We start from the raw sequence: 72089 nt of genomic DNA, 5'->3' as shown, positions 1-72089 counted from the left end.
ACCTATTGTTGTTTCAAACACCTAATCTCTTCCTCTGACCTCTACAATCTTAATTGCATATTTGTAAACACCTGCTGGAAATTCTGTGGGGTAGGTGAAGAACTCAAACCTTGGCTGTAATTCCCAACCTCGGTATAACTACCACCAGGTCTCATTATCTGCCTTGGATACATACTTGGTGATTGAATCTGTAGTCAATAACTTGACCAATTAAACATTATGAGCATATCAAAAGCCTTCCCCACGGGAACAATCATACCACACTACATTCACAATCACTGCAGTGCTAATAACATGCACAAAGCATTCGTACATCAATTCATAACCCATGCTCTTCCAACGTACATACCATGCTTTTAACTCCAGGATGCAAATAACACATTTATATATTCACTGAGCAGGTAATTATATAATCATATCTATAATCAAGAGCTAAGCCCTAACAGAATCTCATACTACCTAATAAGGTGTGCAGGTAAAGCATTTACATTCTATTTAAGCAGTTAAGCACATAACTACATAAATAGTTACTATACCCTGAGTGAATGATGTCTTTAGTGGCGAGTGTACATGCTCAACTTGTCTACAGGAACCCTTAACATTGGCTCACTTTGATACCAAGTTGTAAAGCCCTACTACCCAGGGACCGTTACGTTGTGCATTTTGAACAGTGCTAAACTTGCTAAACGAGTCATTTGGCCATAATCGTGTATCTAAATGTGATTAATGGTGTAGGGTTAAAAATTTTGGTTAAAGATACAACGTTTCACTAAAAGATTTACTGTATACATTGGGATCCCAAAATATATTATAAAGGTTAATTACAATAAACGATTTACAACCAACCGACCTAAGTGGAAAAATATGGTTTCACCCTAGTTCCTTTTTAAACCCTCAGTCGTGGTAGTCGAGCAGCCACATATGTACACATCGTCACTTAAGCTCTCCAACTCAAGGATGATCAAGCTTTCTTTTGCCTTTACCTGCACCACATAGCACCCGTGAGCCAAGGCTCAGCAAGAAAACTTAAACATGCTTATAAGTTAATAACGTGTCGCCAAATCATAACAAGCATGCCTAGCAGTAATAACCCAATTCATGCATGCAGACAGGTACAGATAAATGATTGTGGAGTCCTGCACTTTGAGGTAGATGACTAATAAGTCAATCTCTATACAGATGACTAATTATTCATTCTCTGAATAGATGACTAATAAGTCACTCTCTATCTGTATAGATGACTTATAAGTCACTCTCTGAATAGATGACTAATAAGTCACTCTCTGAATATATATGACTAATAAGTCACTCTCTGTTTGTATAGATGACTAATATGTCACTCTTTGAATAAATGACTAATAAGACTATCTTTGTATAGATGACTAATTAGTCTCTCTCTGTATAGATGACTAATAAGTCACTCTCTGAATATATGAATAATAATTCTATCTCTGTATAGATGACGAATAAGTGTCACTCTCTATATAGATGACTAATAAGTCACTCACTGAATAGATGACTAATAAATCACTCTTTGAATAGATGACTAATAGACCACTCTCTGAATAGATGACTAATAAGTCTATCTCTAGGGATCCGCTCCCTAAGCCATGTGACGTTTTAGTCACCTGAGCCTTTTGGCCCTGACTCTCGTAACTAGCTTTTAGACTAGACAAGCGCTTTAGTTTTCTTCGACGTTGTGGATAGTCATCCATTTAATACTCATGTTGATTAGATCTAATCATTTCGGCTTGCATTAAACACTCTAACACCGTTCTTGACTCATAAGCCAATACCATACGACCAGTTCTCAGTACTATTGCCGATCTTAGCTGATATGTCACATCTTCACAATCAATACTGACGCCAATGTCATTCCCTGACTAATAAGTCAGTGCTTCCTCAATAAGGTAATGCAAACAGACATATATCATATTTCAAATATGTCGATATAAGGCACTCAACATGCTTAATCAATAATCCCAAGCATAATTATAATCATGCACAATTATAGAGACTCAAGCTCTAGGAAATTCCATATTTCACATTCATGCCATGCCATAATCACACGTATCGCATGCGTCACATGCACCACATACTTGGTGCAGTTTTCTTACCTTTGGCTTGAGCGTAAAATAAATGAAGAACAAACCTTGAGAACGATCTTGTCCTTAGGTCCCTTAGTAGTCACCTAATCATAACCAAATATGAAATCCCATCAATAAAATGAGTAATAAAAGGGTCATGGGTTGAAACCCAGCTCCCGAGACCTCGAATCCTACTAAAACAGTTAGCATAATCGATCTCGAGCCTTGAGAATTAGAAACCCGCGCTTAAAATCCATTAAAACTCAACCTGGCACAAAAAGGACAGGCGGGCCGCAACCTGTCCCCAAGGGCCGCGGCGCGCCCCCTAGGCAAAGAGGTCCCCTGCTTGGGTGCCAGGAGTGGCCCGTGACTTGATCCTGTGGGTCATGGGGCGCGTGCTTGACATAGCCCATGGGAGGCTCTTGAACTCCTTCAAGTCGCGACTTGCATGAACTCGATCGTGACTTGACCTCGTGAACCCAGCTCCCCTGCATATTTCTCAATCTAAACCTCAACCAAAACTTAACCAAACAATCTCAAAATAACAACCAATCATCACCACAACATTATCCCCATTCAAACAACAAAAACCAAAGGATAATACCACTTAAAACACCAACCAATATCCACCTCTAAGATCATCATTTCAAGCTTTCAAACTATCTCAAAAACAGAGTAAAAACTCAGAAATTAACCTAAAAATCCTTACCTCAATCCAAGAATTGAACACCTTCAGTTGTTGAACATAACCCTAAACTCTCAAGCTTTAATCCTTAAGCCTCAAATCCCCTTGCTTGCTTCAAAATCCCAACCGAGAGAGAAGTGAAAACAATCAAGAGAGAAAGAAAGTGAACCCTCTCTTTTTAGCCTTAAACCCTCTACAGCCCTCCTTGGCTGAGTATATCCATTGATCAAATGACCAAAATGCCCCTAGGGCCAAATAAAACCTCTCAAGGCTAGCAATGGCAAAATTGTCATTTCCCACCTATCCCATAAATCATAATTGACGACCTCCAATTCTCATTATTCCCAATATCCTCAATAATTATTAAATCATATCCCATTACCCGCTCATTCCCGGTAATGTACTAAGCACCAATTTACCCGTAGGCTCACCCCGAGCCCAGTAATTAATCTCGTTATGGATAAACTGCTAACTTACATCCTAGGATCGTCTCTTGCCGAATAGTTCAACCATATCCACATAATAATGTGTTCTCATCAATATATCACATACATGCACATAAATATACAATTACGCTCTCAATGGCCAAAATTACGAAAATGCCCTTCTAATAAGAAATGGACCCACATGCATACAATTATCATCATACAATAATATAACCCACATAATGATGCATGTAATCAAATAATTGCACATAATATCTCATAATTTCATAATTTGCCATCCCGGCCTCCTAATCAAGGTCCTAAGCCTTATTGGGACGTTACAGGATCGGTATCCGGAGTTATTCAGGTAATTTTGAGGATGAAATTTCTATAAGGAGGGAATAGCAGTTGTAACGCCCTAACTCCAGGGACCGTTACAGTGTGCCTTGCAAATAGTTCTAAACTCGCTAATCGAGTTATTTGGCCAAAATCGTGTAACTAAGTGTGATTAGCGGTTTAGGGATTAAATTTTTTGATTAAGATGCAATGTTTCAGTAGAACGTTTAATATATACGTTGGGATCCCAAAAATATAATTTCAGAGTCTATTATAGAAAACTATTTACAACAGGCCGTTCTATGCAGCAAAACAGGGTTTAACCCTAGTTCCTTCTCAACCTCGGCCATGGTGGACGAGCAGCTGCATATGTACACCTCATCACTTAAGCTCTCCAACTCAAGGATGGTCTAGCTTTCTTTTGCCTTTACCTGCACCACATAGCACCCGTGAGCCGAAGCCCAGCAATAAAACACCATATAACATGATATATTATCAACAGAGATTGTATTACTTATTCAGGACCAACAGTCCAAGCATATAGGTGACTATCACAAAAGTCACAAATATGGGGACAGCACCCTTTAGCCATGTGATGATAGGATCACCAGGGCTTAATAAATAAGTGAACATCTCACTAGCTTCAACAGGATAAGTGCATGGTGATTAGTCACCAACATAACCTTCCTCCCGACTCTAGAGTCGTAACTATGGAACAACGTTCCCCAGCCATGTGAGAGACAGTCACCGGGGCCATATGCCCTGGCTCTGAATAACTAGTCTTAGACTAGACAAGCACTTATAAGTTTTGTTGATCTTCTGGTCGGTCCAGCGTTAATACCCCATATGAGTCATTCTTGCTGATATCGATTAGATCTAATCTCCTGACTCTAGAGTCGTAACTATGGATAGCGTCCCCTAGCCATGTGACAAACAGTCACCGGGGCCATATGCCCTGGCTATGAACATCTGGTCTTATAGTTTTCATTGACCTTCCGGTCGGTCCAGCATTAATACCCCATATGAGTCATTCAATGTCGACCTCGATTAGATCTAATCTTCATTTGGCCCGGCGTTCACAACGCTCTGCCATTTCTGACTCTTGGGTCAGTGAAACACGACCAGTGTTCAACTCATTGTGAACTTGACTAATAAGTCACAGCTTCACAGACGGATCTGACACCATTGCCGATTCTGACTAATAAGTCAGCGGCATACACAGGTAAGTCATGCCACCAAACATATGTCACATATCCAATATCCATGAATAAGGTGTTCAGCATGCTTACTTAACAAGTATTAATACAATTAGGACCATGCACAAACCCAGAGGCACAAGCTCTGAACAATATCATAACTAGTACTCAAAGCATGTCCTAATCACATGTTTCTCATGCAGCACATACATTATACTTAACAATCCAACATGCACCAATCATAGCCATGCATGTCACGTTCGATAGTCAACCAACATGCACCAAGAATAGCCATGCATGTCATACTCAATAATCAACCAACATGCATCAATAATAGCCATGCATGTCACATATACATAGGGTGCAGTTTTCTTACCTCAGATTCGAGCTAGAATGATCAAAAGAATGACCCTTGAGAACGATCAACTTTTAGTCCTTTAGCGGTCACCTAGTCATAACCAAATATAGGATACCATCAATAAAAATGATCAACATAAATTCCCAAACCAATATCTAGCCTCCGGGATATCAATCCCCACTTAACCGGGTACTAGGTTCAACCCCGAAGCCTAAGGCTTGAATCCCCAAGCTAAAAAACACAATTCTGGCCAAAAACCACTAAGGGTCGCGACCCGCCCTAGCTGCGCCGCGGTGCGCCCCCCAGACAGAGACAACCCTCTTTGCCAGACGCCATGAGCCGCGGCGCACCACAGCCATGCCGCGGCTCAATACCCAGTTCAGCCAAAAACTCAGCACGCACCAGCTCGACTTCCCCTGCGTTTTCCCTTGGAACCAGCCCTTCAAGCCTATCCCAAACCTCAATCTAACACCCAATTCAACCACTAAACATCATCTACAACTCACCCACATCAAAACCCAAAGTAAACATCAATCAAACTTCCATTAATTCCAACTAACTCCCAAGAAATCACAAGCTGAAACTTAAGTCAAAAACAGAGTATAACCATAAAGTTCATGGCTGGAACTTACCTCAAACTCGATTTTGAACCCCCTTTAATGACTGAAACAAGTTCCCTAGCTTCCACCTTTGATCTCGTAGCTTAACTCCTCAATTTGGGCTCTCCAAATTCAAAGAAAGAATGAAGGGAAAAGCTTGTACGGGAGAGAAAGGAAGAGATGAGGATGGGGCTCTATTTTGTTCTGTTTTCCACAGCCTTCTAAAACTCAAAGGCTGATATAAATCCTTAAGGTCAAAAGTCCATAATGCTCCTAAGCCAAATAAATCCCTCTAAAGGCTTCCGAGGGTAAAACCGTCCTTTCCCGCCAATCTCGTTAATTATAATTAACCCTCTCCAATTCCCATTATTCACAACATTCTCAAATACCAATAAATTATATCCCATTACCCTTTAATTCCCGGTAATGTTCTAATCATCAAAGTGACCCCGAGACTCACCCCGAGCCCCGAACTTAAGCCCGTTATGACTAGACCGAACACTTACATCTCATGATCGTCCCATGCCGAATAGCTCGAACCAATCCACCTTATAATGTGGCTATATTAATTAATCACAACCATGCACCCAAAATACACATTTACGCCCACAGCGGCCAAATTACCAAAATGCCCTCATAATTAAAATATAAACCCATATGCATGCATTCACCATCATATAATAATATAATTCACGTAAACATGCATATAATCATTAAATACCATAATAAATCAATTATGGCCCTCCCGGCCTCCTAATCAAGGTCCTAAACCTTATTAGGAAATTTGGGGCATTACAGCAGTAGCATCCCAAATTTCCTAATAAGGCTTAGGGCCTTGATTAGTGTGTCGGGAGGGCAATAAATGATTTAATTATGTTAATATTTAAATTAAATGATTATGTGATTAGAAATGCATGTTTAGGTGAATTAAATATGCATGTGGGCCCCATCTGGTTATTAGGGGCATATTTGTAATTTTAGCCCAATGAGGGCATAAATATGATATATATATGTGTATATTGTGCTTGATACCACGAGTGAATGGTGATATATTTGTGATGTATGATCCGAGACGGTCCTAGGGAGCAGTTTAGTTAAATAATCACAACGAGGTTGAATACCCGGCTTGGGAGGAGCCTAGGGGTATTTTGGGAAAATAATATATGTTCAGGAATTACTGGGTAACAGGTAGTAATTTATCAATTATTTGGGTATGTTAGGATTAGATGGGGATTTATAGGAACACTCGATGATTTAGCAAGATGTGGCAATTGACGAATTACCCTTGGTGGCACTATGGGATTATGAATGACTTAAGTGTATTTTGGACTTTTTTGGCAGGGGGATAAACTTGGCTTAGGCTGCTGAGACTCTAGAATGAGTTAGAAGGAAACAAAAGGAAAAAATTATCGACTCTCTCTCTCTCTCTTACTCAGTTTTTTCTCCCTCTCTTAGACATTTAGGAGTTGAGGAATTGTGGAGGATTTAAGCTAAATAATTAGAGACTAGAGGCTTGCTGAGCTTGGGGAGATTCAAAGTTTGTGGCAACAGAAGTGAGCTTAGGGCGAGATCATAACAAAGGTAAGGATTAAAGCAAGTCTTTGTATTAATTTCTCTATTTTTGTTAGAGTTTAAGGGGTTTTAACTAGGGTGATTGAATTTAGGTTATGATGAGATTTTTTTTAGTTTTTGGATGTTTTGTATCCGTTATGTTGTTTGGATATGAAGCCTAGGCACAATTCTAGGATTAAGGCTCGGAATTGGTGAGTTTCAAGGAGGTTGGCTCGGGAAATGCATGGGCAATTCTGAGTTTAGAGGCTCGAGTCGCGCTCCTGTTCATTAGGCACCGCGGCCCCTTGAATGCAGAGGCCTAGGGGACGCAGAAATTTGCTCTAGCACCACGACGCAGGGTTAACAATGCCGCAGCCTGTGTCCTTTAGCAGAGGTGGATTTTTCCTTTAACTTGAGCGTACCGCAGCCCTTTAGGGTCTAGGCCGCAACTCAAATGCAAATAATGGATTTTTGAGGTATTTTACTACACAGTTTAGTAGAATCTAAGGTCCTGGAGGCTAGATTAATGTTCCAAAGTTATTTATTGGTTTAAGACTTGATGGATGATTGTTATGAATGCGTTGTGACTAGGTTTTCAACGAGGCCCGAATTAGAGGACTGCGCTCAGTATTGCATTGGCTTATCCACTTGAGACACAGGTAAGAAAACTGTTTTACCCATAGAGCAGGGGATGATCCTATTTTTTTATTGCAAGGTGCGACCCTAATGTTTACGTTTAATATGCGTGTAAAAATCTGTGAATTTTATGTATGTTTATGAATGAAAGGTGAGGGTCAATAATGGCGAAGCCCAAGAACAGCAAGAAGCCGGGTACGGCAAGGGGCCGGGACCGACGTTGAGCACTTTGAGTGTAGGCCACTAGGGCGAGACCCTCCTAGGGTGCTGAATCCACCCAATCAGTGAAAACCGCGAACCCAGCGCCTGGTAAAGCGCCTAGGATGGCGTAGGGCACTATGTGTTTAGCCCGTTCGCTATTTTGCTGTATACTATGGATTGTTATGTTATATGTTATATGTTATATGTTGAGTTTTCTTGCTGGGCATTGGCTCACGGGTCCACTATGGTGCATGTAAGGGAAAGGAAAGGTCGACCAATCATGTGTACGGAGAGTGTGGAGCGACGGGTACATGTTCGACCTACTTGGCTGCCATGGCTAGAGCTATTTTGGGAAATGTAGTGTAATGGTTTGTTTTGTCGCTTAGGTTGACCGTATGTCTATTTTGAGTTGTAATACATTTTCTAAACATTTTTTTGGGATTCCAACTGTATAAATTTTGATGATTTCAATGAGTGTCCAAATCTTTTTCATTTATGTTCTTAAACAAGTTTAAATTCAATTTAGTCATACTTTCAACTTAAAACATCGATTAGCAAGCTAATGACACATTTATTACTCTCTTTGTAACGGCTCTAAGGTAGTAGGGCGTTACATAAATTTTCACAAAAAAATTACATTTTTTTTATTATTAAATTAAATAAGTTTTAGAATTTATAAAGGAATAGAAAAAAAAAGAAGAATAAAAACCTTAATTTTTCCCTTTCGTTCTCTCTCCCAATCACATGACCTCTGTCTCTTTCCCTCGCATCTCAGCTGGCAAGGTCGATGAGCCATCTCCGACCACCACCTAGTGACACACCCCCCAATATGAGACTCCCTAGCCCCCGAAACCACCAACCCCTGAGCCCAGTCGACCCACTCGCCGCCATTCGCTCTGACTAGTCTTCCAAGGCCATCACCACCATGGCTTCTAAGCATTCTTCCGATGGTTCCAATGTTGTCTCAACCTAGGTAGGGATGGAAATTTTTCCCTCAAGGATGGGGCCCTACGGGTACCTGCCCCTAATGGGGTGGAGATTCCCCGTCTAAGTAGGGAACGGGGCGAGGACGGGGGAAATTTTCTAACCTCGAATGTTAAATGGAGCTGGGGCAGGAATAACACCCCCCACTCCAATAGGGCCCCGACTAATTTTTTATTTATTTTATAATATTTTTTTATTTATTTTATATGTTTCTTTATGTGATTTTGTTTGATATTAGTAAGTTTTTAAAGATTTTTAATTTTATTTTGGACATATTTAATACTTTGATTGATTAAAATAGTATAATTTATATTAATGTTAAGTCATCTAACTTTGTTTATTTTATGTTTTAAATAAATGGGTACTCGTGGGGATTCCCCGCCCCAACGGGGAATATGCGAGGATGGGGGCAGGGATGGGGATTAAAATAGTTAATGGGGACGGGGGAGAGGAGAGCACCCCCTGTCAATTACCTACCCAGTTTCCATCCCTAGTGGCAGGGCTAGATTCTTGAGTGCACGGGAAGCAAAACAAACTGAGGGGTTGGGTCCGAAAATTGTTGTGGGGGGTGAGGGGGTTCGTTGGAATGTTTGGATACTGAGAGGTTTGGGCTTCATTTTGGACACCCCAAGCCATCGTGGGTCACACCACCACCACCATTAGCCTCCTCATGGTTAGGGCTTTAAAGCCCAACGATTTCGGGACCAAACTGCCACTACTGTTGAGGCAGCGTCGCCACCACTGCCTTCGTTGTTGTCTTTAGAGCTCCAGCCTGAGCTTCGGCCAGCAATGGTGTGAGGTGACAGAGGCTCGTATCGAGTTCCAAACTTCACCCTCAACCCTGTTTCACTATCCCAAGCATTGGGTATAAATTCCTATCCTCGATTTTAACAGTTTTGAGTTTTGAAATTATTTGCGAGTTAGGAAGCTAAAATGCAATTATGTATGTACATAGTATATTAAGATCTATAATTAGAATACTAAATTGAATTGTGATATGTATGTCTACTGTGGGAATATTATATGCTATGTTTGCAGGTTTTTAAAATTTGGGGATGTCTGTTTTGCAGCAGTTTTGCTGCCCATTTTCCTAGAAAGTATACAGACTCATGTTGAGTTAATTTTTGTAAATAACATGTTATTTTAGAATCGATTAGAATAGCGATTTCTAAAGATCAGAGAATTTTGAATATGAATTTTGAGTTGTATTCTAATATTGCTCGGGGCTAGAGTAATATTTAATTAAGAATTATTATAAGCGACATAGTATTATGAGTCATTGGTATGGATTTCATAATAGTTCCAAGTTGATATCCATGGAAAACGATGGTTTTGGATTTTAAAAGAGAATGCAATTTATGATTTTAAAATCAGTGACAGAATTTTATAGGCGAGTCATAATCTTTACAAAAAGAAAATTCGTTAATTATGAATTATGACTTAATAGGCGATTAATTCTAAAAAAAATAATGATTTAAGGACTCAAGCACTTTAGTGGGAAATCATCTAGCGTCCAAGAGAAATATTATGAAGAGTAATTACATAAGTGAAAATAAAATAGCTTCTAGATAGAATTTTTGTGTGTAAAGGAATTGTGAAATGAAGTTTACTATTGTGAGTATAATTATCATTGTTAATAATTATATTATTAACAATTTCTTATGCTTAAAAAATATTTATTATGATATTATCGGTGTGACTTTCGTAATAATATTGGAAATATTATAAAAGGAAAATGGTTATCCTATAATTTTGGGTGGATCAAAAAGAAAGAAGCAAGTGACTTTTAATTTCAGTCTTTTCAAGCTTAAGGTCTTGGACCATTTTAATGATAATAATTTATATAGAGGAAACCAATGAATGATATTATAGCCACAACTTTATTATTCAGACTTTTATAATAATAACAACAGTTTCTAATTAAAAGAATAATTTGTATTGACTTATTATGAATTTTTTTTTTAAAGAATAAGTTAGTGGTTTCTAAACAAATCAATTCAAGATTTAGGAGCTTGAGATTTAAGTTATTTGCTTGTAACCACTTGAAACTAAGTTAATGAGTTATGGACATAGAGAATTTATCCATAACTAAGGACCCTGTTTTAAAACACCTGTACTTTTACCACTTTGATATTTTACATGAGCTATTTTATTATTATTTTTATAAAAATGGATATAAGTATGACTTGGGTCAGTACTAATAATAATAAGGGTTTTGTGGTTGTGTTAATTAAATATTTATTAAATGCACTATATTTCTAAGTGTATATTTTGGTGAATTAGCGATTAACTAAAATTTGATCCTTGAATAGGATTAAAAATTATAAGAAAAGATTGGGTGATAGCTCTTGTTGTGCAATATTAATTATCTAAGGACTGGAAGTAAGTAGATCTCACTTTATGTGAACTACTTGCTCATATGTTTGTAATCCTTGATCTGCCGACTGCATATGAATTGTTTGACTTTATGTTCCTTAAATATGGCTATGAATGGATTCTATGACTATGCCTTGATTGACTATGTGCATGAAATTATGTGATAATTATGAATGCTGAGCCAATGGTGGAATTCATATATTTTCATTTGATATGTTGCAAGTTAGTCTTTGTAACGACCCAAATTTGCTAATAAGGCTTAGGGCCTTGATTAGTGTGCCTGGAGAGCAATCAGTGAATTATTGTTATAATATGTGAATTTATTTGAATATGTGATAGGGATGCATGTTTAGTTGAATTAAATATGCATGTGGGCCCCGTTTGGATATTGGGGGTATGTTTGTAATTTTAGCCCGTTGAGGGCATAAATGTGACAAATGTGATATGTTTGCGATATATCTGTGTAGCACGATCCTAGACAGTTCTAGAGACCTGTTAGCCAAAAAGTCACAACGGGGTTGAGAATCCGACTCGGGGCGAGTCGAGGGGTATTTCGGGTATCAGATGTCTTATGGGGTTATCGGGTTATGGAAATAAATATTTGAAGATATATTTGAGGTTAGAATGTTTAGGAGGGAATATGGGGGAAATTTACCATTTTTCCCTCGGGGACGTTTTTGGTACCCCGAGCCTTGAGGTAACCTTAAAGCTTAAGTTAAATAAAACAAAACCTAGGAAGTCTTTACAAAATCAGAAACCGACTCTTTTATTTTCCTCACTCTTGAAGTTGTCTTCTCTTCTCTCTCTCCATTTTCTCTAAGGCATATCAAAGGAAATTTTGGTGAAACTAACTAGAAGCTAAGGAATTGGGCTGGTAGTCTTGGGGAATTAAAGCTTGGAACCTAGAGGATCAACTCAGAGACATAATTCAGCAAGGGTAAGCTTCAAATTACAAGTGTTTTGCTTGAATTTCTGCTGGTTTTCTAAGGATGTGCATGGTTTGGATTCAAGAATTGGTTTTGATTGCTTGATGGGTGTAGTAATTGGTTCTTGAGTTTGTTGTTATGTTTAGGATGCTTAAGTATGATTTTTGGGTTTAAGTGTTAGGTTGAGGTGATTTTGGAAGTGTTGCCTCGAAGGAAATGCAGGGAAAAATGGTGTTTTTCTGGGTTTGGAGGCGAGGGCCGAGGCCCTAGGAAGGGCATGCCGCGGCCCATATGCACGCAAGGTCTGGGGAGGCCACTGACCTTGGGGCGCGCTGTGTGTGTTTCTAGAGAGGTGTCTAGCCTCTGTTTTGAGGCTAGCCGCGGCCCTTGAGGGGTTGGGCCGCAGCCTTAGTTCAAGATGCAGAGTGTCTAATGGGATTTGACTTGGGAACCTAAATGTTCGGACTCGGGATGGATTTTATCACCTGGATTGATAAAACCCAAGGTTCCGGAGACTAGAATTATGATCCAAAGCTATTTAATGGAATAGAATTTGATGGGTGGAAATTGTTAATACGTTGTGACTAGGGTTTCGGCAAGGCTCGGACTAGGGAACTGTGCTCGGGACATCGATGCTTGGAAAGCTTGGGACACAGGTAAGAAATCTACTGTTCCCATAGAGCTTGTGTTGCAGGGCCTGGCCCTAAATGATTTAGTTGTAGGGCTCGGCCCTATATGACTGTGTTGCGGGGCATGGCCTTTTGACTGAATTTATGTGTGCTTAAATATATGTTTAGTATATTATGTGTATATATTAATGAAGGAACAATGAAGGCCGGGAATTGCAAAGGGCCGGGTACAGCGTTTAGCACGCGAAGTGCGAGTTGCCAGGGTGAGAGCCCAAAGGATACCTGGGATATCCTTATGGTTTAGACCGCGAACCCAGGGCCTGGTAAAGAGCTTGGAATGGCATGGCCATACTTGTGTGACCTGGTGTTGGCTTGATTTTATATTAAGTATTTGACATGCGTTTATTATATGCTTGTGAGGGTTTTCTTGCTAGGCTTCAGCTCACGGGTGCTCTGTGGTGCAGGTAAAGGCAAAGGGAGAGTCGATCAACCTTGAGTATGGCAAGCGGGACGAACGGCGCGTACATGTCTAGTCTGTCTGGCTGCCACGGCCAGGGGTGTTTTTGGGAGATGTTTGTACAAAACCTGAGTTTTGTTGTCGTTTAGTCGACTCTAATTGTATTTTGAGTTGTAAATATTTCTAAACAACATTTTTGGGATCCCAAATGTTAAATGTTATATATCTTTTCAATGAAAGGTTTATTCTCAAGTTTGTGACTTTGATTATGATTTAATTACACTTTTGTCCTAAACCTCGATTAGCGAGTAATTGCACATTTTAAACTCACCTAGTAATGGCTCTAAGGCAGTAGGGCGTTACAGTCTTTGACCTTTGTTGTCACTAATTGAATGACTAGTGTATTGTTTGCTTGAAGTAGAATCTATACGCTTGTGAAAGAGGGCTCATTAGAGGTGATGGTTATGCGGCACTTATGCTCCATATGTGATTTTTAACGTGGACAGTTTCCATGTTGTCATATAGTGTGGACGAGTTCTGACTATTTAATGATAGTGCCGCAGTTTTTCCCTTTGACAATATTTGTCTGCCTCATGAGTAAGTGGACATTTTCCACTTGCTATACTATTGGGCAGATGGTTTTTGTTTGGTTCATGATTGCATGGATGGTTTCCAACTATTAAATTGTAGTGCGGAAGGTTTCCGCTTACTTGGTCATTGTGCAGGCAGTTCATGCCCCTGACATTTTATGTCCAATAGAAATTTGTGACATTTGTCTGGGGGATAAACACGCTGGGTAAACTTAGGATTCTGTGATGATCCTAAAAGGTGCTTATACTCCATTTGAGACATTTTATGTTCGGTTGAAATCCGTGACATTTGGCCAAAGGTTAAGCGTGCTGGGTAAACTTATGATTTTTTTATGATTCTAAGGGGTGCTTATGCTTTGTTTGAGACATTTTATGTCCAGTTGAAATCTGTGACATTTGGCCAGGGGATAAACACGTCCGGTAAACTTAGGAGTCCGTGATGATTTTTGATCATGAGAACTCATCAACGATATAAGGTCAAAAATCTCAAAGCATATTATAAAAAACTAAGTAGAGAGAACTTATGAAAAGCTTTAAAAGAATAGTGTAGAACAACAATGGAGAAAAGACTTTGTGTATTGCCCAATCACTTTCGTGTACAATCAAATTTTCCAACCCTTTTGCTGGAAGGTTGGAGATCTATTTTTAGTGGAGCTTTAATGACTCCGAATACATTGTAGTCCTTGAGGGCAAGAACGTACGTTGGTACATTGTCAGGGTAGTTGTGCAGGACATAGTGGTGCAGAGAGTTGTGGTGTCAGCCTTGGTAGTGCCTCCACTCTTCATTACAGTTCATACCACTACTACTTGTCGAATACAGATGTCAGAGTCAGGCCTTGTCTTCCTAAGGTTCATACATCACGTATCTGGATGCGTGCCTTGTACCTGATGGTCCCTTTTACCTTTTAAAGATAAATCTTTTCTCTAAACTTCTTAAGGTTCCTTTGTCTTCCTAAGGTTCCTAAGTGTTGAGTGACTTATGGATTCTTCAATGGAGATAGTAGGGGTCTCCATGATGCTTAGACGGGTGTCGGGCCTTGCATAACAAGACCTTTATTCTTAATGGCATACTTCTAGGCTCGACGTAATCTCCTTAACTACATAACTAGCGCAAACCTTCAGCGTATCCCCATGCCTCACATAGCAAAACCCTTAATGGGTGTGCCTTGTGTCTCGATGTGAGGTCCGCAAGCTTCCTTGGCATGCACTCGCACGACTTCTCGGCGTACCCCCAGGTCTCGCATAACGTAACCCTTATTGGGTGTGCCTTGAATCTTGAGGCGAGGTCCACAAGCCTCCACGAGCGCACTTGTGCAACCCTACAGTGAGCCCCCAAGCCTCGCATAGCAAGACCCTTATCGGGTGTGCGTTGCGTCTCATTGCGAGGTCTGCAAGCTTCCATGAGCGAACTCGCTCGACCCTTCAACAAGGTCCCAAGCCTCGCATAGCGAGACCCTTGTTGGGTGTGCCTTGCATCTCTGCATGAGGTCTGTAGGCTTCCGTGGCACTCACTTGCGCGACCCCTCGATGTACCCCCAAGCCCAGCATAGCAAGACCCTTAAAAGGTTCTCAGCGCAAGGTCTGCAAGCCTCATTGGCTCGCGCTCGCACCATCTACAGCCCCTTGAAGCACCCCAAGGAAACTTGAGAAGAGCCTCACGTAGCGAGGCCCTTGTGTCTCAGCAGGCGGGCAAGGCAACTTGAGACGGGCCTCCCAACGAGTGGCCCCTATGTCTCGGCAGGTACGCGGGTCACTGACTATTTTATTCATTATATATGATCTTAACTCTCTCGTATTAATACAAGATCATATTCTAATAAATGAATAAGGAATTTTCTTGATATTATTATATAATTAATTCAAACAATGATTATAACATTCTCTTTGGTAATGGATTTGTTAATAGACTCCAATGTCTGCAGTTTATTGAACAGATGGGTCATGTTGAATTCCAACTTATTCATAATATAGTTGGTTGTGAACGTAAAAAAGGCAAGAGTGAGCGATTCCAGTATGATGCTTACTTGTGTACAGTCATCAATGATGGCCCATGTATTTCTACTTCATGCATCACATTAATCTTGTGCAAGACATGTTCATGTACAAAAACACCTTTCCTCATCTTAGTAGTCATGTGGGTTCTAGTGGCATCATGTCTACTTTGATTATATTGCTACTCAAACATGGCCTGCAGAGAATTCATTATCTCAAATGCAGTTTCCATGGGTTCATGCTTTGTCCTCAGAACATCATTCATGCTCACAAGCATGTAACACTTTCCCTTATTATTGGATTGAATCCAGGCATCATACTTATCCCGAACATTCTTCGAGGCAGTGGCAACGGGATCTTCAGGAAATTCCTCAATTATGACAAATTTGTGGTTCTCACAGATTAACATAAGATTAAGATTTGATTTCCATCTTATAAAATTATCACCGTTAAGTTTTTCAAGTGATAGTAAAGCAGTTATTAGATTGCGACCGTTTGACATTACTGAAATAAATAAAATACAATAATATTATCATTTTAAAAAATATCAATGTTTTGGAAAGTAAACATGATGTGTGAATGCAACAACTAAAACACATAAATTAAAATTTTCTTTTCCACGATAAAACTACCCAACAAATAAAGTATCGCCTTAGGGTCGGTCAAGTTAAATTTAGATAGCTTATAAGACAATCTTTTCTTTATAATTTAAAACTTAAAATAACTCTCTATTTTCTCTTTTAAATATAAAGTACCGCTGATTTGGTTAGGATGCAATTATCCACCGCAAAAGCTTAATTGCATCTTTGTAAGTGTAACCCATTATTTCGAAATTCATGACTTAATTTAGAGAGTGTGGCATTAGAGTCGGTCAAGCCTAAAGTACATCACTCCTTCCTATCTTCGTAAGAATCCAACCTTGGTATTAATATGTCTAGAATCCTTCCTTAGGGGGATGGAAACAAAGTCGCGTCAAGGCCCTATTCATATCTCATGGTGTTGTACTAATAATGGAGATCATAGGTCACATTGAGATGTTCACCTTCTCTCACTTACTATTTTAGATTAAATGTGTTTTATTAAACTAATCATTAATTCCAAATTAATTACTAGTTTATGAATAACCCTATGAATGTAATTAATTAAAAAATACATTTATAATTATAAAAGAGTCTGTTTCTATAATTAATGTGACCTAGATAATTACCCATTACACTCATCTAACCTCACTAAAATGTTTTTTTACATAAAGTTTGTTGTCTTAAAAGCCTATAAATCTATTGCATTTATTATGGTGTGGTTACCAAGTTTTAACTAATTTAATAATTATTAGTTTACATGCAATCTGTTTCTCCAAAACAATACATATAAACAAATAGGACAATCCTAGTTAATCATGTTTCTAAAAGATGCATGATTAATGATAAACTGTGTGGGATTTCATGAATGACATGTAATTGACTAATTCGTGATCATGTTATCAATCAAACATCAACGAAAATTGATTTAAATAAATACAATAAATAAAAAATAAATGATGAACTGAGTACTATTGGGTATTTCTAAAATTTACAACCCTTGAAAAATTAGAAATAAAATTGCAATCTCAGCCTATGTAGCTTTCAAGACTCTCCAAGAATGTTCATCCTCTTCTTTAGGCTTTCTTGCTAATCTTTAGGAACATTGTTATGCCCAACCTATTAATTAGAAACAAACTTTCAATTAAATAACAATTTTTGTCATCTTTTTAATTAAGGTGAATTTAAATAATTAAAGAATCAAATTCAAATAATTATTTAAACTTAAGATATTAAAATATCTTAACCAACTAAAAGATATTTTATTTTCTAATAAAATAAAATAAGATAATTAGATTTTTAAATTCAAATAATTTAAAAATAATTAAATAAAAGATATTGCACAAAATTAGGAATTATTACCAAGATTGGTGCCCTAGCCATCCTAGTGTCGGCGACACCATTGAGCCTTAGGCTCAGGTACATCACTGTAGTAGGGGGTCGGTGCTAGGTGTTGGGTGCACTACAGGGACACGTGCGACAAGAGACCACGACGCAAGGGCGGGAGCGCGCAGGGGCACAGCTAGGCGTGTTTGCACGGGAGCAGGTGCTCGGGAGCCTAGGCTTGCATGCAGAGTGTATGCAAGGAGCCGTGGAGCTTGCACGCGGCTGGGACTCGAGCCTGTCCCGAGACTGGTGCATGTGGCTGGGCATGTGTCCTTCTCATCTCTTGTGTAAATAATTTTAAAATACATATTTCACAAATAAAATTTACAAAAAACCTATGTCCTTTATGGCTTCCACAAGATCTAGAAAAACAATAAAATACCTAACCCAATAGCACCATTTAATTACCGATCCATCATTCAACCATACATTCAAAAAAATATCCATCCATTCAATATACTTATCAACAAACATATAATAAATGCAAGAAACCCACACAATATTTAATATATATATGTATAGACACCTCTTGTATCAATTGTTGGTATTGAATGATCAAATCAAAGGTACACAATAGAATATATAGACTCATTTTAATAAATATTAGTACCATCCAGGATCATACACATATATAAATTTTAAATCACATACAAAACAAATTAGGGATAACCTCTTGTAGCCTATCAAGTGTCCTTGAGTCTTTTTTGTATAAAATCAACGATCTTCTAATCCAGCAATCTTGAAGATCACACTCTGATCTTCCGGACCAATCCTCAAACACACAAGGACATGTGTGGGCACGTAGGATTCAAAAGGTTGATTTATGTGACTCTCTAAATGTACTCAACACATGAGATCTAGTGAGGTTTGACAGAGAGAAGGTTTATAATAGTTTTCATGTTTTGAGAAAACTATCGCTTTAGAGAGAGAGAGAGACTATATTTTTATTCTCAAAATAAAAATAAAGCTTATTCTAAAAGTCATGTACTATCACACTTATATAAAGATATTTAATCTAATTAAATAATCTTTATTTTATTAAAAGTATAATTCAAATTAAAATTGATCAGATATTTATATTTAATTATATATTTAAATCTTATTTAAAAAGAATAATTAAAAAACTGATTAAACAAAACTATTTGAAATTCAAAATTCAAATCCCAGGGATAAAAATCCCCGAGTTAGGCACCATACATTGTGCTGCACAGTGTGTGTCGCCCAAACAAATCAGGGTTTCCCTGATTTTCTCATTTGTTTGTTTAATCAATCCTTAAGACAATATATTTATTACAACATAAATATCAATTAATTCAAAGCTGAAGTCGTTACTGGGATCCCTTGCGTAGCAATGATCTGTTTAGTCGGTCCACATCACACCAGAAGGAAAAATGGAGATCCAAAACACTTCACCGGTCGGCCAAACCCTCACTGGTCGGCCAAACACATGTCTGGTCGGCCAAACACTTGACTAGTCGGACAAGCACCTGACTGGTCAAAGAAACACCTGACTGATCGGACAAACACCTGACTGGTCGGACAAATACCTGACTGGTCGGACAAGCACCTGACTGGTTGGTCATGACACCTGACTGGTCGGTCATGACACTTGACTGGTCATTAAAAAATTCTTATCGGTGTGACAGAAACTCTACCAGGTCGGTCAAATCACTTTATCACAACTCCAAAGAGCCAATACATTTATTGACTACTAATGTGTTGTTTACTGACCATGTATTGCCACTTGTCACTTCTGATTGCCACGTCATCGAACTCCAATTTTTGGGGATAACATTTGCCCCCCAAGTTTATTATATGATTTATTCGTATGATAAACTTTTTCTATAGAAAAATGTTGTTGAGGTCATCCAAAAGCTTCCATCCAGTCAGTAACCTTCATTTTTGTAGTAAACCCACGACTAGACTTTTCTTTTCATGAAAATGGTAGTTATCAGTTTCCTATTTCCATTCCTCCTTCGGGTTCATGGGTATATGATGATCATTGATGTTGTCTTGAAGCTTATTGAACCCTTGAAATTCAACTTGTTTTTTCGAACCTTATAGCCGATCAGTCACTATTTTTTGTCGATAGGCCTAGTTCCTCGGAAATAGCTTGTTGGAAAAAAATTGCATATGGTCGATCGGTCATTTTCATCTACCGCCTGGACACTTGAACATGCCCCCAAGCTGCTCGGATACTCACCACCAATTTTCTCGGGTGCACGCCTAAGCCACTCGGTCATGCCCGATCTGACTAGTCGGACAAGCACCTGACTGGTCGAAGAAACACCTGACTGGTCGGACAAACACCTGACTGGTCGGACAAATACCTGACTGGTCGGACAAGCACCTGACTGGTTGGTCATGACACCTGACTGGTCGATCATGACACTTGACTGGTCAGTCAAAAATTCTTATCGGTGTGACAGAAACTCTACCAGGTCGGTCAAATCACTTTATCACAACTCCAAAGAGCCAATACATTTATTGACTACTAATGTGTTGTTTACTGACCATGTATTGCCACTTGTCACTTCTGATTGCCACGTCATCGAACTCCAATTTTTGGGGATAACATTTGCCCCCCAAGTTTATTATATGATTTATTCGTATGATAAACTTTTTCTATAGAAAAATGTTGTTGAGGTCATCCAAAAGCTTCCATCCAGTCAGTAACCTTCATTTTTGTAGTAAACCCACGACTGGACTTTTCTTTTCATGAAAATGGTAGTTATCAGTTTCCTATTTCCATTGCTCCTTCGGGTTCATGGGTATATGATGATCATTGATGTTGTCTTGAAGCTTATTGAACCCTTGAAATTCAACTTGTTTTTTCGAACCTTATAGCCGATCAGTCACTATTTTTTGTCGATAGTCCTAGTTCCTCGGAAATAGCTTGTTGGAAAAAAATTGCATATGGTCGATCGGTCATTTTCATCTACCGCCTGGACACTTGAACATGCCCCCAAGCTGCTCGGATACTCACCACCAATTTTCTCGGGTGCACGCCTAAGCCACTCGGTCATGCCCGATCTGCTCGGACACGCCTAACACCATCTGCTCGGACGCGCGCATGACTGCTCGGACACTTATGCCAGCCGCTCGGACGCAGCTCCATCCCGCTCGGACACGCACACCACCCGCTCGGATGCAGTGCACACCCACTTGGACGCAACCCCACTGCTCGGACACACAGCTCCTCCAGCCGCTCGGCCATGCACCCCAACCGCTCAAGCATATGGCATAGCCACTTAGGCCTATGCCTAAAACTTATCCCTTAAAACGCCTTGTTCGAATCTCCCAAAAGTATTTTGAGAGATTATTTCTCTCAATCAATCTTGGGGAAAAATTGACTTCTCTTCTCAAAGACATTTTTTCACTATGTAGTATTTACTTTGCATGCATTTGTTCATGTTTGTTTGGTTCACTCCAGGGACTCATCATTGTTAGTCATGCTTAACAATAGAGTTTTCTACTCAACCAGTGATACATGCTCAGCTGACCAGGGAAGTTGTATCTGTTCTCCCGACCAGGAAAACTTTGCACCTGATCAGCTAGACTTTGTACCTGGCCAGTAGTTTACTCTTTTTTCTTGTGAAGACAATTGTTGCTTAGCAGCTTTGATATTTTTATCGTACAGCCGAGCTGTTGGCATTTATACTTTACTTTTCTTTGTTAACTTAATACATTCTAAGTCTTTTTAGACATAAAAAGTTATAAGTTTTTTGTGAATAGTAAAGTCACTCTAATGTATGTCTTATATTTTCGCATTAGTACTTAGTTTTCTATCTTAGAAATTCTAGACATTTCATAAGTCCATACTAAGTATAATTTCTCACACTCTTATTGCTCTAACATTTTATGAGCATAATATTTATTGTCACACGAATTTCTACTTCTAACTTGAAATTTTAAAAAATCCCAAGTTATTTAAGCTTTGTCAAAAAAGTTAGCTTAATGGCCTTTTTGGACTTCGAAAACTTACAAGTTAGCCTAAAAACAGACATCTAAACTCGTGCTCTTATTGCTTGTGTTAAATTATATACCAGCATACCCCATGTGCCTCCCAATCGATCGAGGGTTGAAAGATCCTGGGTCACTTGCTACTTGACCGAATCTATTCGAGAAGTTAATTGCTCGTGAAACACATAGAATATATTGAAAATATTCGAGCAGTTGAACATTGCTTGAACGTATCAACCAGTTGAACACTTTCCGATTTTACCGACCAGTTGAACACTGTCCAATTTTACCGACCAGTTGAACACTGTTCGAATAATTAACACACATGCACATTTGTAGCAAGAATCGACCATGCTGCGCGTAGTCTCTTTTATTACTCGTAAATTAAAAAGGACAAAACGTGTCTAATAACGAGTCTTAAACAACAAAAATTGTTCAAAAATAGATGATTGGTCAGCAAATAACCAGCTCATAAGCCAAATTTAAATAACAAGTTAAACAACTTGAAATTAAACTAACACTCTGAAAGTGGTATTTAGAAATAATATATTCACAGACACTCGCCATTCCAGTGGCTCCTGATCCTAGCACTCCCGCTCATGTTGAAGTGTCTCGGCATACTTCTCCCTTGCTTTGTTGCTATCCTTAGCCAAGTGTGGACCTCCACATATAGTGTCTAAGGTAAAGTCCACAGGTTCGGGCTGCAAGGGTGGAGATCTTTGTCGTTTGAACCCAGGATTGCTCCTACCTCCTTCTCCTTGGGGTGTCTCTGCCCGGTACTTTCTCAACTTGCCCGACTGGAGAAGAAATTCTATCTCGTCCTTGAAGTGATTGCATTCATTCGTGTCATGGCCATAATCTCCATGGAAACGACAAAACTTATTCATATCTCTCTTCCTCATCTCTTTCTAGATGGGTGGAGGTTTCTTGTAGGGAACCTGTTCATGATTAGCAAGATATATTTCCGCTCGGCTGGCCGAGAGAGTGGTGTAATTAGTGAACTGAGGCTCATACTTTGTTGGTTTTTCATTTGAATTCAACTTTGCTTTCTTTTCCTCATGGTGGTCAGACCCGTTATTTCCACGTTTCTCTCCACCATCCTTATGAGGGTCTATAGATCTGCCCGTATTGTTTATGCCATTCTCCTCTTTCTCGATTGCATCATCCAATTTCATATACTTGTCTGCTCGGTCAAGAAATTGTTGAAGTGTTGAAATCGGATTTCTATGTATGCTATCCCACAAAGGGCTCCGATAAGCTATCCCAGCGGATATTGCAACCATCTTCCCTTCATCTCCTACAGCAGTTTCTCTATTGGCTTCTCTCATGAATCTCTGTATATAATTCTTTAAAGGCTCATCTTTTCCTTGTTTGATATATGCCAAGTGGTTGGCATAAACTGGTGGAGTCCGAGCAGTGTTGAATTGTCTACAAAACTCCTTCCTGAATGCCTCCCAAGAGGTAATGGAGTTCGGCTTAAACTTCCAATACCATTCCTGGGCGGTATCTGACGAAGTATTCGGGAAAACTCTACACCGATAATCGCCACTTACCCCGAGAAATTCCATCTGGTCCTCAAATTTCCCAACATGTCTGATGGGATCTGCCTTTTCTGTATATACTGGCAGAACCGGCTGGGCTGCTCTAATCCGGGCACAAAATGGGCTGCCACTCCGGTGGTCTATCGCATCTATCCCAGAAGGTCGTTTTGACAAACCTTGCACTGCAGCTGTTAGCATGTCAAGCTGGGCTTGGATGGCTGGTGTAACTAATGAAGTTCCAAGGTCTTGACCACCTGGTCGGGCATTACCATCTGGTGCACTGTCGTCAAGTATTTCTACTTGACTGGCTGGGTGGTTCATATTTTGCCCTTCGACCGGGACGGTCCTCCTCTTGTTGGTGATAACGTCCCTCAGATCCTTCCGGGAAGCATGCTCTCCTACCCAATCGAACATCGTACTTTTTGATTTTTCAGAGGGCTTACTACGCGGGACTTGCGCTCTCCCACTACACTGCTAGCCGGGGTGCAATGGAGGCCTTTCGGTACGCCTCGGGCAGTCTTTTCCTCCTTGTTGGTCGTTGCCCTCCTTTTCCTTTGACTGGTCGGTGTGATGACTATCAGCCTCATCACGACCATGTCCATCTTTGAATTGTGAAGTCCTCTTATCTTGAGGAGTCTTGTTCTGATCCTGCCTGGAGGGGGTTCTAGAGTGCTCCCTTTGCGTCGAGGCAGTTCTGGATCGGTCCCCATCATCTTCCCGACCAGTGGGGCTACTCCTGCTTCTGTCCCATCCCCAAGAATTGGCTCTGTCAGTGGTCCTCCGACCAGCATTATTATTTCTTGCTCCCTAGGTGGTTGCTTGTGCCGCGGCTTGAGCATTGGCTTGGGCCAATTGGGTAGCTGCTTCTAGAGAAAGTGCTGCTTCACGATGTCTCCGGTCAACTTCCTCCTGTCGCTGTCTGAGCTCTTCGCTTCTGGCCTCCATATCGCGCCTTTTCTGCTCTAACACAGCTCTCTGCTTGGCCATCTCTTCAGCGAAAGACTCCTGCCGAGCATTGAATTGCATCATCTCCTCTTGGAAAGCACCTATTGCTTCCTGGAGTTGTTCAACTTCTGGAGTGGTCTCCTCGAGAAAGACCCTGGGCTCAGTCTCTGGGTTCTGTGGTCCAGGACCTTCTGATCTAGCAGGCTCATTTGACGTGCCTGACTTTTTGGATGCCACACTGGTATTCTTAGGCGCCATCTTGATACGGTAGTCGTGTATTTCTTCTCTTCAGGCTCTCAATGAAAGCACCAAAATATTGACTGCATTTTTGGCCAACGACGTGTAGACGTCAAAACGACAATAAACCTTCAAGAGAAAAATACGACACAGACAATTTTTATAGTGGTTCAACCCCAATATGTTGGTAATAGCCTAATCCACTTGGAGTTGTGATATATTTATCCTACACTTAAGATCAGATGAACTTGAGCCAACTGAGTTTATTAAGTGCAAGTAGAAAAATATAGAGTTTCTCTCTCTAGAGAATACAAGCTTTATCTCTCTAACCTCTCAGAAAATGCCCCAAGAATGCCCCAAGTAACAGTCCCCAAAATCTCAAAGTGAGAGAGTTTTCTCAATCTAAAAAGATCCGATCCCTAAAATGATACCATGAGCCATTTATTTATAGGCTCATGGATCGTACATCAGATATTCCCTTTGACCAGGACGTTTCTGTTATTCTCACAGTATTTAACTAATAATAATATTTAAAATACAACAATATGCGATTCTTTGGGATAATATGAGAGATTCCCGCGCAAGTATGACTAATTCTACCTGAAGCCGTTACTGGGATCTCTTGCGTAGCAATGATCTGTTTAGTCGGTCCACATCACACCATAAGGAAAAATGGAGAGCCAAAACACATCACCGGTCGACCAAATCCTCACTGGTCGGCCAAGACAAGTGACTGGTCGGCCATACACATGTCTGGTCGGCCAAACACTTGACTGGTCGGACAAGCACCTGACTGGTCGGAGAAACACCTGACTGGTCGGGCACACACCTGACTGGTCGGACAAACACCTGACTGGTCGGACAAATACCTGACTGGTCGGACAAGCACCTCACTGGTCGGTCATGACACCTCACTGGTCGGTCATGACACTTGACTGGTCAGTCAAAAATTCTTATCGGTGTAACAGAAACTCTACCAGGTCGGTCAAATCACTTTATCACAACTCCGAAGAGCCAATACATTTATTGACTATTAATGTATCGTTTACGGACCATGTATTGCCACTTGTCACTTCTGATTGCCACGTCATCGAACTCCAATTTTTTGGGATAACATTTATTATTTGAAAAATATCAATTATTCCATAAGTTAATATGATGCATGAATGCAATAATTAAAACACAAAAACTAACGTTTACTATTCCACAATAAAACTACCCAAAATATAAAGTGTGGACTTAGGGTTGGTCAAGTTAAATTCACATAGTTTATAAGAAAATCTTATCTTTATTATTTAAAACTTAAAATAGCTCTTTATTTTCTCTTTTAAAAATAAAGTATCATTGGTTTGGCCAAGATGCAATTAGCCACTGCAAAAGCCTAATTGCAACTTTGTAAGTGAAACCCATTATTTCAAAATTCATGACTTATCTTAGAGAGTGCCACCTTAGGGTTGGTCAAGCCTAAAATACATCACTCGTTCCTATTTTCGTAAGAAGCCAACCTTGATATTAATATGTCTAGAAACCTTCCTTAGGGGGACAGGAACAAAGCCACCTTGAGGACCTATTCATATCTCACAGTTTTGTACTAATAATGGAGACCATAGGTCACATTGAGATGTTCACCTTCTCTCACTTACTATTTTAGAAATAATATATTTTATTAAACTAATCAATTAATTCCAAATTAATCACTAGTTTATTAATAATCCTATGAGTGTAATTAATTACAAAATACATTTAATTATAAAAGAGCATGTTTCTACAATTAATGTGATCTAGATAATTACCAATTACATTCATCTAACTTTACTAAATTACTTTTTAAATAAAGTTGGTTATGTTAAAGGCCTATAATAACTATTGCCTTTATTATGGTGTGAGTTGTCAAGTTTTAACTAATTTAATAATTAGTAGTTTACATGCAATTGATTTCTCCAAAACAATTCACATAAACAGTTAGGAAAATCCTAAATAATCATGTTTCTAAAAGATGCATGAATAATAAAAAAATTGTGGGGTTTCATGAATGGCATATAATTGACTCATGCATGATCATGTTATCAATGAAACATTAATTAATATTTATTTAAATAAATACAATAAATAAACAATAAATGATGAACCGAGTACTATTAAGTATTTCTAAATTTACAACCTTTGAAAAAATAGAAATAAAAATACAAAGTAGCCTTTGAGTTGTTTTCAAGACTCCAAGAATGCTTCTCCTCTTTTGCTAATATTTAGTAATTTGTTTTTCCCAACTAATTAATTAGAAACTAACTTTCCAATTAATTCATTTAATTAAAACTAACTTTTAATTAAATAACCAATATTGTCATCTTTTTAATTTAGTATAATTTAAATAAATAAATAATCAAATTTAAATAATTATTTAAACTTAAGATAAACTCTTAACCAACTAAAAGATATTTTATTTTTCTAATAAAAATTAATAAAATAAAACATAACTGCACAAAATTAGGATCTATAGTTTGGGCACGAAGAGTGGTGCCCTAGGGTTAGGGTCGGCAGCATGGTGAGCCAAGGGTTCAGCAAGGACGACGCAGGTGGCTGAGGAACCACACATCGCAGGGGCGTAGGCTGGTTGCAGGCGCGCAGAGCCGGAGGTGCATAGAGGCTTGGGTTGGCTCACCCTAGAGGCAGGGCTGCGGGCTTGGGTGACGCGTGTGGAGCAGGGGCTTGGGCTGGGCGACACACTTGGGAGTACGGGCTTGCCTAGGTCCTTGCACGTGGCTGACTAGTCGCTGAGGGGCTCGTGCCGTGTGCATCCAAGGTGCATGGCTCGAGTCCCTTCTTATTCTTTTTCTGTAGTGATCCAATTTTATTTATTTAATTAATTGTTATGTTTTAGTTGATTGTTTAATTTTTAGAAAATAATTGAAATGGTTGTTTAGTGTGAATTATGATTTAGTTGATTATTTGGAATACTTGTGTAATGTTTGTTTAATTATTAGTGTTGCATTATTTTAAGTGTGACAACATTATGTGATTAGAATAGGTTGTATTTTTATTTATTTAGAGTGTGTGTATGGGTGCCAAAATTGTGTGTATGTGTGTGGATTTGTTTTATTTTTATGTGTGTGTAGAATTGTATTTATCGGGTCCCTACTTCTTCTTTTTTTGTAGTGATCCAATTTTTTTTTGTTTTATTTATTTAATTGTTATGTTTCTGTTAATTGTTTAATTTTTAGAAAATAATTGAAATGTTTGTTTTGTGTGAATTAGGATTTAATTGATTATTTGGAATAATTGTGTAATGTTTGTTTAATTATTAGTGTTACATTTTTTTTAAGTGTGACAACATTATGTGATTAGAATAGGTTGCATTTTTATTTATTTAGAGTGCGTGTGCATGGGCACCGAAATTGTGTGTATATGTGTGGACTTGTTTTATTTTTATTTCACTTAATTTAAGAAAGTAAGAAAAAAAGAAATGGGTTGTCATCTTTTGGGATAAGATGACAAGGCTTGTCTTTTGGGTTGTGTTTACATGTAGATAAGGTTTATGTGAGGTGTAAGGAGAGGAAATTGTGAGATTTAGCTTAATTTGTGGGATAGGATTTGAGCTTTTAACATTTGGGTTTTTCCTTAAGGTTAGGTCACTAGGGTACTATAAATAGAAGACATGTGTGAGCCTTAGGAATCTTTGTTGTGTAGCTGCCAAAATTTGGAGAGAAAAAGAGAAAAGGGAGCATAAAAAAGAGAAGGAAAAAGATAGAAAGAAAGAGGGAAAGGAGGAGAAGAGGAAAGGGTTTCCAAGATCTCTAGGTATGTGTTCTTATTTTGAGTTTGGTTTTTGGTTCTTGATCTTCTAAGATTAGATATCTCCTTCTCAAAGCTAAGAAGTTTTTTTCTCTTTTCTTTGGTTGTGTATTTCAAAATCCCTAGGTGCCAAAGGATTTATTTTCTTTGTGTTCTTGAACACCATCAAGAGGTAATGGAATTTTTGTTATTATCTCTTTTCTTGATTGGCAGCTCTCATAGAAAAACATGCTAAGGTTGTGGATTAATTCTTGAAAGATGGGTATAATTTGATTTTGGTGCTCTTGATATTTTGTTGTTTGTTTTAATTTATTATGAGATCTCAATATTTCGAATGTACAAGAATCCAAAAATTTACAAACATGAGAAAACAAAAGACTAAGGGGAACACGAATAGATTACAAGTTAAATATGTATTCAAAAGCATATTGTTATCTCAAGGTAAGAAAAACCTCGTTCTAAGCCTGAAGGTGATTGTTTTGGTCCTTAGGGACTTAGGTACAAAGCATAAAAAAAAAATCATCATTGGGGTCCGTCGACTTGCTCAGAGGAGGTCACCTCCTCACCATCTCTTTTGGCAACATTAGAAGCCTCGACAGTCTTGGAGGGATTTTGTGAGAATCAAATCTTGAACTTGGCAAGATAAGGTTCCCGAAAACCGGGCTGCATGAAAGCCAAGTTCCTGTCCTAGTTGAAATCTCAGCACCGATAAAGCATCTCCTCCATTTGATTCGATGACTCTGCGATCTCTGACCTCGCCCTCTTAGCCTCCTCCTTGGGTTTGGCCTCGACCTCGTCAAGTTTATTTTTGTGGACCTCATTCTCAGCCTACAACTGATCCAGGCAACGACTTACTTCCACGACCTGGTTCTTAGCAATCCACTCGCCTTCCTTTGTAGTTGCTCGCTCTCCTGGGAGGAAACCAGGGCGACTTTTACAGACTGCTCGCTCTCTTGGATGACACTTATGGCAGCCTAGAGCTCATCATTCCTAGCTCAAACCCAAGCAATTCTGCAGAATTGAGCCAGGACGGACTGCAAAAGGAAAAGGCAAATTAAGGTTAGTTTAAAAATAAAAGAGAAAATAAAATAAAAGTTAGATGAATGAGAAGGGCTCACAGTGAGGTTCATCCCCATGGCGGACTCGAGAACGTCTTCAGGAGTACACTCCTCCATGGCCCTCACGTCCTTAGCATTGGCTCTATAGGCATGGCCCACCATATGGCTCGCCATCTAGTATACAATTCCCCGAAACACCTCAAGGATCCTTGCCAGAGTGAGTGGCTTTACCGGGATTTGAACAGAGGAAGCCTCGCCTTGGATCACTTGAGGAACCGAAAGGAGGTACATGAGGAGGAAGAGGAGGAGGAGCCTAGAGAACTGTGACTACTGTCACCGGAGCTGGGGGCTGAGTCTTTTGTAGTTGTTCCCGAGTGGAGCTGGCACCTTTGTATTTGACTGGAGACTCGATGGAAGTCCCAGACATGGAAGTGTGTTTCTTTGACAATCTAGGCCTCTTCACCACTGGACCAGCTCTGGCCCCATGATAACTCTACAAAATAGAGTTATTTTACCACTTTTTATGTGCTAATTGTTGCTTAATTCTTGAGTTTTTAATTGATTTATTAAGTTTTTAAGTAATTTTGAATTTAGTAGTCTTATCATGATTTTATATACTTTTGTGTGTTTTTATAAGTATTTTGTTGTAGTTAATTATTTGAATTATTATTGTTAAGTTAGTGGTAAAAAATGTTGTATTATTGAACTTAAATGTAAAATATAATTTAAGTTATAATTAATATTTTCAAAGAATTAAATTGATTTATTTTATATTTATTTTGTAGGGAATGTATGCTCTTAAAAAGAAAGAAAAATGAAGGACAATATGACATTTTCAAGAAAGCAAAACAAAGAGTTGGCATTTATAAAAAGCCTCATTTGGGCCCAAGCCCAACAGCTCCTCCACGTCTCTCTAGCAAGTGTCCATGCGCCAAGAACCAACTATCTATCCTCCAAGCTCTTCCTTCAGCCAGCTGCCCCAAGTCTCTTGAAGCACATCCCCTTCAGCAAACACAAAGCAGGCCCCTACCACCTCACGCCAGCCAGCATCCCAATATTGCTACATCACCTTGCCTTCAGCTACATCCCAATATTGCCCCAGATCCAAGTGCCAGCCGTGGGCCTGCGTCAAACACCAAGGCCCAGCACTCCTTCAGCAAGCCATGCCCGCCTGGCCCAATCACGCACAAGGCCCAACGCCCCATATGCCACAAGCTGCCAACACAGCCACAAAAAATGCCAAAAAACCATATTTTTCTTCCCAATGTTTTTCCTTTCACTCAAATATCAATTCACTATTCCCTATTTTTCTTACCTAAATAAACATTCCTAATTTATTTTTTACCCTAGCTTTTCACTAATCTTTTACCCAACCAAACATTTCATCTTTCCAATACTCTTACACTTACTCTATTTATCCTACCACTTCCCAACACAATTAAATTAATCAATTTATTTATTTTAATTTGATTAATTTAATCTCCATATTTTGCCTATAAATAGAGTCTTGTAAGACCATTTGGGGGGCTCTTCTTCTTCATCTTTTCAACATCTTCTACACATATTTTTCTCTCTTCTTTTCACTATTTTCTCTCTACCATTTTCATCTTTTGAAGAGCATGTCAAGTATGTTATTTTGTAATTTTTATTTCAATCTAGTTATGAGCTTCTAATCTTTTTCAAAGGTTATTAAGATGATGATGAAGCAAAATGTAACTAGATAGTATTTTTTGTTGTATGTTGATTTCCCATTTGTACAACATGGTTTATGGATTTTTCTATCAAAGATATGCATTTTTCATCTATTATTGATTGTTAAAGCATATTACACTTAGTTCTTCATTATGCAAAAATATGATATTCCTTTAAATGTTTTTCATTAAATTGTTCACATCTAATTCTTAGAGCATAAGTATCATATTTTGCCTAAACATAATCTCTTTGATTTTTTGTAGTTTCATTAGGTTGTAACACAACTAATGCTTAGAAATTATATCTTATATAAGTGAAGAAAAATCCTACATTTTTGAAAGAGTAACTTGTGCTTGAATAGAAAATATATTTTGAAAAAATATATAGTGTGATTTATTTCAACTATATCAAAACTTGGGAATCAATAAACTTATAAATACTATTGAACTTGCATTTTGTGGATTCTAAAATCTTAATAATCTTATTTTACATATCTCATTTGAAAACCATTTTTATCATTAATATTTTTATTACTTGTCTTTTATTTTTCTAAAACAAAATCTCATCAAATATTTGGAACTAGGTTAGAATATTCTTGCTTTGTTTGAAATAGTTTCTTTTGATGTTAGTCAACTCCCATGGGTTCGACCTCGTACTTACATGAACATTATATTTCGAAACGATTCGTGCACTTGCGAGTTTAAATATTAAAACACCCTCTTTTGGAATCGACACCCCGCAAGCTTCGAAGGCACTCCTTAGACCTAAGGCATCTGGAAATTCCATCTCTTCGCCTGAAAAAGAACAAGCAGAAAAGTCAGATACAAAGGATAATTAGTCAAAGTAATGCAAAAATAAGAACAAGAGCAAGAACCCTACCGTCCGAGCTAGGGAGGAATCTATTACAATCAGCTTAGGGTTATGAACTGGACTAGGTATAACCTCTAACTCCTGGACTACCGGAGGTGGGGGAGAGTCTACAATAATCACATCTTGGGTCCTAGGGGGTTCAAGTTCTTCTTCTGAGCTAGATTAATCTACAGGCTGCCTAAAGCCAGGAAAAATACACGCCGACGTAAGGAAGGCCTTGTCCCACGATTTTTCCTGTATTCCTCAAAAAATGGAAGACCTAAAGTGGAGGGTGTTTTCAACCACAATGGTGCATCTGGGATAGCTATGGTCATAGCGTATCACCAGATGATCCACACACTGAAGGAGTGTGGTGTTCAGGTTCGAGTCAATAGGATGGTGACTAACGAGCTGGTGGAGGTTGAAGCGAACTAGCCTAAAATTGAAAGCATCTCGATCTAATTCTCTATATGGGTTACCTTGGCCGGTTGCTGCCCCGAACGCAGCTCGCTCTAGGTCAGGACCCTGATCGTCTTCAAAAGCTCTCCTCCTCGGTGTCTTCAATGGCTGGCAAGACTTCTTGAGGAGGGGGATCACGAGAAGAGCGAGGCAGACCTCGGGTCCTGATAGCCAGTGTCTGGACTTTAGGTTGCAGGCCACCATGGTAGCATCATTCACAACCTGACAGAAATCCTTCTCCTTTGAAGGAAGATGAGACAGTGTCTCGTATTGACCCCCAAGGGTCTCAGACCACTATGTCCTCACGAAAATAGCTGCACAAGGAACAAACTCAGTTGGCCACGTAGGATTCAAAAGGTTAATTTAGGACATTCTAGATGTACTCAACACATGAGATATAGAAATGTTTGATTGAGAGAATATGTATTGAATAGTTTTTCAGGTTTAGTAAAACTATGGCTTTCTTTTCCACAGAGAGAGAGTCTGGCAGTCTATGAAAACCAAATCCTGAAAAGTATCGATAATTTTCGATTTATAAAGATATTTAACTAATTTCATTAATCTTTATTTTATTTAGAATAAAATTGATCAGTTATAACCTTATTTAATTATTTAATAAATCATATTTAACAAAATAATTAAATATATATAATTAAATAAACAAATTATTTGAAATTGAAAATTCAGATCCTAGGGATAGGAAATCCTTGTCTGTGGCGCCACACACTGTTGCAAAACAGTGTGTGGCGCCACTCACTCTGCAATTCAGTGAGTGGCGTGAGCCACATTAGGTTTTTCCTTAATTTTCTCATTTGTTTATTTAATTAATATTTAAGACAATATATTTATGCCAAAATAAATATCAGTTAAATCAAAATTAACTTTATTTTAAAATACTAGTTTTAAATAAATAAATATCTTATTCTAAATAAGATAATTATTAATCTCTCTTTATATTATTCCAAACATGAAAAATATTTATTTTAACCTATAGTTTTCAAAATAAAAACTATATAGTTAAAGAATTAATTAATTCATAATTAATCAATTTCTTATAATTATCACATAATTCTTTCCTTGTCCTGGAAAATTATTTCCTTTGCAATTAAGTCATTCTCTCTACAAATCTTCCTTTTGACATCCTTACCCTTAACAGTGTAGGGCAGAGGTGCTCTAGGAACTATGGACCTATAATACGAAGTTCCAATAAACCTTTTTATTAGTTAAACTTTTTAATACAATAAACCTTAGTCCATTGATATAATCAATAAATGTAGTTTTGTCCTCCATTTATTGGTTCGTTAATTAGTACTAGTCAATATTACCAATTTACCCTTTTAATTACCTCTTGATCCTTGAGTACCATTAATTCATTAGGGAATAATTAGTCTATAATCATATTATAGATTTGATCTATGTTGTACCCTAAAAATTATCACGAGTTTAATCACTCAGCTAGGGGTACAACTGGCAGATGGATATGTGAAAAAGTAGCCAAGTAGAACCTCTGGTTAATAATGATGTGAGCAACTCAAGTTGAAACTTGGCAATACAACATTCATGTTATTGTCAGGCCGCCTCCTAGGGTAACGATCTAGCACGAGACCTATAGTAGCCAAATCCTCCTTTGGGAGCACTGAAGTTAAGCCGAACTAAGGTTCATATATTCAGCTTGTGGAAATCTTATTAGAATGCATACTAAGGGATCCCAAGAGACTCGAAGGATCTTACGCTCATTAATGCCCATGTTGTATTGCATATTTATCATTAATTATCCAAGATAGCAGAAGTATATTCTATTCTATTATCAAATCATATCCCAATGTAAATGGGAATAATTTGTATTTAATGTATACCATATTTATTCACGCAGTTACCCAAACCTGTCCAGGAAATTCCCCTATAAATATCATGGATAATGGACAGGGAAGGGGAATGTCTTTTTGTATTACTGAAACTCTGCAGTAAATGTGAGAGAAAAGCAAATAATAATGTCTCTTGGACTAGGTGGATTTTAACCACTAATTCACGTAAAAGTTGTGTGTGTACGAAATGGTTCTTATGATCTCATTACGGTTTACAACTAAGCATAATATCCTAATTAGATTTCTTAATCTACTTTTGGTGAAAAATCATGTCAACAGTTTGGTGCTTTCATTGAGAGGAAATTAGAGCTTTACAAGTTTCATTCAACATTCATCATGGAACTTACTCGATCGATGCATGACAATGAAATGGAGCAGCCTAGTGGGTAGGAGGCCCAGTATACTGCTGTTCCCGCTGAAAGGGGCCCAGATGTTTGGCAACTTCCTAGGAAACAACCGGTGAGCCAAGATGACGTTGGGAGTTCGGCGACACTCCCACCTAATCCTAATCAAGGATATTTAACTGCTATCGAGATGGAGAATGCCCAATTAAGGAGCCATCTCTCTAGAGCAAACAGACAGATCGAGAAGGTTCTGGCTCGATTACCCCGTCTTGCAACTGACCTTAATGTCAGAAAGAGGCAAAGTGTGTCTCATAAGTCTCAGAGGAATAACTAGTCCAAACCTAGTTGTTCTATCAAGACTGTCACTCTAAGCTATGTACCTTCAGAGTGAAACCATAAAAGTGCTCAGCTCACTGGTCACCACAGGAATCATCATCAGCATGTCAGTCAGTCAGTCAGAACTACGACCCTCAGCTCCGTGCCTTCTGCAAAAATTCCCAGGAATGCTCACAACAACTCACCAGGGTGAGCTAAGAAAAGTTCACGGAGACAAAATGGCCCATCGAGTCCACCTGTGCCGCGAGCAGAAACCTAGGTACAAAGAACTCATGACATTAGGGTAGAGAAAGGTCGGGCAAATTTAGTTCATCTTGATGGAATGAGGATAGCCTCACCAATAAGACGTCCACTGTTGCCAGTTAGACATCCTATACCACCACACCCACAACAAGATGCTCCAGCTCGTGGGAATAGTAGGAGAAGTCCTCCCTCGCCAGTAGATACTTACGCCCCATTGGCACGTGTTGAGAATCCAGGTCCTCGTTCTAAGTCGTGGACTGTAAGTTTTGCAAATGCTAGTTATTGGATGGGGAGTCATCATGGAGGTAGGTCTGAGAGTGAACTTAGAAATCACCTTAGCTCAGCGCAATGTCCTCAGTACGATCCACAACCTGACCTGCGTGATCATTTGAACTTGCAAAGAAGGTATCCAGCTTGTAATGAAGATATGAGCTACACTCAACCCGAGGGAGGTCCATCTATCGTACGTGACAATGGGAATGTCCCACCTAACCAAGCTCGATCTTGTAGGGACAACAACCCATCAAATGAGTACAATAGGTTGGCAGCTGTTGAACATCCCCCAGTTAACATAGAGACCAAGCACCTAACCCTTGAGCGACTAGCCTTGATGGAGAAGCAGATGAAGAAGCTCTTATCTGGAAAGGGGATTGATGATTGTGACTCTGAAGAAAAGCTCGAACCTTTCACTCCAAACATTGTAGTAGCTACATATCCTATTGGCTTTAGGATGTCAAACATGCCGACATTTGATGGAAACAAAAATCCATCAGACCACCTCAGGATGTTCAACACAATGATGATGGCCCACAATGTCGGGTTCGATCTAAGATGTATCTTGTTCCCCGCGACTCTAGTCAGACCTGCCAGACAATGGTTCAAAAAGTACAGAAAAAATTCGATAAGCTCGTGGAAGAAGTTGTCTTCCGAGTTTAAGAGAGCATTCCGAGCTTCACAGGCAGCTCGTGTAAAGGCCAACTCATTGGCCAATGTAAAACAACAACCTTGTGAATCCCTAAAAGCATATCTGAGCATATTCTTGAATATTGCAGCACAAGCTAGGGACACTGATGATAGCTCCAAGCTCATGGCGATGAGGATAGGAATCCTAGACGGAGGAGACCTATGGCAAGAACTCCAGCGAAAAAGAGTTAAAAGTGTAGATGGGTTCTTGGCCCGAGCTCAGGAGTGGATAAACCTGGAAGAGGCACGATCTATTGTCACAGGAACCAGCTAGGCCCCTATCCAACCTGCTGGAGCGGTGACAGGTGTTTGAGCTACGATTCAACCTGTTACCCAAAATAACCAGGCGGGAAACAATAAGAGGAAGGGAAATGGTGAGGGCGACCAAAACGGATCAATGAAGAACAAGTTTGTGGAAAAATTCAAGCCCATTTATGACACCTACACTGACTTAACGAACATCCGGGAGCATATCTGCTTGGAAAATTCTAATTGCCTTCCATGGAAGAAGCCAGAACCTTTATGGCATCAAAGGGCGAAGAAAGATCCCTCAAACTTTTGCCGATTTCACAATGACATCAGCCATAACATTGATGATTGCTGACAACTAAATGATGAGATTGAGACTGACATTCGGGCTGGACCATTAGCCTAGTACCCCTAAATCGGGTTGTTCCCAATCAACCTGCTGGGCAGAATTCTCATCCAGCTCCAGAAGCTTCGACAGGTTGGACTGGAGCTCAAATAGATCAGAACTGAGTTAACCCTCCCCCAATAGTAGTAGGATATCTAACTACTATTTCCAGAGGGCCTCATTTGGCGAGCACGAGCATCGGGGCCCAAAAGAGATATATAAATGAGCTGAAAACTCATAATGATGTGGAATTTGTCCCAAAGCAACAGTTATCAAAACAACAACAGTTAGAATAACAACCAATCATTTTCATGGAAGAGGATGCTAGCCACGTTCATAATGACTCGTTGGTGGTAACTGTGCAGCTCGCCAATAGAAGGGTGCGAAGGATACTGGTAGACAATGGAAGCTTAGTGAACGTGCTTTTCATGTCCACCCTAGACAAAATGGGATTTTTCGAAACCAATCTAAAGGCGACCTCAATGACTCTATATGGATTTTTAGGTGAAGGGACGGCGGCCATAGGGACGATCGGACTGGTAGTTACGCTGGGAGATGAGGCACGAACTGTTTCTAAAATACTTGAGTTCGTGGTAAAAATATTTCCAGCTGCGTATAACGCGATTTTGGGGAGACCCGTGTTGATGCCTTTTGAGGCCATCACCTCGATCCGACACTTGACAATGAAGTTCCCCTCAACCTCGGGGATATGCACCGTAAGAGGAGACTAGCCCACTGCCAGAGAATGCAACAACATTGCTATGAAGGGAAAATCACAACATGGGCAGCAGGCAATGGTCATAGGTGAAGGAGGTGAGGAGTCTTGGATAATGGAAGTTACTCGTCGGATAGAAGAACCTCGAGAAGGGGATGACGAGGTTTCCCAATGAGTTCACATTGATCCGCGAGTAGGCGAAGATAGATATAAGCCTCAAAGCAATAGAAGAGCTCGAGGAAATAAATATTTACCCAGAAGTACCTTCAAGAGTTGTAAAATTTGGAAAGAATCTTGAAGTTGAAAGGAAGAAGGAGCTGGTCGAATTTCTAAGGAAGAACCTGGACTTCTTCGCCTAGTCGCTTGAGGATATGGTGGGAATCAGTCCGAGTATCATAATGCATACTTTAAACCTAGACAAAAATTTGCCTGCAAAGTCCCAAAAATGAAGGCTTTTGGGGACAGTACGATCTAAGGCATTAGAAGAAGAAGTAGCTCGCCTACTTAAATGCGGATTTATCAGAGAAGTAAAATACTCGATCTAGGTTGCTAACCTTGTGCTGGTCCCGAAGCCAAATGGGAAGTGAAGAACTTGTATTGATTTCTCTGTTCTCAACAAGGCTTGTCCTAAGGACTGCTTCCCACTAACAAGAAATGATCAGTTGGTAGACACCACAGCCGATCACGATGTCATGTCTTTCATGGACGCGTATTCTAGACATAACCAGATCGCGATGAACCCTGCAGAACAAGAGCATATCAGCTTCATGACTGGGCATAACATATATTGCTACAAAGTTATGCCATACGGGCTAAAAAATGCATGTGCTACATACCAACGGTTAGTCAACAAAATGTTCGCTAACCAGATCGGGAAAAACATGGAGGTGTATGTCGATGATATGCAAGTTAAATCAAAGACTGTCAGTAACCATGTATCCCACCTAGAAGAATGTTTTGGAATATTGAGATAATATGACATGAAGTTGAATCCCCAGAAGTGCACTTTCGGAGTTTCGTCAGGAAAGTTTCTTGGGTTTATAGTCAACACAAGGAGGATAGAAGAGAATCTAGAAAAAAATTAGGTCGTTATTAAAAATTCCTTCGCCTAGGTCGCGTAAGGAAGTACAAAGCCCAACTTGAAAGGTGACGGCCTTAAACTGCTTCGTTTCAAAATCCACTGACAAGTGTCTCCCATTTTACAACTTTCTTAGAGGAAATAAGAAGTTTGAATGGACTGAAGAATGCGAACAGGCATTTTGTGACCTGAAAGTGCATCAAGATGAACCCCCCATTCTATCAAAACGGACGACCGGATAATGTTTGTTTCTATATCTGGCCGTGACAGAAAATGTTGTCAGTGTTGTGTTAGTTCAAGAAGAAAATCAGGGGTGTAAACCCGTATATTATGTAAGTAAAAGAATTCTCGGGGCTCAATCACGATACCCATTGATAGAAAAGCTTGCGTTCTGTCTCATTTTTGCTTCAAGGAAGCTCAGGCCATACTTCTAGTCCCATTCTATTCACATCTTAACCGACCAACCTTTAAGGAAGGTCTTGCAAAACCCTGGGCCATCGAACTTAGCCAGTTTGAGATATTATATATGTCGCGGACAGCAATCAAGAGCCAAGCCCTTTCAGATTTTGTGGCCGAGTGTAGAGGTTTTCAGGACGAGCTAATAAGGGAACTGGTGTAGGAATTATGGAAAATCTACGTCGATGGATCGTCTAATGATAATGGGGAGTTGGGATAATCTTAATCTCCCCTAAAGGGCATCGATTCCATACAACTCTCAGGTTCAGATTTGAAGCATCAAACAACGAAGCCGAATATGAGGCCTTATTGGCAGAGCTAAGGGTGGCGAAAGAGCTAAAGGCAAAGGCCATCCAATGTTATAGTGATTCTCAGCTTATAGTCAATCAGATATTGGGGGAATACCAAGCTCGAGGTATTAAGATGGCGGCCTACTTAGCTAAGGTAAAGGGCGAGTTGTCTGAGTTCGAGTTTAGCTTTGCTGAGCAAGTTCCCCGTGAGCAAAATTCCAACGCTGCTGCTTTGGCTCAACTTGCAACCACCAAAGAGGCAGATAGACTAAATGTAGTCTCAGTGGAATTCTTGGAAAGTCCGAGTATAACAGCAGAAATGGTTGAGGTCGGAATGATTGACATAAAACCGGCCTGGATGACCCCCATTGTGGAGTAGCTCACAACTGGAATGCTGCCTGGCGATTGAAAGGATGCGAGAAAGTTGTTGTATCAATCTCTGCGATATGTTATCGTTGAAGGGATCCTATATCGATGACGGCATTTGTTGCCCCTCCTGCGATGTGTTCTGCTGGAGGAAGTGCTGACTATTTTACAAGAAATACACAAGGGCTTCTACGGAGACCATGCTGGGGGAAAAACCTAGCTCTAAACGTACTGAGACAGGGCTATTTTTTGCCCATGCTGACAAAGGATTCGATCTTATATGTGCAGAAGTGTGACAAATGCCAACGCTTCGGCATAGTTTCCCAAGTTGCTCCCGTTGAGCTAACCATGATCTCATCCCCTTGGCCGTTTGCGGTATGGGGAATTGACTTAATTAGTTCTTTGCCGATAGGATAAGGAGGAGTTTGTTATGCAATAGTTGCCATTGATTACTTCACGAAGTGGGTAGAGGCAGAACCTTTGGCAACCATCACCTCGTAGAGAGTCTTGAATTTTTTTGTAAAAAAAATAATATGTCGATTTGGGCACCTGAAAAAGATTGTCTAACAATGGAACTCAATTCGATAGCGACCTCTTCACAGATTTTTGTGAAAATTAGGGCATAACCAAGAGTTTCTCGTCGGTAGCATACCCACAAGTCAATGGGCAGGTCGAGGCCGTAAACAAGACCTTGAAGGCAAGCTTGAAGAAATGAGTAGATGAAGCCAAGGGATTATGGCCCGAACAGCTCCCGCAGGTACTCTTGGCCTTCTGGACCTTACATCAAACCTCCACGGGACATACTCCTTTTTCTTTGAGCTTTGGAAGCGAGGCTATGCTCCCAATTGAGGCGCTGGTGACGACCCATAGACAAAATACCTTTGATCAAGAACATAACCACGAGCTACTTAGTGCATCCCTTAATTTAATCGAAGAAAAACGAGAGGCATCACAATTACAGCTCATCCATTACCAACAGAAAATCACTCGTTATTTCCATTCGAAGGTGAAATGACGCTGACTCGGATTGGGCAATCTTGTTCTCTGAAGGGTCTTTTTAGCAGGTAAAGATCCCAAGTACGATGTGTTAGGGCCGAATTGGGAAGGACCATATCAGATCCTGGAGATCCTGCGAGAATGGACTTTCAAGCTAGCCTGGCTAAGTGGAGAAATAGTCCCGCGGACCTGGAATGCCCTACACCTAAAAAAGTATTATCATTAATTTCGTTGCTTTTAATGTTTTCAGAGTTACTGTTTATGTAAGGCTTGTTTATAAAAGCCATTTCAGTTTAATAACAGTTGGATTATTAAGTAATCAATTTTATCATTTTGTTCACTTTGTAAAAGCAACCTAGAACATTTATAGGTTCTGGTTGCTTGGGAGGCTCAAAACCGAAGAGAGCTTTTAGAGAGTTCAGCTTATTCGGATGAAAATTAAAACATAGAGTTTGGAAAAATGGAATATTCAACGGCGTTTTAAAGCTCGGATTTTCAAAATTCCGGACACGGACTATGTTTGAGAAATCACTAAAAATAAAACCCCTGGATATAACTAGGTCCGAGGCCTGATTCCTAACAAGTACAAAGCTATTAAGCCTATTAAAACCCCTGGATACAACCAGGTTCGAGGCCTGATTCCTAACATGTATGATGCAATTAAGTGAGCAAAATATTGGATACAACTAAGATATCGACAAAAATTATCCCGATCTAATGACAACCCTCAAAGATTTCGAATGTACAAGAATCTAAGGATTCACAAACATGAGGAAATATCAGATTAAGGGGAACACAAATAGATCACAAGTTAAATATATATATTCAAATATATATTGTTATCTGAAGGCAATTATTTTGGTCCTAGGGGACTTTATTACACAAGCATAAAGATGAAAACAAAAACAATAAATCATTGGGGTCCGTCGACTCGCTCAAGAGAGGTCACCTCCTCACCATCTCCCTCAGCGGCGTCCGAAGCTTCGGCGGTCTTCGAGGGTTCTTGTGAGAATTGAATCCTTAACTTGGCAAGATATGGTTCCCTTAACTCTGGTTGCATGAAAGAGAAGTTCCCATCCTGGTTGAAATTCCAGCAACAGTAAAGCATCTCCTCCATTTGAGTCGATGACTCTGGAGCTTCCTCTTTGGCCTTGGCCTCGACCTCGTCAAGCTTCTTTTTGAGTCCTGCATTTTTGGCCTGTAGTTGGTCCAAGCGATGGCTCACTTCTACGACCTGATTCTTGGGAATCTGCTCGTCTTCATGGGAAATAGTCACGGCATCCTTTGCAAATCCTTCGTTCTCCTGGGAGGAAACCAAGGCGGCTCAGAGCTCCTCATCCCTAGCTTTAACCTGAGAAATTCCTTGGAGTTGAGCCAGGACAGACTGGAAAAGGATAAGGCAGATAAAGATTAGTTTTTTGAAAAAAAAAAAAAAAAACTAAGGAGAAAAGAAAAAGAAAAGTTAGAAGAATTAGGACTCATGGTGAGGTTCATCCCGATAGCAAATTCAAGGACGCCATCAGGAGTACGCTCCTCCATAGCCCTCAGATCTTTAACGTTGTCTCTGTAGGCGTGGCCAACCATATGGCTCACCATCTCATACACAGTATCCCAAAACGCCTCGGTGATCCTGGCCAGGTCGAATGGCTTAACTGGGAGTCACCTAGAATCACTTGAAGAACTAAGGGAGGTACATGTCGAGGAGGAGGAGGAGGCGTAGCTTGGATAACCACGACTGTTGTCACCGGAGCTAGGGGAAGAGTCTTTTGAGGTTGCTCCCAGGTCGAGCTGGCACCTTTGTCTTTAGCTAGAGACTCAGTGGAAGCCCCTGTCTTGGGAGTTTGTTTCTTTGTTAGTCTGGCCCTCTTCACCACAAGACCAGCTCCGGCCACGTCAGCCTTAAAAGCACCCCTCAAACCCAGGGCATCTTGCGGCTCCATCTTTTCGCCTAAAAAAGAACGAGCAGAAGATTAAAATATAAGAAATAATTAATCAAAGTAATGTAAATACAATAAAAAGAGCAAGGACCTACCCTCCGAGCTAGGGGAGGAATCTAATACGATCAGCTCAGGGTTATGGACTGGGCTGGGCACAACCTCTAACTCTTGGACTAACAGAGGTGAGAGAGAGTCTAAAATTACTACCTCCTGGGTCCTAGGGGGGTCAAGTCCTTCTTCAGGGCTGGACTCATCTACATAGTGCCTAAAACTAGGAGCATATATACCCCGATCTAATTCTCTATACGGGTTACCTTGGCCGGAGGGGCCGACTGCTGCCCCGGACGCAGCTTGCTCTGGATGAGGCCCCTGATTATCTTCAGGAGCTCACCTTTTGCACAACAGCAGTGCCACGTCTTCTTCCTCCTGGATGTCTTCATTGATTAACAAGGCTTCTTGAGGAGGGGGGAGCTCGAGAATAACAGGAAGAGGAGCTCGAGTCCTAAGAGCCAGCATCTAGCCCTTGCTAATCAGGTTGCAGGCCACAATGGTGGCATCGTTCACAACCTAACGGAAGTCTTTCTCCCATGGAGGAAGACTAGACAAAGTCTCATATTGACCCCCAAAGGTCTCAGACTGCCCTGTCCTCGCAAATATAGTTGCACAAGGAATGAACTTAGTTAGAATACTTGAACAAAATAAATGGGTGAAAGTGATACGAAAGTTCACGTGTTGAATTTATAAAGATAGAAGACTTACGAGGGTGGTTGAAGTATTAGTGCTCATAGTTCTTAAACCCATTTGACATAAAGAATAGATCTTTATACTCGTTTGGATGGCCGGGGAGGTCGATGACGATGCTGAGTTGGGAAAGCGAGTGAGGAAGTAAAAATCGTCCCCTCGCCCCTTCTGGTCAGGACTGGCCTGGAGGCAAAAAAAATACATAATATCTGCCAGAGTGGGAACCTCCCATTCGTGCCTCAGAAACAGATATTTTAACCTTGCCAAAAGTCTGCATGAGTTTGGCAGGAGCTGGAATGAAGCCAGTCTGACGTAGTTCATGAAGTCAACGAAATACTGGTCCACTGGGAGGAAGGCACCTGCCTTCAAGTGTTCATCACTCCAAGCCCCATAGTCATCTTGGAGAGGGCCACAGCTCCGCTCTCCTTCCAGTGGATCTTGGGCATGGAGGCCATCATCTCCCATCACAATCCCATGACTCAGCAGAATCTTGTTAACTTTCCCCTGAGTCGATATCCGAGACACTATGTGCTCGACCTCGAAGAACGCATTGGGGTCGACGAACAGTTCCCTCTTCACCACAGGGCCGAAATGAGGAATTGGAGAGTCAAAGGCAACTTGCTTGCCCTTATTCTTACTCTGGGCAGAGGAGCTCATGGTGTTTTTCTTGGGAGGGCCATGATTTAGCTCGTCTGATGACAAAGCGGCCTATTAGTGGCAACCTAAGAAAATTACTAAATACGGCTGTAAAGGTATGATTAAGTGGTTTACTTTTGGGATTTAAAATTTACATGAGCTAAGTTATGTTCTAGACTCAACGCGTGGTCCTAGGCCATACATTTTGATTTTGTAAAATTCCCTGATATTTCGGGATTCATGTGTCAGAATCGTCAGACCCACTACTTTTCTTTTGAAAATGGTTTAATGCAAAACTGCTTAAGGAATCGTGACCCTTAACCTACCTAGAACAAAACCTAAAACCCTTTCGGCTTCAACATCCAAACGGGTATTCTAATCGATTTACCATTAATATTTTCTTTGTAAAACCCACAAAAATTGCCCAGTTTTATTAATACCTTTTTTTCTAAAAAAAGCTTGGTTTCGTTCATTTAGCCTAAACCAAACCCTATTCCATATTCAAAATCCGACATAGCCTAAGCGAAATTGAACAAAGAATGTTTTTCTAAAACAAAATACTCACTGGAAAATAAAGAGTTGAAAGATTTAAACCAGGTGAGGTAACACTTACAGATTATATGTTTGTTCAAAGAGAATGTCTCGACACGTACACAGGAAGCTCCTTGAAAGCTTCTGAGAGTCTGAAAGGTGATGAAGGTTTTTGGGAGAAGTTTGTGAAGTAAGAGGGAAACTTTGTTTTTGAAAGGAAACTTTTTGAATGCAAAGGTGTTAAGGGTTCAGGTCTGATCACCCTATTTATACGTGTGTTGAAGCGGTTCTTCGCCAACAGCTAATTAAGAAAAGGAGAGAAAGGGATTAGTGCTTAAATTTGAACCGAAACAGATATATGATCTTAGGAAAATGAAATGGCTACTCAAGGCACATTTTTTAAGTGGTTCGAAGGTTAAAATCCTTCTACTCCACTAGTCAATATTATTGCTATATTCTGGGTATACGATTACAAGGTATTTCTTACAAGAGAGGATCCAACCCTTTTTAACTCCCAGGGTATCCATATTTATAGGAGAAGGCACCTAGGAGTTGGTAAGAAGGTCATCCCATGACCTTCTTACCTATCATATCAACTCTATGACATTCATGATTAATTCCTAAACCTGACACATAAGTGTGGTCAAATCAATTGGTAAGGAGATAATGGGCCGCACGGCCCAACCCAATCGTGGGTGTCTGAATACGCACGTTCCTGCTGCATGTCCGAGAAGTCAGGGATATATCAGACACGTGATGTCTGATATATGCACGTTTACCTTGCGTGGCTGACTTTATAAAGGATCAGAGCCTTCACCCCTAGCTTGTACTACGGGCTGGATGCTTGACTCGACCTTCGGTCTTCAGAGCCCGGACTCTGTCATTAAGCAACCAGAGGCGACTCCTTAGATTACCTCGAGCTAAGGAGGTATGATCTTATGACCCAGCTCCGGTTGCGGGGGCGTCGACGAGATAACCATGATTAGTCCCGCAGCTCAGCTCGCTAATCAGCCCGTGGGAAAAACAGGGCGTACAACGTGTACTCTGGCAATTAATTTGGGCCATCCGATTGGGTCAGCTAGAGATCCAAAGGCCAAGATTAAATGAACCATATGGCCGAAAAAAGTTGACAGGACAGTTTTCATAGTCCTTAAAATACGAATGGATGATTTTACATGGAAGAAGCCTAAATCCCCTATTGTGCATGTGAAAAAGTGATGACATCAAGCACGAGCAGAAACTTGAGGGCAAATGTTGTACCCTAAAAATTAGCACAAGTTTAATCACTCAGCTTGGGGCACAGCTGGCATAAGGATATGTGAAAAGGTAGTCAAGTAGAACCTCTGGTTAATAATGATGTGAGCAGCTTGAGTTGAGATTTGGTAGTACGATATTCATGTTATTGTCAGGCTGCCTCCTACGGTAACGATCCAGCACGAGACCTATAGTGGCCAAATCCTCCTTTGGGCGCACTGAAGTTAACCTTGAATCTCTCTCGTGAAAGGTGACTCGTACTCAAACTCTTCATCAATAATGTGCACCCAGACGTCGTGACTATTTTTCTTTGAAGGGTTCTAATCTCTGTGTCTAGCTCCTATCTCTTTCTATTCAAGGAGTCCCTTAAGTCAGAAGGGTTGGCCTTCCCTTTCCCCTGGTCCTTCGGAGGAGCCATAGCGGGTGTTTTCCTTACTTTCAGACCTTCTTTTGTTGAGCTTTTCTCTTAGGTCAGGGGGCTTTTCTTTAGAGGAGACTTCAACTTCGTTTCTATGAACAGCGTCGTCCCTCAATTTTTTCTCTTAGGGGTGCCTCAAAGGTTAAGGGGCTTCATGGTGCTTTGTCCAGGGAGTCTTGCTAGTGGAAAGTTGGGTCCTCCTGTCTTGCATGGGGACGATGGTCTCTGCTCTCCCACGCTCCTTCTCCCTATCTTTGGAAGAGGCATGCTTGACTTCTCTTGCAACAAGCTGTTCAGCACCTCCTGCATGTTTTCTATCATGGTTTCCAATCTTTGATTCTTCTTGTGCAACTCGCGTATCTCATCCTCATAAAAGCGGGTTCAGGAGCTGGAGCTCACTGAGTGTACCCAAGGACTCTTGTCGAGCTTGCGTGCAGAGGGACCTGGACCTCTGTGACTGGAACGTGGTGCAGTTGATGGTCGAGGAGGAGGGTGCGTACCCTGGCCACCAACAGGGGCAGCTGACAGTAGTAAAGGATCTCCATTGGGTTGGACAATCGGGAATGATGCCCTCTCTCCTCGCCAGAGGCTGGATGTTCCTCCGGTGGACCCCCATTATTAGGCAGTGGAGGGTTTCTCCTGGAAGTTCTTAGTTAGTCTCTTTCCATGTAGTTCTCAACCTCTTGTGATTTCCGTAGGCGTCTTGAATGCCTTGGCATTTTTCTTTGTCATAATTGATGGAAGAATAGTGGCTTGATACATGTTCTTCCTACAGACGGTGCCAAACTAACGACGGTGAGAACTCGTCAACGATATAAGGTCAGAAACTCAAAGCTTATTATAAAAAAGCTAAGTAGATTGAACTTATTAAAAGCTTGAAAAAGAAGAATGCAAAACAACAATGGGAAAAGATTTTCTGTATTGCCCAATTACTTCTGTGTACATTAAAATTTTCCAACCCCTTTGCTGGAGGGGTGGAGATCTAATTATAGTAGAGCTATAATGGCTCCTAATACATTGTGGTCCTTGGGGGCAAGAATGTACGTGGGTACATTGTCAGGGTAGTGGTGTAGGACGTAGAGGTGCAGAATTTCGTCGTGTAAGCCCTGGTACATGGTCACGAGTGCTCAGGTAGTGCCTCCACTCTTCATTCATGTTCGTACCACTACTACTTGTCGGATACGGATATTAGAGTCATGCCTTTATCTTCTTAAGGTTCGTACATCCTTTATCCATATTTGTGCCTTGTATCTGATGGTCCTTCTTACCTTTTAAAGATAAATATTTTCTCCAAAGTTCTTCATATTTTGCTAAGTGTTGAGTGACTTATGGATTCTTCAATGGAGATAGTAGAGGTCTCTGTGATGTGTAGATCGGTGCTAGGTCTTTCATAGCAAGACCTTTATTCATAATGGCATACTTCTGGGCTCGGCGTAAGCTCCATAACTCCATAACTTGTGTGACCCTTTGGCATACCCCTAGGGCTTGCATAGCGAGACCCTTAAAGGGTGTGCCTTGCGTCTCGGTACGAGGTCCGCAAGCTTCCATTGTGCACACTCGCACGACCCTTTGGCATACCCCGAAGCCTCGCATAGCGAGACCCTTATCGGATGTACCTTGCGTCGTGGTAGGAGGTCCACAAAACCTCCATGAGCGCACTCATGCGAACCTTCAGCAAGCCCCCAAGCCTCGCATAGCGAGACCCTTGTCAGGTCTGCCATGTGTCTCAACGCGAGGTCCACAAGCATCCATGAGCACACTCGCATGACCCTTCAGCAAGCCTCCAAGCCTCGCATAGTGAGACCCTTATAGGGTGTGCCTTGTGTCTCTACGCGAGGTCCGCATGTTTCCTTAGCGTGCACTTGCACGACCCCTCGGCGTACCCCAAGGCCTCGCATAGCGAGACCATTAATGGGTTCTTAGCGTGAGGTCTACAAGCCTCCTTGGCATGCTCTCACTCAGTCTGCATTCCTTTGGAGAACCCCGAGGAAACTTGAGATGGGCCTCTCATAGCGAGGCCCTTATGTCTCGGCAGGTAGGCAGGTCACTTCGAGACGAATGCGAGGCCCTCGTACCACGACATCTACATGTCCGGGGAAGCCCTTCTTAGGGTCCTGCCAAAGAGACTTTCTTATATTGATGTCTACCTTAGCGATTTGGCATGGGGCGTTTGAAAGTACAATCTCCCTTATTAATGATGATCCTAAGGGTTCTTATGCTCAATTTAAAGACATTTTTTGTCCGATTAAAATCCGTGATATTTGGCCAAGAGGTAAGTGGGCCAAGTAAACCTATGAGTCTCGATGAGTCGATGAAATTCCCTTACACTCTAGATAGTAATAATACCCTCGAAAATTCAATTATTCTTGTTGGGAATTGATGATTGATGTACTAGTGTTGAGACTCGGTCTCCACTACTGATGTTACAGACAAGTTAAAGAGAGATGCTTGTTAGCTCGAATGATTTTGGTAATTCCTAAATTGACTTCCAAAGTTAACTTTGGAATTGGTCAGTTACCTTGTAGGCTAATACTAATTTTTGCTGGAATCTTTGGGAGCATAATTGTTGATGAAGTATTAAGATTGGGTACAAGTCAAGGTTATGCTTGAACTTCAACTAGTAAAGGTAATCAATAAAAAATGTAGGAAGTAAACTTGATTTAGAAAGTTGTGTCGAGTGATTTGCAAGAGTTTAATCATGGTATGTGACATGTCATAACAATCTAGAGAGTATGCATAGATTATTATTGTCTAGTTAGCCTTTTGTCCTAATTAAGTGTCCCTTTCTAAGACCTCAAGGTTATCGTACAAAGCTAACATTCTATATGTTGGGATTGAATGTCGATTCTCAAGCCTTTATACGAGATACGTTATATAGAATAGTTAAAGGCTTCGAACTAGTTGTCATAGGTTATACTAGAAACATAATTGTGAGTCTAAGGTCATGATACATTATCCAACCACCTTAGCACAACTTCACAGTAAACGTATCCAGGGTACTAAAGAATAAGTAGAGTTGTGAGGAGTGATTTACCTCTACTAGGGATAGTAGAAAAACTCGAGTGAAAACAAGATACTTTCTAAAACCAAATATGAGTGAGCCCAAGGGTAAATTAAAGTTGTACTAAGGGTAAAAGGGACCAAAAGTATGTTATGATTTAGATAAAGAATGTTGAAAGTATCATAAATCTGGGGTAGGTCTGAGAAAAAGGTCAAACTCGATGTTGCGTGAAGAATATTGTCACCGTACAAGACCAATACATAGTTGTGAGATGTTTAAGATTAGATGTTAGGATTGGTACAATATAATGTACAATCAATAAGGCTCATTAAGAGAGATTATAATTATCTAATATCCATGAACTTATTAGTGGGGCAATAAGGTAAATATTCTCAGTTGAGAGTTTATATAAATGGGTGTTCTTGTGATTATCACAAACAAAGTGTTGGCATGGAATAATGTATCGATCGTGGAGGTCTTGGGAGTATGACATTACAGTAATTACTAAAATTGTCAACATGCCTTAGTGGAAGGCCATAATTGAGTCCTAGTTGAGAGCTTATATTGAACTTGGTTATGTGATAGAGAGATAAACAGGAGGTGATGATTTTTAGCAGCTCATAAGAGTAGACATTGTTTTATCGTATAAGTACTTGATTATTTGAGACAATGATGATGGACTGTGGACTTCTATAGTCGACCATTCATATTTGTAATTATAATTATGTAACCCGTCAAGCATCTTTTGTCACAATGAATCACGTATGCATTCATGGATTGCAAGATATTACTTACTGGGCGTTAGCTCATTATTTTGTTGTTTTTCCCCTTTTAGGTGTGGCTTGATACTTGGACATCTTGTGGGCTCCAGACTCAGTAGCAAGGACTATTATGAATAGGATTTTCAGAAATCTTGTATTATTGTATAAGATTAGTTTGTATTCAACTTTGGAAATACTTAAGTGCTATTAAAGTTCAAAAATTTAAATTTTCTGCATTTTTATATACTATGTTTTATAGTTTTACTGTTAGATGTCTGTCATATTTATAGTTTTACTGTTAGATGTTTTATGGGCTCCAGGTCATTACATGTATGACCACTGGATGTGCGCTGAGATGTCTTGTACGACCAAAGTACTTGTAGGAGCTGTTCAGGCCACAATCCTTTAGCATCCTCCAATCTCTTCTTCAAGCTCGTATTTAGAGTTTATTTACTGCTTTCACTTGTCCATTAGCTTGTGGATACACCACTGAGGAGAAGCTCTTAATTACTTCGTGCTTTTCACAAAAGTTTGTAAATATATCATTGTCGAACTGAGTCCCATTATCTATTAAAATTTTACGTGGGAGTCCATAGCGACAAATTATGTTCTTCACTACGAAAGCAAGTGCTCTCTTCGAGGTTATTGTTGCTAATGCTTCAGCTTTGACCCACTTTGTAAAATAGTCCACCATGACCATAGCATAGCGAACTCCACCTTTTCCCATTAGCAATGACCCAATCAAAATCTATTCCCCAGACGGTGAATGGCTAAGGTGATGAGATCATTGTTAGCTCGACAGGTGAAGCCCGAGCTATTGTCGAGAAATGATGGCATTTATCGCACTTCCGAACATACAAGACCGAGTCTTTATGCATGGTAGGCCAAAAATATCTCTGCCTGAGTATCTTCATAGTTAGATTTTTCCCTGTAAAGACCCGACTAACTAAAAGATCTCAGACCTTTAAAAACTACTAAGACAAACCACTATCTTTTGGATATATACATAAAATAATAGACTTTATCATATAAAATCCAAAATACGGGATCACATTGTTATTACATAAAATCATAAAGAAAAACAAAACCTTTAATTAATTGTTCATACACTAAATGCGTAAATCATAAATACATAAATAAAAGACTCAAATATCAACATCATCCTCGATCAATTCCATCGGTCCATTTCTTTAGTCCTCTCCCAATACACATGCCAAAGCCACCTAGAATTCGTCCTGCCTTCCATATCCATTTACCTGCACCATCTAAATAAAAAGGAATGAGCCCAATGCCTAGTAAGGAAAATCTACTAAAGCATACCATAAAACATAAGACGTAAAAACATAAAACATAAAACTTCAAATTAATGGCCATTAACTCATTACCGTAGTATGTGATAGAAACAATCTAGGTCCTTTTGCTACTATTTAGAGGTAGGATTAAACACAATTATAGTCTACGATAATGATAAAAATCTCAGGATTTGCTTATTTTCTGTCTAGGCAACCATATTTCCCAAGCGACTACACATATAAAAACAACATACATACACATAGCATATAAACATAATCATAACACATAAAATATAACTTATTTTCCTTACCAAAACTGTGGTATTGGAGAAAAGTGCAGGATTTGAAACTCCTAAAACCAAACAATAAAACCATAAGTTTCCTAAAGAAAAGATGATGAAAAGAAGATCTAAACCATCAAGATAAGAACTTATCGAAACCTTAACTTTCAAAGAAATCAAACACCTATCCAAAAGCCATTATAACAAGTTAGGATTTGAAGTAAAAGAAAATAATAAGAGGAAGTGTGATGAACTAAACTTGAGGATTGAGAGTACCTTAGACATCTTAGAACTTCAATCTACACCACAATACCAAAATCACGCTCTAGTTTACTTCCCAAGTGTTTAGAAAAGCTTAGATTTGAAAGCTTTTAACCCCAAAACCCTAGTGTTTCTCTCTAAAACGAATTTAGCTGCTCGGAGGCTCTGAGAAGTGTTTGAAAGATGATGCAAATGGCTGAGTGAAGGATACTATTTATAGAGTTCAAGGAGTGAAACTAACTCCCTTTAAAATGAATAAATAAATGAATAAAAATTGAATTTTCTGCTCAAAAAATGCCCAAAACTCGGTCAAAATCGTTTAAGAGCAAGTCCAAGTTGTTGAGGGCTGTTTCTAGCTCGGATTCCACAGATTTTCCAAAAATGGCTGAGGGAGCCGATACATTGCCCTGTATAGGCGATATATCGCCTGCCCATATTCCCGAGCCTCCTTGATTTCATTCGTGCAAAGTCGACGTGTTTTTCGTATCAATCATAGGCGATATATCGGCCCCGACAGTTGTGATATATCGGCTTACGCTGATATATTAAACACGATTTTGCACACTTTCAGCACACTTGAAGTTGTTTAAACCACTTTGACTGAGTAATATGAGATCCTAACAGCTAAGGGAAGGTTCTAGACTTCCTAGGTTTATCCTTGATTAATTTATTCATCTAAAATCCTTAATAAACATACATGTGACAAATGTCACGTCCTTAATTATTCTATTTAAACCTTAGGTTATAGTAAATAGTATTTCTAGGGCCAGCTATATTCATCAAACCTTATGATAAAATTAATATTTCTAAACTATAGGTTAAACTTATAAAATCCATAACTATCTTTGTGAATTTCCAAATAAATCTCAGCTTGAACCAATAACCACGAAAACTAAAATACTACAGCATAAGCTACTACTATCTAACTAAGTAAAATTCTAAGACGCTACATGCCCTCCAGCGTGATCTCCACAAAACACCACATGGACTTCTTTTAGAATAGCTTGGGCTTCTTCTTGTGAAACGCACCTAAGCAAAGGCATAAAAAGACCTCACCTGTAGAGGGTTCCTTCGACAAAGATATACCTCGGGATATGGTATAGCAGTCTTTATGCATCCTTGCTATATTTAGGTAGTCTTCTGGATGTCAGATAATCTACGATTGGAGTCATCCAAGTCGATCCTATGTGAATTAGCTCGATCTTTTCATATTCACCTTCTATCCTCGTCTTTCCAAGGAATTCAACCAGAACTACATTCAACGTGCCTATATTGGTGTGTTGTTCGCAGGGGACCTGCTCGATAGATTAAAACTCGAACTCTGACAATTCACCCTTCACTTTGGCTAGGTATGCAACCATCTTAATTTGGTGAACCAGGTATTCTCCCAATACTTGATTTACCACGAGCTCGGAATCACTGAAGCACTGGATGGCCTTCGCTTTTAACTCCTTGGATATAATAATTCCAGCTAGCAAGGCTTCATATTCAGCTTCATATTTTGAGACGCTAAATCTGAATCTTAGAGCAGTGTGGAAGAGATGTCCTTCAGAAGTAATTAGAATGATTCCTGCTCATAAATCGTGCTGATTAGAAGATCCATCCATGAACAGTTTCCATAATTCCTGTACAAGTTCCTTCATAGGTTCATCCTGAAAGACTATGAATTCAGCCACGAAATCACCTAAGCCCTTTCCCTAGATGGCTAATCCTGGTTTATAAAAAATATTGACCTAGCTAAGTTCAATGGCCCACTTTAACAACCATCCCGATGTTTTAGGTTTTTATATAACTTGCCCTAAAGGTTGATAGTTTAAGACGTGTATTATGTGGGATTGGAAGTAAGGTCGTAACTTCCTAAAGGCTAGTACCAGACAGAACGATGGTCTTTCAATCAAATGATATCGAGTTTCAGCTCCCAAAAGCCTTTTGTTGGTGTAATAGACTGGATTTTAAGATCGGTCTTCTACTCGAACTAAAACTGGGATGACCGCATTTTCTGTCACCGCCAGATAAACGTACAAAGCATTTCCGCTAAGAGGATTTGATAGAATGGGGGGTTCAGCTAGAAGTTTCCACTCAAAATTTTTATTCACCCTTAATAAGTAATAAATGGGGAGACATTTTTCAGAAGACTTCGAGACAAAGCGATTTAGAGCAGCAATCCTTTTTGGTAGACTCTGGACATCCTTACGCGATCTGGGGGAAGGCATGTCTAGTAGGGATTTGATATTCTCAAGGTTAGCTTCAATCCCCCTTGAATTCACGATGAAGCCTGGGAATATCACTGACAAGACTCCAAAAGTGCAATTCTATGGATTTAGCTTCATGTCGTATTTTCTCAATAACGTGAAACATTCCTCCAGGTTGGCCACATGGTTACTGGCAGTCTTTGACCTGACAAGCATGTTATTGACGTACACTCCCATGTTTCAGCCAATCTAGTAAACGAACATTTTGTTCACCAACCTATGATATGTAGCTCTTGCAATCTTTAGCCCGAAGGGCTTGACGTTGTAGCAATAAACGTTACGCTCGGTCATGAAACTTGTGAGCTCTTGGTCAGCAGGGCTCATCATGATCTAGTTATATCTAGAATACACGTCCATAAATGACATGAACTCGTGACTGATCATGACATCTATGGGATGATTAATTCTCGGCAAAGGAAAACAATCCTTTGGGCATGCTTCGTTGAGGTCAGAGAAGTCGATGAAGGTTCTCCATTTTCTGTTAGGTTTTGAGACCAGGATGGGGTTAGCTATCCAGGTCAGATATTTTACTTCACGGATGAACCCGCATTTCAAGCGGTGAGCTACTTCCTCCTCCAGAGATTCTCATATTTCCTTTATGAGCATTTTTTTCTTATGTTGCTTGGCTGGTATGTCCCTGTCCAAGTTGAATGTGTGCATGCTTACTTTGGGACTAATACCAACTATGTCAGCATGTGACCACGCGAAGACATCGAGTTTATTTCTTAGAAACTCGATCAGATTTTATTTTCTTTTCAGCACTGAGATTTCTTCCAATCTTCACAACTTTGGAGGTGGCTTCCTGATCGAGGATTACTTCTTCCAATTACTCAAGAGCTTGGAGCTATGACTTATCCTCGCCTATCCGCGGGTAAATTTCCTCTAATTTGGCGACCTCGATCTCTATTACTTGAGGCTCTTCTGCTTCTTCAATGGTCACCATTGCTTGCTGCCTGGGTTGTATTCATCCCTTCATTGAGATGCTATAACATTCTCTGGCAGCAAGTTGATCTCCTCTTGCTGTACATATTCTCATTGGTGTGGGGAATTTCTTGGCCCAATGGAGTGCATAAGTTATTGCCTCGAAAGTGTCGAAGCAGGTCGACCAAGAATGGCATTGTAAGAATTCGTTCAATATATGACGATAAACTCAAACATTTTTGTCATGGTTAGAGCATCATCTCCAATTGTTACCACGAGCTCGATTGTCCCTATTGCTGCTAGAACTTCTCCTGAAAACCCATAGAGAGTTGTTGAAGAGGCTTTCAGGCTGGTGACCGAGAGTCCCATCTATTTTAGAGTGGACTTGAATAGCACATTCACGGAGCTCCCGTTATCGATCACAATCCTCTAGACTCTTCTGTTGGCAAGCTGAACAATTATCACAAGCAGATCATTGTGCAGGAACTTGACATGACTCAGTGTAACATCCTAAATTTCCTAATATGGCTTAGTGCATGGATTAGGGGGTCGGGAGGCAATAATTGAGTTAATATGTGAATTATATTATAATATAATTATGCTTGTATTTTAAAGATATTAAATATGTGTATGTGGGCCCGTTTCTTATAAGAAGGGTATTTTAGTAATTTGACCCATTTGGGGTATAAATGCTAATATGTGTTTGTGTGATTGAGACCACATTATTATGTGGACATATTTGGGTTACTTGGCGAGAGGCGATCCCGATGAGCAAGTGAGCCGAAAAGTCACATCGGGGTTTTAATACCCGGCTCGGGGTAAGCTTAGGGGTATTTTATTGATTTAGTATATTATCGGGTACTAGTGGGTAATGGAAGATTTAATGGTCACTATTTTGTGGAAGTTGGGGATTTAGAGAAACACTTGAGGATTTACCGGAAGTGGCAATTGACGGAATTTCCCTTGAGGTCATTAAAGGACTTAAATTGCTGGAAAGGCAATATGGACTTTTTAGTAAAAGGGATATATGACTTAGGCAGCTAGAATCTAGACTTATTCAGAAAGAAAACAACGAAGGAAAACTCTCTTTCCCGTAGCTCTCTCCCTCTCTTTCTCTCTTTGGAAAATTGGGGGATTTTGGATAATTGAAGGAGCAAAACATAGGAGGTTGGGGATTTGGTGTTCAAGACCAAACTAGGAGTAGCTTGGGAGCATAAGACAACCATTTGAGGTAAGAATTACTCTAAACTTTAAGATTAAATTCAGTTAGTTGAAGCTTTTCTAGAACTTTAGGGTTGGATTTGAATATTGGGGATTTTGATGAGTTGTATCATGATTATTAGTTGGGTTTTACTAGTGGGAATGAATATATAAGCCGTGGTAAGTGAATTGAAGGATTGGGATGAAATTAGGTAGGTTTTGGCTGGGTTCGACTGAAGGAAACCCAAAAATTTCTGGGTTCGTGGTGATGAGCCGCGACTCTTTAATGGTGAGCCACGGCCTGCGAAGAGGATTTTGAGCCAGCAGGGCTCGGATGTAAGGGCAAGCCGCGGTGCGCGTTGGTTTCCAGGGAGGCTGAGCCTCTGGAATTAGAGGCAGGCCACAGCTCGGGTGTGAGGGGTCGCGGCTCTTAAGAGGAAAATTGGCTTAAATGGGATTTTTAAATTGGGAACTTAACCATTTGGGCTCGGGATCGATTCTACTTGCTTGTTAGGTGGAATTCGATGTCCCAGAGACTAAGAGTTAATCTGGAAGTTGTTATTTGCCTGTTATTGATGGAAACTTCCTTATCGCGGTTGTGACTAGGTTTTCGCTAAGGGCTTGAATCGGGGATCGTACTCAAAGGGTCGTCACTAATAACCCGCATACGGACCAAAGGTAAGAAAACTGCACCTGTTATGTGAATGCATGATTAAAGCTTAGTTAAGGTAATGAACATGATTATTATTATGTTGCGAACGCCTGATTAGGTATGCTGTAACGTGCATAATTATGATTATGCTTATGACTGTTGAGTGAATGTATTATAATGCATTGTGTGACTATTTGATAAGTATGCTATATGAAATATGTGACGGTCTGTTATGGCTGTGAAGCTTAGTTTATAAACTAGGAAATTATTGGGATGTTAAGTGGGGATCAACTTATTAGTTGAGAATATGATGGACTCTAGGAGATCCTTATTAATTGAGAATCCCAAGGCTTCAACTTATAAGTTGGAGGCACGTGGTGGCTTGACTTATAAGTCAAGGGCATAAGGAACTTAGTTTATAAGCTAAGATTGGCATAATGCACGTGGAGTGCAGGCCACTATGGCTGGGCCACCCTGGGAGTGCAACACGCACTTGACTGACTCGGATGCCAACAACTTGATAGAAAGTGCGACATGCACTTGTGTGACTCTATAGTCTCCAATTGAGTTTAATGAATGCGCTGGATTCAGTTATTACTATTTGATGGTTGTTTTATTCATTGAATTGTTGATTATGTTTTCTTGCTGAGTCTTCTGGTTCACAGGTGCTTTGTGGTGCAGGTAAAGGTAAAGAGAAGCTCAACTAGCCATGAGTCAGAGGGCATTAGCAGTGGTATGTACATATGCAGTCCGCTCGATCACCACGGCCGAGATGCTCAGAGGAACTAGGTTTAAACCCAGCTTTTGCTGCTTAGGACAGCTCATTGTGTAATCTGAGTTTTGTAATACTCTTTTAAACTAACATTTTTGGGATCCCATGTAAAGAACTTATCTTTAACTTAGTGGAAATGTTTATGAGATGGTCAAAAGTTTTTAATACCCAAACCTTAGTGGCTTAATCACATGTTTAGTCCAAATGACTTGTTAGTAAGTCCAGCACTGGTTTCAAAACACACCTGGTAATGGACCATAATTAGCAGGGCGTTACAACTTGGTATCAGAGCAACCAAGGTTTAAGGGTTCCTGATGTTGGACTGGGCACGTACATTCAATGCTAAAGACAAGCTCAACTCAGGGTTGGGTAACTATTAATATAGTTATATGTATATTTGCTTAAATGAGTCATATGTGCCTTATCTGGTAGTTTAAATAAGAAGCATGAGTTATTCGGATAGGGCCTGGCCCTTGACTACTGTATGTTGGTTGAGAACGTGTTTATTAGCACGATAGATATTTGTTAATCTTATAGGACTGCTTATCAGTGTCATTGAACTTGATGAATGTCATAAACGCTTATTAACGCTGTTGTATGTGTATCCTGGATAGAGAATGCTTATTAGCATCGTAGCATGCTTAATGAAAAATGTTTATTAACATTGTTAAGTGGTTATGCATGCCAAAGAACATGCTTATTAGCATTTTGTTTAGATGATGCCATGAATTTCTCTTCTTTTTAGCATGATTACTGAGTGTGAATTGTTGGGATGCTTATTAGCATTCTCAATGCATGTGGATGCTTATTCGATCGGTTTTGAACCATGGGTTGATGTGAGATATTGTTATTACTGCCGAATAAGCTGAGTCATTGATTGCAGATAGACTTGGAAGTACGCTTCCAGGGCAATCTAATGAGCCAGCCAGCGCTGGAAATCAGGTCGAAAGTAATGATCAAGGTCAGAACCCTCCACCAGCCCCTGAGAAATGGCAACAGGTGCTTGCAGACTTGCAAGCTCAACTGTAGAGGCAGAATGAAGAGATATTACGATTGAGGCAACAACAAGTTCCGGCTGGGAACGCTGCTTCAGGGGCCCCATCTGCTGTTCCAGTACCGGCCGTACAGCAGCAGACAGAGTTGGAGAACTGTTGGGAGTTGGTATATGAGCGGTTCAGAAAATAACATCCTCCGTTATTCGAGGGTAGCGTAGATCCACTTAAGGCAGAGTAGTGGATGGCTATGATTACGTCCATCTTGGACTTCATGAGAGTTGTGGGCAATGAAAGAGTGGCTTGTGCCACGTACATGTTTCAGGAGGATGCCCGAATCTGGTGGGAGGTGGTATCCCAGACTAGAAATGTAACTACAATGGGTTGGAAAGAGTTTAAAACTCTCTTCAATGAAAAGTATTACAATGAGGTCGTCAAAGCTGCAAAGGCCGAGGAATTTAGTAAACTTTTGCAAGGGAATATGTCAGTGACTGAGTATGCCCTGAAATTCGACAGATTAGCCATGTTTGCTCCAGACTTGGTGCCCACTGATGGGACAAGGAAGGAAAGATTCCTTCAGGGGCTACAACCTATGATAGCCCGGGATGTCAGAATCACCACTGTACCTGGAGTGGCAACTTATGCTCAGGTAGTGGAGAGAGCCCTTACTGCAGAGGGTGCTGAGAATAAGATCTCGCGTGATAATACAGCCAGGAGGGATATGAGGATGGGACCTCCCTTCTCAGGATTCGGTAGGGGCGGAGGCCCCAATGACCAGAAAAGAAAGACCCCGGATACTAGTTTGGCTCCTAGACCTGATAGGAGGCCACAGGGTGCGCAGATTGGCCACCAGGGTGGCAATGAGAACTGGAAGACATATCCAGAGTGTGCCAGGTGCAGGAGACGTCATCTGGGTGAGTGTCGGGCGATGGCCTGTTTTGTATGCGGACTTGTGGGGCATCTTAAGAAGGATTGCCCAAGGCTGAAGAAGGAGGAACTTAAGAAGCCAGATAGCACGACTCCGGCTCGAGTATTGGCTTTGACACAAACTGAGGCTGAGGCTGAGGCTAGGCCTTCAGTGGTCACAAGTCAGCTTTCTAGTGCTGGCATATCTTATTCTGTGTTGATTGATTCTGGTGCTACACAATCATATGTATCTAGTAGGATTATGGATAGTTTGTGTAGGCCTTGTGAGTTTTATGCTGTGGGATTTGGGACACTGTTACCCACTGGGGAGTTGGTGGTTTCCAGGAGGTGGGTTAGGTCTTTATCAGTGATGGTAGATGGTAGGGAGCTATTAGTTGACTTGATAAAGTTAGCCATGACTGATTTTGACATGATCTTGGGGATGGACTAGTTGACTAGATATGGAGCAACCATTGATTGTAAAAAGAAGATGGTAACTTTTGAACCTGAGGGTGAGGAACCTTTTGTATTCGTTGGCACTGTGCATGGACCCCGAATGCCTATGATCTTGATACTGAGGGCTAGGGACCTACTACAGGAAGGCTGCATAGGTTTCCTAGCTAGTGTGGTGGATACCACGCAGGTCATGCCAGTGGGACCATCCGAGACTAGGTTGGTCTGTGAATTTCTGGACGTGTTTCTAGAGGATCTATCGGGATTGCCACCAAACCAAGAGATCAATTTTGTTATTGAGCTAGCACCAGGGATGGAGCCAGTGTCTAGGGCACCTTACATAATGGCCCCAGCTGAGTTGAGGGAACTCAAGGTACAGTTACAGAAGTTGTTGGATCTGGGTTTTATTAGACCCAGTTTCTCACCATGGGGTGCACCGATGTTATTTGTGAAGAAGAAGGATGGTTCGCTAAGGATGTGTATAGACTACAGAGAACTGAATAAGTTGACCATCAAGAACAAGTATCCCCTACCAAGGATAGACGATTTATTTGATCAACTGCAAAGTAAAATGGTGTTCTCAAAGATAGATCTTCGATCTGGTTATCACCAGTTGAGAATTAAGGATGAAGATATACCCAAGACAGCTTTCCATACTAGATATGGGCACTATGAGTTTCTCGTTATGTCATTTGGTTTGACTAACGCTCTAGCAACTTTTATGGACCTAATGAACAGAGTATTCAAAGATTATCTGGACTAGTTTGTGATCGTCTTTATTGATGATATCTTGATTTACTCACAGTCAAAGGAGGAGCATGAGCAACATCTCAGGTTAGTCTTGCAGAGACTGAGAGAACACAAATTATTTGCAAATTTTAAAAAGTGTGAGTTCTGGTTACCGCAGGTGACATTCTTGGGTCATATTGTTAGTAGAGATGGGATCAAGGTAGATCCATCTAAGGTTGAGGCTATGAAGAATTGGCCAAGGCCAAGGAATGCCTCAGAGATTAGAAGCTTCCTTGGGTTGGCAAGCTATTATAGGAAATTTGTGGAAGGATTCTCCAGAATATCATCTCCATTGACAGAATTAACACGTAAGAACCAGAAGTTTACATGGCCAGATAGGTGTGAAAATAGCTTCCAAGAGTTGAAGCGGCGTTTGATTACCGCTCCAGTCTTGAGTCTTCCAATTGGTCAGGAGAAATTTATGGCCTACTGTATAGTGTGAGACAGATATCCAAGGAGTTAGCAGAGGATATGACCAGAGCAAGGATTGAATTAGTAGTGGGCCAGTTAGCCAACATTACCCTGCAATCTACTCTCCTATAGAGGATAAAGGAGAGTCAGTTACAAGAGCCACAGTTGGTGAAGGTTAGAGAGGAGGTTCTAGCTGGAGTAGCTAGGGACTATTCCATATCAGACATGGGCCTGCTAAGATACAAGGGTCGGATTTGTGTTCCGATGGATGCTGTTATTAGACGAGAGATTCTGGATGAATCTAATACCACCCAGTATTCCTTGCATCCCGGTACCACCAAGATGTATCAGGACTTAAGAACTTTGTATTGGTGGCCGGGGATGAAGGGTGATGTAACTGAATATGTAGCCAAGTGTCTGATGTGTCAGCAGATCAAAGCTGAACATCAGAGACCTACAGGATTATTACAACCCTTAGACATTCCAGAATGGAAGTGGGAAGTCATTGCAATGGATTTTGTGGTGGGATTGCCTAAGACAGTGGGTCAGCATGACTCAGTATGGGTGATAGTGGACAGATACACTAAATAAGCTCACTTTCTGCCAGAGAGGACAACTTATACCGTTGACCAGTATGCGGATCTTTATGTTAAAGAGATAGTACGTCTTCATGGAGCTCCGAGGTCGATCGTGTCAGGTCGAGATCCTACTTTTACTTCTAAGTTCTGGGGAAGTTTGCAGAAGGCAATGGGCATGCAACTAAAGTTTAGTACAGCGTATCATCCTCAGACTGATGGTCAATCTGAGAGGACTATCTAGATACTGGAGGACATGCTGAGAGCATGTGTACTGGATTTTGAGGGTTCTTGGAGCAAGTATTTACCCCTGATAGAGTTTTCCTACAACAACAGCTATCAGGCGACCATAGGAGTGGCTCCTTATGAGATGTTGTATGGTAGGAAGTGCAGATCACCTATTCATTGGGATGAGTTGGGTGAGCGTAGATACTTGGGTCCTGAGGCAGTTCAAAGGACCAATGAAGCTATAGAAAAGATCAGAGCTCGGATGCTCACATCGCAAAGTAGACAGAGGAGTTATGCGAATCCAAAGCGTAGGAACGTGGAGTCCCAAGTGGGAGACTATGTCTTCCTTAGAGTCTCACCATTCAAAGGGGTGAGAAGATTTGGCAAGAAGGGCAAGCTGAGCCCTAGGTTTGTAGGGCCATTTGAGATCCTGGAGAGGATCGGTCAGGTAGCCTATAGGTTGGCATTACCTCCGGCGTTGTCGGCTGTGCACAACGTGTTTCATATCTCGATGCTATGGAAGTATGTTTCTGATGAGACTCATGTACTGAGTTATGATGATCTGGAGTTGCAGTCTGATTTGTCCTTTGAGGAGCAGCCAGTCCAGTTATTAGACAGGAAGGACAAGGTCCTGAGGAATAAAGTTATACCTTTGGTGAAGGTATTATGGAGGAACAGTAAGGTCGAGGAGGCAACCTGGGAGTTGGAGTCAACTATGCGGGATCAGTATCCCGAGCTATTCAGGTAAAATTTCGAGGACGAAATTCCTATAAGGAGGGGATAGTTGTAACATCCTAAATTACCTAATATGGCTTAGTGCCTGGATTAGGGTGCCGAGAGGCAATAATTGAGTTAATATGTGAATTATATTATAATATAGTTATGCTTGTATTTTAAAGATATTAAATATGTGTATGTGGGCCTATTTCTCATAAGAAGGGTATTTTAGTGATTTGACCCGTTTGGGGTATGAATGCTAATATGTGTTTGTGTGATTGAGACCACATTATTATGTGGACATATTTGGGTTACTTGGCGAGAGGCGATCCCGATGAGAAAGTTAGCCGAAAAGTCACATCGGGGTTTTAATACCCGGCTCGGAGTAAGCTTAGGGGTATTTTATTGATTTAGTATATTACCGGGTACTAGTGGGTAATGGAAGATTTAATGGTCACTATTTTGTGGAAGTTGGGGATTTAGAGAAACACTTGAGGATTTACCAGAAGTGGCAATTGACAGAATTGCCCTCGAGGTCATTAAAGGACTTAAATTGGTGGAAGGGCAATTTGGACTTTTTGGTAAAAGGGATATATGACTTAGGCAGCTGGAATCTAGACTTATTCAAAAAGAAAACAAAGAAGGAAAACTCTCTTTCCCGTAGCTCTCTCCCTCTCTTTCTCTCTTTGGAAAATTGGGGGATTTTGGATAATTAAAGGAGCAAAACATAGGAGGTTGGGATTTGGTGTTCAAAACCAAACTAGGAGCATCTTGGGAGCATAAGACAACCATTTGAGGTAAGATTAAATTCAGTTAGTTGAAGCTTTTCTAGAACTTTAGGTTTGGGTTTGAATCTTGGGGATTTTGATGAGTTGTATCATGATTATTAGTTGGGTTTTACTGGTGGGAATGAATATATAAGCTGTGGTAAGTGAATTGAAGGATTGGGATGAAATTATGTACGTTTTGGTTGGGTTCGGCTGAAGGAAACCCATAAATTTCTGGGTTCGTGGTGATGAGCCGCGGCTCTTTTATGGTGAACCGTGGCCTGCGAAGAGGATTTTGAGCCAGCAGGGCTCGGATGCAGGGGCGGGCCGCGGTGCCTCAGGGGCGCGCCGCGGCGCGCTTTGGTTTTCCAGGGAGGCCGAGCCTCTGGAATTAGAGGCGATCCGCGGCTTGGGTGTGAGGGGCCGCGACTCTTAAGAGGAAAATTGGCTTAACTGGGATTTTTAGATTGGGAACTTAACCATTTGGGCTCGGGATCGATTCTACTTGCTTTTTAGGTGGAATTCGATGTCCCGGAGACTAAGAGTTAATCTGGAAGTTGTTATTTGCCTGTTATTGATGGAAACTTCCTTATCGCGGTTGTGACTAGGTTTTCGCTAAGGGCTTGAATCGGGGATCGTACTCAAAGGGTCGTCACTAATAACCCGCATACGGACCAAAGGTAAGAAAACTGCACCTGTTATGTGAATGCATGATTAAAGCTTAGTTAAGGTAATGAACATGATTATTATTATGTTGCGAACGCCTGATTAGGTATGCTGTAACGTGCATAATTATGATTATGCTTATGACTGTTGAGTGAATGTATTATAATGCATTGTGTGACTATTTGATAAGTATGCTATATGAAATATGTGACGGTCTGTTATGGCTGTGAAGCTTAGTTTATAAACTAGGAAATTATTGGGATGTTAAGTGGGGATCAACTTATTAGTTGAGAATATGATGGACTCTAGGAGATCCTTATTAATTGAGAATCCCAAGGCTTCAACTTATAAGTTGGAGGCACGTGGTGGCTTGACTTATAAGTCAAGGGCATAAGGAACTTAGTTTATAAGCTAAAATTGGCATAATGCACGTGGAGTGCAGGCCACTATGGCTGGGCCACCCTGGGAGTGCAACACGCACTTGACTGGCTCGGAGGCCAACAAATTGATAGAAAGTGTGATATGCACTTGTGTGACTCTATAGTCTCCAATTGAGTTTAATGAATGTGCTGGATTCAATTATTACTGTTTGATGGTTGTTTTATTCACTAAATTGTTGATTATGTTTTCTTGCTTAGTCTTCTGGCTCACATGTGCTTTGTGGGGCAGGTACAGGTAAAGAGAAGCTCAACCATCCATGAGTCGGAGGGCATTAGCAGTGGTATGTACATATGCAGTCTGCTCGACCACCACGACCGAGATGCTCAGAGGAACTAGGGTTAAACCCAGCTTTTGCCGCTTAGGACGGCTCATTGTGTAATCTGAGTTTTGTAATACGCTTTTAAACTAACATTTTTGGGATCCCTTGTAAAGAACTTATCTTTAACTTAGTGGAAATGTTTATGAGATGGTCAAAAGTTTTTAATACCCAAACCTTGGTGACTTAATCACATGTTTAGTCCAAATGACTTGTTAGTAAGTCCAGCACTGGTTTCAAAGCACACCTGTTAATGGACCCTAATTAGCAGGGCGTTACACTCAGGCCCTCTGATAACTCTTTAATAAAGAGTTATTTTTCATACTATTAAGCTTATTAATATAAAATTGGTTGAGTGATGTTTGTGTATTTTTATTATTGTCTTTCATTTTTATGTTCGTTTGAGTTTTTGGTGTCCCTTGTGGTGTTTTAAAGCTGAAAATAGCAAATAAGGATTTTATACATGAATTTGTCCAAAGAAAACAATGAAAAGTTCAATGGCTTTTAATGGTTTATTTTGTGCTGAGATATCAGGTTTTGCTAGAACAAAGGAAGTTTTGCTGGAGCATTTTCAGCAGTATTCAAATAGGGAAATTCAGCATATGAAGAAGAGACACTTGGCATCATTAATTGAGTTGACATAGAGTGATACGGTGGCTAAAATCAGATATATTGGACTGCATTTTGGATTAAATTCTAGAACAAAAAAATGAGGGTCTCATGTGTGGGAGGCATAGAGGGTGTTTGTGTACTTTGGGAAAAAGGGTTTTGTACCCTAGCTAATAAAGAAAAAAAGGATAGCCTCCATTTACCATATTCAGACATATTTTTAGAGAGAGAATTATTTCAAGAGCCGAATAGAAAGAAAGAAATACCCAAAAGAGATAATGAAGAAGAAGAAAAGAAAGAAGGAGAAGAAAAAGTAGAGAAAAGAGAAGGACAAGGAATGAAGATTCATCTACATAGTTTCTTCTTTCCCTCTACTCTTTTGTATTTCTATTTTTATATTTCTCTCTATTTGTAAACTCATGGATATGTTGATTATGGGTATTTTTGTGTTTTGAGCATGAACTAATTTTCTTGTAGCTAGAGTTATTGATGAACTTGGATTGTGGATTTAATTGATGTTTTGTGAATGTTTTTAGTATTTAAAGTTTGTTCATTCAAGTGATGCTCAATATTATAGACTTACCTTTGCTTGATCACCAATTGTAGGTTACATAGCTAATCTTGATTTTGGAGAAAATAAGATTAGTGGAAATACTTGAATGGTGCATGATTTTCACCTTGAATTATTGTGATCTGTTGATGGTATAGGGATATATTTACCTTGTATGACCCATTGGAACTTTAATGATTAATTAATGTTCTTAATGCTAGATTTGCATATGAATTTGTCTAATTTAGTTTTGAGAACCCATAGCATATAGGTTTGGAAAAATCATATGTTCATTTCTAAAGTTCTGGTTGACAAAGTTTAATTGTTAATGCATTCCTCTAACACATTATATTGAATTTGCATTCTAGGATGATTTCATAATTCTAGCTCATTATTACATTGCTCACTTTTGTTCTTTATTTTATTTACTTTCTTGTTTAGTTTAGGTTTAATAAAGTCATTACCATTTGTTTTACCCAAATTGTTAAGTGTTTATTTTACCCAATTTATTGCTAATTCAATACATTTGTAAACGATACTCACTTATCACTTTATTACTTGCGGGCGATTGTGTACACTTGCACACACTATTAATTTTGCAACAAGTTTTTTTGCGCTGTTGCTGGGCATTGAATTTAGTAAAATTTTGTTTGTTAAAATCAATTGCTTTCAATTTGGTCTTTTGTTTTTAATTTGTTCATTTTCAATTTTCTTGTTCCTTTTTACGTTTTGTTGGTTTGATTTCCTTGCTAGGTTCTTGAGATATCTCATCGTCAAGTCCTCATGAATTTTGTTCAACACGACTTGGAGCCTTTATACAAGGGATGGTGGAGATACAAAGTTTTACTAATGAGGTTCTCATACCATGGGTTGTCCAAAGAGTGTCAATTAGAAATCTTCCTCAATGGGTTCAATGCCACAACAAGAGAATGGGTAGAAAGAGGAGATGGTACCACCAATTTCTACCAAGTATCAGTGGATGAAGCCTATTGGATGTTGGAAGACATGGCGGAATACAATGAATGGTGGAATTTGAATTGTTCAACGACCAACCAAGGGTGGGAGATCAATTACAACAATATGGAGCCAACTTTTGACATTTTACTCAAGGACTAAATGAGGAAAATTGGGATAATTTTCATGAAGTATTCAATTAAGAGGAACCTCACCAAGCAGCTAAATCAAGTTCATTGGAGGTATTGGTGATGGAGTATATGGCTAAAAGTGACGCCTTAATTCAAAGCCAAACTTCATCCTTGAGGAATTTGGAAACTCAAATTGGGTTATTGGCCAATGAGCTGTATAATATACCCTGGTGACGTGCTTAATGATTGGGAAAATTCAATGGGGAAAGCACAAAGTGAGGAGGTCAATTTGGGGAGTGGTAAGGAGATGGAGCTACCAATGGAAGAAATTGAGCATCACATGAAGCCCTCTTCAATCCAAAGTGATGAAGAAAGGGGAGAGGAAATAGTAATGTCAAATGCTATCTCTACCCAAGATGTGGATATATTATCTGAGCAAAGTAGTGAAGAAAGACTAAATCCACTCCCACCCCTCATACAACAAGTACTTTGTCCTCAATATAGCGAGCTTATGGTAATGGAAGAGTAGACATGTGATGATCAGTATTGGCCACCACCACCTCCACCTCCATTAGCATCATTCCTTGGGATCCATCATGCTTATTCTTCCAAAGAAAGTCAAGTTGAACATTGGAGCTAATCAATTTCACATCTCTCCAAGCTTGAGGGCGCCCACAATGAGGACCCATGTGCGAGGGCATATGCCACTCTCTATGGGGGGGAGCCTATCTTTGATGTGTGCTTCTCCACAAAGTCAAGACGATGACTTTAAATCAAGAGCTTCTTTGGAGGCAACCCAAGTTTCTAAACTTTTTTTTTATATATTTAGTAAATCACATTGCATTTCCTTTGTTAAATATTTTTATGTTTGAAAAAAAGATAAAGAAAAAAAAAGACAAAAAAAAGGAGAAAGGATAAAATAGTGGTTTTTATTTAGTTATTTTAATTTTAATTTTTGTTAGTTTAATTTCATTTTCTAGTGTTGTTTTTGGAGTGGTTTTACATTTGTCGATATGTTTTAGGTATTAAAAAACAAGAAAATGGTGTTTGGGAAGTAATTAGAGGGTCTGATGCTTTTGCGGAATTTTTTCTGAAACAATTCGAGGTGAAAATGCGTGATAATTCCGAGAAAAATGAGAGTTCCGTCTGCTGGAGCAAAATTTATCTCACAAAACTTTGCTGTAGCAAAATTTTCAGCTTGGGAAACTATAAGTCAAAGGACTCTACGAGCCCACATGAAAATGGGGCGCTGGCTCATAGGTGGTCTAGCACTTTCCATTTAAAAAAACCAAAAATCATAAAGCCCAGCCTGATACTCCCATTTTGTCGTTTTTCTCTGTCGATTGAAGCCCTAGCCGCCACACATCATCTTCCCCATCGTACCACCGCTCCAGCCACCACCCTCCATCACCAACCTCAACATCGACGGACCACCACTCCCACCTCCGTCCTCTTCAACCAGAGACCCATCGATGCTGCACGAACTCAGATTCCGAGCCCCATAAGCACACCCATTTGTGTGAGCCCTTGCACACGACCCAGACTCGCCCCACGCACTGTCCACACCCAGGTGAAATTTTGCACCTCTGTTGAGCCTCGTTCTCAACCCTATTTGTACATGCGCAGACGTGATTCCACCAAATCCTCTACATTGAATATTCCTAAGTGCCGAGAGATCCCAAACACCGAGCCCAGCTCTACGAGATCCCAACTCCCCACAGCTCAAATCCAGGCGCGCCGCTACCCCGAGCCCAACTCATAGACACGTGCCCCATCTTAATTCCATCCCCAAGAGCTTCATTTCTTTTTGTTGTGGTCTCTCAAGCACACGAGAAGCCTCGAGTTACTTTCAGCAGGCCATTTTCTTGCATTTGAGCACACTTTGATTTTAAGGGCAATAGTTATGCCTTTGCAGCTCAATGATGGGTAAATTTTCATTCTCTTTGCAATATTGATCTATGATTGTGCAATTCTCATTCTAGGCAACATCTCTTTTGGATTTTTGGGCCAATTTGTATATAATCTCTAGGGTATGATGCAAAGTGCATTTTGCTGTCCCGTTTGTGCATCTCTAACATTCGCATTGTTGAGCAGCATTGATTTTGGTCTTTCTATTCTTTGAAGTTTTTTCTCTGTTCTTGGGAAAAATTATTAGCAGCTATATTTGGATTTTTGGGTAGCTGTTTGAGATGCTACACAGGTCAAACTTATTGTTGGTGTTGTCTTTGTGATTGAGAATTGTGTTATTGAGGTGCTTTGAGATGATTAGCAAGTGGAAGTTGTTGTTTGTGGTGCCTGATTCTATTTTGCCGATTGTGATCTGTCATTGGTGAGAACCCATAGCCACATCTTGCCCAAACTTTAAATCATATATGGCTGCCACATAAACAAGGGCTCAAAAGCGGCAACCCGCCAATCCCTCAGCTCTACAACCGACCAAAAAGAAGGCCATCGATTCAAAATTGACCCTATCCCTTCAGATGACAATTTTGAAGGATGGGCAAGGGGAGTTTTCTTATCTCAGCTTGTTTTCATTTATTTCTCATGTTTTTTTTTTTGTTTCTATTGTTTCTAATGTTTTGTGGTTGTACTGTGTTGTTTTTTTTTCTTGTCGGTGTCTTTGTCTTGTTTTTAGTTTTTCCTTGTATTGTTGTTGTTTGTCGTTCTTTTGAGGATGTACTCTGTCTTTTTTAGTGCTAACTAGGGGGCCCGATGACGATCTTGAAAAACTAAGAATAATATAATAATATTAAGTTGAAGTGAATGCCACTCTTACTTAAGTTTTAAACTAAATTCTTTAGGTGTGAATGTTGCTAGCATTTGATTGATGAGAGTGTTTTTCTTTTTAGTATGTGTGTAGCTTCATTAAACATTTTTGAGACCCTAGAAACAGCTAGATTCTTGTGAGAGCTTAAGTTTCCAGAATTACTTAGTGGTTCTCCTTGAGGTGAAATCCTTGACATCCCCACACTAATGACATGATTTAGGCCATCTTTGGACCGTTTGAGCCTTTAAAGCCTACCTGTTATGCATTTTTATCCCTAGTCACCCCATTGAGCTTAATAGACAATTTTCTTTCTTAGCCACTCATTAGCTTATCTAGATGTAATAACCTCCTTTAACTGTACCCTTTAGCACCTTGTCTTTCTCGGTTCAATTTGTTGTTGCATTTTGGGGGTTGAGAGGAGTTGAGTGTGAGATGGGCATTTGGGTGAGAATTTTCATTTTCTTCTTTTTCTTGTTTTCACCATTGGGGACAGTGCTGAATTTTAAGTTAAGGGGAGAGTGTATTCTCATCTTTCTTGTTCTCTTGCCATTTAGTTTGTCTATCATTATTTGAAAGAAAAATAAAGTAGCAAAATACATATATATACATTAGAAATAGAAGGGGAAAAAAAGGATTAAAAATTTCACTCCCTTGCATCAAAGGAAAATTTTGAAAAAAAAATTCAAAAAAAAAGTCAAGAAATAGAAAGAAAAAAAAAAAAGGAAAGTACTCAAGTATGTTTGTAAATAAGTTTGTGGGTGTAACTCTTCAAATAAATGAAAAGTTTATTTTAGTTTTTGTCTTTGGTTGTTAGTATTAAAGACTAGTGGCAAGAGTTATATTTTATTGTGGGGTGTTCTTTGGGGAAATTAATGTGTGCATTGATTTAGGTCCTAGAAAGATTGAGGTGCTTAGGGGTGATTTAAGCCAAAACTAATCTCGCTTATCCTACCTTTACCCTACCCTATCATTACAAGCTTGATAAAATCCTACTGATCTTTGTGTGGTGTTTGTTTACATTAGTGGAGAGGGAATCACTAAGTAACTTATGGAGGCATTATTTTAGCTTTAGGACCAAGGCCTAGTTTGATTTTGGGTGAATGAAAGTGTTTAGGAAAAACTATGCATGCACTAAAGGGAGAAACACTAGACTCATATTTTGACAACAGCATTAACACTTGAAGATTTTGGTTTAAGGCTTATGTAAGTTTGAAATTAGCCTTCTCTTATTCAAAATAAAATTCCCAAGAGCTTTCCCCTTTATAGCATTGGCAAAGTAAGGTTATCCTCTCTTGTTGTGTCTTGTGTTTGTTGGTTTTCCTTTTTCGTTTGTTGTTAAACTTGTGTGTCTTTTGTGTCTTCTCTTATCTTTTGAGATTCATCACTCAAGGACGAGTAATGTTTTAAGTTTGAGGGTGTGATAACTCTTGAATAAAGAGTTATTTTTCATACTTTTAAGCTTATTAATATAGAATTAGGTTGAGTGATGTTTGTGTATTTTTGTTATTTTCTCTCCTTTTTATGTTCTTTTGTGCTTTTGGTGTCCTTTATGGTGTTTTAGAGCTAAAAGTAGCAAATAAGGAATTTATGCATGAATTTGTCCAAAGAAAACAATAAAAAATTAATTGGCTTTTAATTGTTTATTTTGTGCTGAAATATCAGGTTTTGCTGGAACAAAAGAAGTTTTGTTGGAGCATTTTCAGCAGGATTCAAATAGGGAAATTCAGCATATGAAGAAGAGACACTTGGCATCATTAATTGAGTTGACAAAAAGTGATGAGGTGGCTAAAATCAGAGATATTGAACTGCATTTTGGAGTAAATTCTAGAAGAAAGAAATGAGGGTCTCATGTGTGGGAGGCTTAGAGGGCATTTGTGTACTTTGGGAAAAGTGGTTTTGTACCCTAGCTGAAAAAGAAAAAAAGGACAGCCTCCATTTACCACATTCAGACATATTCTTAGGGAGAGAATTATTTCAAGAACCTAATAAAGAGAAAGAAATACCCATAAGAGATAATGAAGAAGAAGAAGAAAACAAAGAAGGAGAAGAAGTATAGAAGAGAGAAGGACAAGGAAGGAGGATTCATCTACATAGTT

The sequence above is a fragment of the Humulus lupulus genome, chromosome X, assembly GCF_963169125.1.
Source record: "Humulus lupulus chromosome X, drHumLupu1.1, whole genome shotgun sequence".
Taxonomy (NCBI): Eukaryota; Viridiplantae; Streptophyta; class Magnoliopsida; order Rosales; family Cannabaceae; genus Humulus; species Humulus lupulus.
This window is presented reverse-complemented; position numbering follows the sequence as displayed.